The sequence below is a fragment of the Gymnoscopelus microlampas genome, assembly GCF_963454915.1.
Source record: "Gymnoscopelus microlampas genome assembly, chromosome: 3".
Classification (NCBI taxonomy): domain Eukaryota; kingdom Metazoa; phylum Chordata; class Actinopteri; order Myctophiformes; family Myctophidae; genus Gymnoscopelus; species Gymnoscopelus microlampas.
Window position 1 is genome coordinate 33,458,930 of NC_139940.1, and position 72,089 is coordinate 33,531,018.

At 39.6% G+C, this 72,089-nt stretch overlaps 3 protein-coding genes across 3 annotated transcripts in view; all 3 read left to right on the forward strand.

The window, feature by feature from the left end:
* The window catches only part of LOC311041587 (uncharacterized protein), a 7,588-nt gene extending 6,206 nt beyond the window's left edge, over nucleotides 1-1,382 (forward strand). The window contains exons 6-7 of the mRNA XM_084052031.1: nucleotides 834-1,016; nucleotides 1,315-1,382. Coding sequence (XP_083908157.1) covers nucleotides 834-900 — 67 coding nt within the window. The 3' untranslated portion in view covers nucleotides 901-1,016; nucleotides 1,315-1,382. The remainder of the gene's footprint in view (nucleotides 1-833; nucleotides 1,017-1,314) is intronic.
* Nucleotides 1,383-5,840: 4,458 nt separating this feature from the next.
* Nucleotides 5,841-29,811, forward strand: ddc (dopa decarboxylase; the record flags this gene model as incomplete). The annotated part of the gene is made up of 14 exons (XM_084051476.1): nucleotides 5,841-5,955; nucleotides 7,818-8,025; nucleotides 12,090-12,203; nucleotides 12,940-13,059; nucleotides 16,464-16,598; nucleotides 17,167-17,310; nucleotides 18,600-18,666; nucleotides 18,844-18,938; nucleotides 20,978-21,045; nucleotides 23,104-23,180; nucleotides 25,780-25,799; nucleotides 25,925-26,023; nucleotides 29,192-29,293; nucleotides 29,626-29,811. Exons 2-14 carry the CDS (start codon nucleotides 7,825-7,827, stop codon nucleotides 29,809-29,811), a joined length of 1,428 nt encoding a protein of 475 aa, XP_083907602.1. The 5' UTR covers nucleotides 5,841-5,955; nucleotides 7,818-7,824.
* Nucleotides 29,812-68,132: 38,321 nt separating this feature from the next.
* Nucleotides 68,133-72,089, forward strand: part of entpd3 (ectonucleoside triphosphate diphosphohydrolase 3) — a 34,507-nt gene continuing 30,550 nt past the window's right edge. Inside the window, exon 1 of the mRNA XM_084050076.1 lies at nucleotides 68,133-68,349. The gene's annotated coding sequence lies outside the window, so the exon portion shown is untranslated. The remainder of the gene's footprint in view (nucleotides 68,350-72,089) is intronic.

Below are 72,089 nucleotides of genomic sequence, written 5' to 3' on the forward strand. Positions count from 1 at the left end.
GCCGCCATTTTCGCGGAGGAAAACGGACACTCAAAGTGACTACTAGCCAATCACAGCGCTCACAGCGCGTTGACTACTGGCCAATCACAGTGCGTCTTTTCTAAGATTTGTCAGAATCTAGTTGTCCCGCCCCCACTTGCCTCTGATTGGCCTACCGAACGCCCCCTTCTGTGACACACACGGTAAAATGGCGCCCGTGATACCAATGCCTCAGAGTCGAAGGAGGCGTCTACCTTTATATGTCTATGGTAAAGCCTTGGAAACTTTCTTTTTACGCATATAAATCTGACATTCTTCAAGTAAAGTTATGCCTTGTCCTCTTTTTTGGAGATTTTGTTCTTGTTCACTATCTGTCTAGACTAGAAATGTACAGATCCATGGTATAAGGGCAGATTATACATCATTTTACATCATTATCTTAAATAAAGTGGGAAACTTGAAGGGAAGTGAATTGTTTGAGGCGAGCATTCAAATAGTCTCATCCTTCTGCAGTGAATGAATGTGTTCATCAATATAACTGACCTTCGATTAAGACAAACGTAAATGCAATCATAAACCCCCTTGACAAAATCCACCTTTGACCACCAAATTGCAACAAATGCTAAATAACCTAATAAGAGAGATCTAATTCTGCATAATGAGTGTAGTTAATGCCAATATTTTTGTAATTTACTCAACTAAAATTTTTAATACTTGACTTTTACTGGTAACAGGAAGTCCTACATTGTGGTATTGCTGATTTTACTTAAATAAATAAAAAATCACACATACTGTACATACATTTTGACTTGCTCAACTAATGAATGATCCCTGATGCTAAATCTTCTCTCCAGATCCAGGGAGAGAGCATGCTCCATGGAGCCCCACACAATGACTCTCTACTGGGCTGTGAGGTGCTGAGCTTCTCCCCCCGTCCCCCCCATCTCCTACCCCGTATGGGGACTGACAGCCGGAACAGCCTGACTCAGCATCTCCCCTGTATGGAGCCAACTGTCTGCCCACCAAGCCAGCTAGAGGTACAACAACCCATAACCTATAGAGTTACTGTATGCAGAGAATAGAACCAACAACATTTAACCTATATAGTTACTGTATGCAGAGACTAGAACCGACAACCTTTAACCTATAGAGTTACTGTATGCAGAGAATAGAACCGACAACCTTTAACCTATAGAGTTACTGTATGCGGAGAATAGAACCAACTACCCCTACCTCATAGAGTTACCGTGTGTGTGTGTGTGTGTGTGTGTGTGTGTGTGTGTGTGTGTGTGTGTGTGTGTGTGTGTGTGTGTGTGTGTGTGTGGTTGGTGGCAGGCGGTAGTGTTTGGCAGGACAGATGCTCAGATAACTCTGACAGAACAAGCTCGACTCTACCTGGAAACACACCCAGATCCACCTACATCCTCATACTGGAACTGGAGCTTTATGTGTGAACATCACTCTGTCACCCTGTCACCCTGTCACACTGTCACACTGTCACCATGTCACTCTGTCACTCTGTCAGACTGTCACTCTGTCACTCTATCACCCTGTCACACTGTCACCATGTCACTCTGTCACTCTGTCACCCTGTCACACTGTCACACTGTCTCCATGTCACTCTGTCATAATTCAAAATATATTCAAATATAGATATATAACTCATTTAGTTTGAACTTGCCTTAACTTGTGTTAAAAAGGCCTTCATTTTAAAATGTATTCAAAGCCCTTCATTTTAACTAACGTGTGAAAAGGCCTTCATTTTAACATACGTGAAAAGGCCTTCATTTTAACTTGGTTGAAGGGTGTTTGCTTTGTGTCCTGTAATGTAGTCAGAGGCTAAAGACTATTATTTTCTTGTATTAAACAATATTAGCGGTGAATCATCACAGACGCTAAATGTATGTTTTAAAACTAGACGTTAATAATACCATCCTCATGTGAATATGAGGTTGCATGAACATATATGTTGTCAGTGATAAGAGAGCTCTCTAGTTTCTCTAAATAACTATCTTTTGGTATTTTGTTCCTGTTCTCATCTAACTATCCTAGATGGTCATTACAATAACATTTCACTATTGATGAATGAATTGTTAGTTTATTGTTAATCTCGTCTTGCCTTTTAGTAATAGACATACTATTATTATTACTGTAAAGTTTTCATGGTAACAATGTGCAACAGTATGTTATTTAAACATGAAAACTTTAAACACTCTTTTAATTTTTTGTCTGCCTGGACTTTAGATTAATTTAGTACTTTACTTATTGGTTTACTACATTAGAGTTGATTGAGATCTTTATTTACTTGAGGTTGACATTGACTGTTAATTTCCATCACATTGTTTAATACAGTAATAAACTCAAATACATTTTGTCATTATTGTGAAGAAAAACGTCTGAAAGGTACATAAATCCTTGTAATGAAAATGAAAAATAAATCTGACCTAGGCTAGAACTAAATGATGAAAGTGAAAAAAGCGTGTTAAAATACATTAAATACGGTAATTAAACAGGGTAATTTTTACACTCTTGCTGTGTATTGACATAACTTCAGGAAGTTAAGACCTGTATTGTCTTGTCTGATTAGATTGGAGGAACCAGTAATCTGTATAAATATAATATCTGTATAAATTATAAAAGTAATGGAATGAAAGTAATGGAAGTCTTTCTTGAGTTTCTATCAACATCACACACGTTTGTTGATCTATGACACTCACTTCCGACTCATGCCTGCAATCACTGCCGTGATATTTACCATGACACACGCTCTGTCATGTTCTATTAATTAAGTGAGAACTGCTGTTTTATTTTGTTTTGTCCTCATTCAGGACTCTGATAGAAAAAACTCTTCCCAAGTCTCTTCATGGTGCCCTTAATGATGCCTCCATCCGGGGTGATATGTGTCTTGCTCAAACAGCTGGACAAATATCATTGTAAAAGCAAAGTCCGGTCAGAATCAATCTGACCATTTATGGGAATTTGCAAACCCCTTGAACAACACACAAAAGTGAATCATTTTCATTGAAGTTGGTAGCCTACGCACTGCAGGTAATCACAGTCAAATCAGGGAAGGAGCTGCTCCTTTGGCCTCTCAATGTAATGCTTAATTCGTGCTCCATCATAGGACGGAGGATACATTTTAATTCAACAAAACAAGTTAGACATCAAAATAAAATACAAACAAGCCATTAAAAAAAGTCTTTAGTCTGAGTTTGAGTTCACTTACAGTAGGCTGACTAAAGGTAAAAACAGCCTTTTTAGTGAACAGCTCTTACATAAAGTGACGCCCTTACTTCTTCCAGTAGGTGGCAGTCAACCGCTACAAGCTCTGTCAAAGAGTGTGGTAAAGTCAAATCAGATAGAACATGGTTCATTAAATTGAAATCAACTCATTGTATGATGTTCACTAGAAAATGACATGAAATCTGCTTTATGGGTTGCCATTCATCATTGGATATTTGATGAACTTTAATATCCTTCTTTAGAATAGAGATTAGTATAGTGGCTCAGGAGTATATAGGCTACTGTATATATACTGTAGTGGTTCTCAACCTTTTCAGGCCGCGACCCCCCAAAATCATCATATTTGAACTGGGGACCTCCACCTGACAAGCACTTGAAATGTAGAAGTTTGACTCGGTTCCACAGATAAATATTGTGAAAATAGTAGATCTACAACCTCACAACGCCTTGAGTTTTGAGGCGTTGTGAGATGGTAGATCTGCTATTTTCAAAATGTTTTCCTCTTTCTTATATTATTTCACAATTTGGCCAATGTTTGACCAGTTTCTATTGTACAGTTTGTTTATTACTTTTGATGCAGTAATGGTCTTTCTTCATTTCATTTGTGTTCTGTTTTTTAGGTATTAAAAATATCTCTTAACAGTCCTTCAATTGTCACTTCACTGTCACATGGGGACCCCCCCAAAATCATGTCGGACCCGACCCACAGGTTGAGAACCATTGCTGTAGACTAGAGTGACTTGGAATGGGAAGGTTCCTGGTTTGATCCCCGCCTCCTCCAGGCTGCGTGTCGAAATTATGTTGGATTAACTCCACTGCTCCCGATCATCATCCTCCCGGAGCTGCAGGTTGGTGCCTTTTGGTTTCCATCAGTGTGAGTGTGTGTGTGAATGGATGAATGTAATGCACATTGTCATCAAGTGCTTTGGAGGAAGACGCTAGCCTATATAATTTACCATTTGAAAATGCACCATTTTAAAACCTTGTCCACTGTAAATTAAGTGCTGCTGGCTACTGTAACTAACATCCTCTCATGTATCAATCTACTGTGACATGTTTCTCATTTGAACATTACAACATTTGATTCTGACATGCGGTTTATGAACTATTGTGGTCCATATTGTCATTAGGACCACAATGGAAACAAAAGCTGTGGCTTTTTAGTGATACTGTATATACTGTACATTCTGCCACTCTTAATGGTGATATTTAATTATTGCCAATTAAGTATTCTTTTCTCTTCTAATTGTAGATAGACAATATTCTGGCCCACACTAACATGATCCACTGCATTCTACAGAAAATGTAAACAACCCTGATAAAGCAGCACTCTCTGGCTGGTGCTCCCGATCTAGTATGAATTCAATGGAAAGGAATAACATCCAAATGTCTTCATTCTATGGGGTGTAATTTAACAATCTCAAATTACTCCCAAAACCCCATTTAATGGTAAGGCCATTGGCTGTTTTCTTTTCTTGGCCACTCCGCCCAGCTACTATATAATACTTTATATAGCCTAGCATTTATCAGTATTTATTTATAACAATAATCGTGTCACATTATAAAGCATTCTATTCGGACTTATACGGTCAAGTATATAAATGTAATATGCTTGTAGCACTATAATTACAGGTTTAATGTGTTAGTCAGAACACATTAGTCATAAGGCCAAGTATCATAATTACTGGTCACTCACTGACTTTTTTCTTTTGGCCAGGATCATAGTCTTATTATATCAACCAGGCCGAAGGTTTTTGGAGTAATTTGTGTAACCCCGGTGAACGGGGTTGTAGAGATTGTACAATTCCTTTCCATTGAATGGGGTGATTCATACAAGAATCAGATTATCACTCATACACAAAGATTAACGTGTTAGTGAGACATACAAAGCCTGTTTCCTAAGAAACCATAACAATATGAATGGATCTTGTGATATTGACATATCTGTGCTATACATTTACAAAGAATTATGTAGTAAAATGTAACGCATGCATTCATATATATAATTAAATGACACCCACAGTCAAACAGACAAAACACAAACAAACAAAATAATTTTTTTTTAAAAGAAACCAAATAATGAATTAATATTCATAAATTAATTTGTAGATTATGTGTACCCTTCAAGACCTACAATACACCTACTGTAGAGTCTCAGAAAAAAAGCTTAGCTGAGGATTTGTGCACACATTAGTGATACTCATGCTAGAACTGATACTTGATCCATTTACAGTATGTATAGAGTAATATTATGTCTGTCTAATTATACTATACCATATGCACGTGTGTACACACTAAAATCTAGTGTTAATTTAACACCAAAGTGTGTGTGTGTGTGTGTGTGTGTGTGTGTGTGTGTGTGTGTGTGTGTGTGTGTGTGTGTGTGTGTGTGTACGTGCGTGCACGTGTGTGTGGGATGGAGGTGGAAAGTGAGCACAGCCTCATTAACACCCTGTGAATCAGTCCTTCCTGCATTGGCTGTGAGCCCTTCTCCCATTGGCTAGCCTGGAAAGAGAGGGGGGTGGTGGGAAGATAAAAGCAACAAATGTCTCCTCCTGCTTACACACAAACGCTCTGACCACCTGCTTGTCTGTCTGCTGTCTGCCTGTCTGTCTATCTATCTATCTGTGTACAGTATCTGTCTGTCTGTCTGTCTGTCTGTCTGTGGACTTTGACGGAAAGGAGAAGACCTGCTATCCCAAAAATACTGCTGCAGTTCTCTGACCTGAATATGTGAGTGTAATACACACACACACACACACACACACACACACACACACACACACACACACACACACACACACACACACACACACACACACACACACACACACACACACACACACACGTAATCAGTTTTCAGATAAGAAGTAGTGCTGTGGTTCACACCAGGAGAGATGGAGGGAGGGGGGAGTGAGAGTGAGAGAGAGAGAGAGAGAGAGCAAGCAACAAGTGTTAAATGATTAGTCTCGTGGTGGAGCGGGTCAATGTTCATTGCTCTGTCATTGCAAAAGGTAGTCTTATTTTGTGTTGCAAGATTTATGTTTCTGCGTGTAGTAGAGATCACTGTTTTTATTTTGCTGTTATTATACCTTTAACAATAAGCTATGGTTGTATGTGATAAATAGAGAGATTGTGTTGTGAATCAGGTGTAACATACAGTATTCATACGACTTTTAATCCTGGAGTTATACTGTAGTTACTGTAGTTAGTTATACTGTATGTCTTGTGAGATCATGAAAAGATTTCTTATTGAGAGCCATTGGACTTACATTTGGTATTACATTTATTAGAAAGTTAAGAATACAGTCATGGAAACAGATTCTAAACATGTTTCAGACATGCATTAAGAACAGGAGCAGTGGAAACAGATTCTAAACATGTTTCAGACATGCATTAAGAACAGAAGCAGTGGAAATAGATTCTAAACATGTTTCAGACATGCATTAAGAACAGAAGCAGTGGAAATAGATTCTAAACATGTTTCAGACATGCATTAAGAACAGAAACAGTGGAAACAGATTATAAACATGTTTCAGACATGCATTAAGAACAGAAGCAGTGGAAACAGATTATAAACATGTTTCAGACATGCATTAAGAACAGAAGCAGTGGAAACAGATTATAAACATGTTTCAGACATGCATTGAGAACAGAAGCAGTGGAAACAGATTATAAACATGTTTCAGACATGCATTGAGAACAGAAGCAGTGGAAACAGATTATAAACATGTTTCAGTCATGTTTTAAGGAACAAGGCATGAACCAATAGTTGTGTTAGCCAAGGAAGCGCTGTGAGACTGTTATTCAGAGAAATGCCATCGGGGTCTGATAGACTCGTCTAAATCAAGATACATTTGTAGCTATAGAAAAGAGCACAGATGACATTTATGTTTAGCATTAGTGTATACAGGTGCTTGCTTCTATTCATGTGCTCACATTTGTGTGTGTGTGTGTGTGTGTGTGTGTGTGTGTGTGTGTGTGTGTGTGTGTGTGTGTGTGTGTGTGTGTGTGTGTGTGTGTGTGTGTGTGTGTGTGCGCGCGCGTGCATGTGTTTAGATGTGTACCATCGTAGTAGGCTGTTTCAGTGTGCTGTGTTCCTCTTCTGTACGATGAAGTTAAGAGGCTCTAATGGCATTTACTTCTAGGCAATCAAATAGAGCACACACACACACACACACACACACACACACACACACACACACACACACACACACACCTGGATTAGAATAGATTTCATGGGTTTAGTCACAGTGTTTATACTTAGTGTGGATCAGGGACAGAACAACACCTGTCCTTACACTGCAAAACGGACAGCAAGATGTATTGTTATTAACTTGTTAATTGTTCAATTCTTGACATTAGCTTCATTGCATAATCTTCAGATTAACAAATTATGAATTTGCATTTATAAGTGTCACACAAAAGTAGTGCAAATGCAGATGCGAGGCATTGTGAGCTTGTAGATCGTCTATTTTCACTGTTTTAAAATGTTAAAATTAAAAAAGGAACGGTTTTGGACGTAATAAAGTTTCCACCCAACTGCAATTAAATGACTGAAATGTCCACAACTCTATACCTGTGTGTGCCTCCAGTGTCAACATGGACATAGCAGAGTTCCGTCGCAGGGGGAAGGAGATGGTAGACTACGTGGCCGACTATATGGAGAACATAGAACAACGCCAGGTGTACCCAGATGTAGAACCAGGCTACCTGCGTTCCCTGATCCCTGCTGAGGCACCACTGGAGCCTGAGACCTATGAGGATGTTGTAAAAGATATAGAGAGAGTCATCATGCCTGGGGTCAGTTCACTCTTATTATTATTACTCTCCGTAGGAGAGTTTTGTTTTCACTTTCTAAATATGACACACCGATTGGTCAAGCCTCACGTGACACGTGACAATACGGTGAAATACTGTATAAATACATGGCATCACTTTGACAGTGTCTTTGCCACTGTCAAAGTGAGGTAAGACAGGAACCATCACGAAATGGCTGCATGGCTGATACATAATTGGCAGATAGGACAGATAGGACACTTATATAGACAGGAGGGATATGACACTTACACAGACGGATAGGACACTTACAGTACACAGACAGGACGGATAGGACACTTATACAGACAGGACGGATAGGACACTTATACAGACAGGACGGATAGGACACTTATACAGACAGGACGGATAGAACACTTACACAGACAGGACGGATAGGACACTTACATAGACAGGAGGGATATGACACTTACACAGACAGGACGGATAGGACACTTACAGTATACAGACAGGACGGATAGGACACCTACAGTATACAGACAGGACGGATAGGACACTTATACAGACAGGAGGGATAGGACACTTACACAGACAGGAGGGATAGGACACTTACATAGACAGGACGGATAGGACACTTATACAGACAAGACGGATAGGACACTTATACAGGCGGATAGGACACTTATACAGACAGGACGGATCGGACACTTATACAGACAGGATGGATAGGACAGTTAGAACATAAGAATTAGAACATTCCCAACATTCCCAACACAAGTCTGGTAAGAGTGAGGTAAGACAGGAACAATCACGAAATGGTTGAGAAATGGCGGATACTGTAACAATTGGATAGGACACTTACACAGACAGGACGGATAGGACACTTACACAGACAGGACGGATAGGACACTTACATAGACAGGACGGATAGGACACTTATACAGACAGGAGGGATAGGACACTTATACAGACAGGACGGATAGGACACTTATACAGATAGAACATTCCCAACATTCCCAACAGCGGAGAGTTGTGCTCCGAGGAGCACTTTTTCTAGTTATTCATTTTTAAACACTTTATTAACAAATTGCAAACAGTACAGCAAGTGCAATTACGCAATGCTAAAAGGATAAAAAAGCTCCATTGACTATTGTGGTCCTATGTATTCAATTCATCATTATCAAATTGAAGCCGATAAATGATCTTTTGTGTGTCATGTGTGTAAATTCTGAAATGTACTACACAAATATTAAATGTAATGTTATGCTACAAAAAGAACAGTCCTGTTGATAAAGACAATCACATAGCACAATTACATGAAATTATTAAACTTCAGGAACCGATCCTTAAGTTCCTTAAGATACTCAAAACCTGAGACATTTCATGTGGAAAGTTATCTCAACATTCTGAAGTCATTTTCATTTGCCTCTACTAGCTACAGTAACTAAAATCAAATGCTTTAGTTTGAAAGGACTTGTACTATAAGTGAATGAACTAAGAAGACAAGGCTCATGCTGGATTCAAAAGCAATAAGCCACATTTTAGACATTTGAAACATGTCTTTGACTAACGATCAGCAGGATAGGTTTAGAACAATTCTGGAACTTCCCTCTAATAAAAAGCAGGAGTAGCTTTTCTTTTACACTTCTAACACGCCATTATTTTTTCCATCTCATTGTGGGTTGTTGAAAAATAAAGATTTTCCCTTTCTCAACACCTCTGTTCCATCACTAGAGTTGGAATATAGAGGGGTCGCTTTGGATGAATGTAATTGATGACTCACTGGGAAAACCATGAAAAGCATAAATGCAGGGACTACAGAAACAGGTAGCCTCTGGCCGTTTACTCGCACACGCACACGGACACACGCACACACACACGCGCGCGCACACACACACACACACACACACACACACACACACACACACACACACACACACACACACACACACACACACACACACACACACACACACACACACACACACACACACACACACACACACGCAGATGTAATAGGATTTGACTGTGTTCTGACTGTGTTCTGTCACACAGAATGAAAGGCAGGTTTGTGAAGCCTTTGCACTAAACAAAGTAATGTTTCCTCAGGGAATACGATGGTGTGGGGCAACAGTTTCTATCCCTTTATTTACCCAGCCAAAGACCATAGAGAATTGATTGATTGATTGATTGATTGATTGATTGATTGAATTGATTGAATATTTTATTAGACAAGTACAGTCAAACTTGGTCAAAAAGGATAACACCAAAAAAGTCCTTGCGGTCTTGTTTCTATTGGGGTCCTATGTATTCAATTCATCAACAAATAAAAGATAACACCAAAATTCAATATCATCACAACTATACAGTAAAATATGTACTTGTAGAAAAAAGGGGAGTCCCTCTAGTATTGTGGCTGTGGGTGTTGCAAATCTTTTGGAGATATTTAGTCAGATATGCAGGTATTGAGGGCGTTGAGGGCAAAGTCACATTGACTATTTTGAAAGTCAATCCCATTTTTAATTGTTTAACCCTGTCTTCTACCCTGAGCCATCCTACTGTAGGCTAGCAAAATGTGTGGGAAAAAGGTGGGTTATGGGCCCCAGGCCGAGAAGTAGTCGAATCAGTTTGTTTTGGGAGGTTTGAAGCTTTGTCTTTTGTGACATTGAGATGTTGGAGTATCAGGAGGTGCAAGCATAGTAAAAGTGGCATTGAATGAGGGCTCCGGCAAGAGTCCTGAGAGCACTTTTGTGCTCTCAGGACTTTTTACAAAAGAGGAAATTCTGCCCAAACATCTTGTTCTTTGATTAACTTTTTTGATCACATTTGTTTCCATGCTTTCACCTGTCAGGTTTTTGTCAAGAATACAGCCCAAATAGGTAACCTCTTCTTTGCTAGAGATTACTGTGTCATCAACTCTGACCTTGAAATCATTTACATTTATGTTACTGAGGGAATGTTTGGACCCAAAAAGAATGGATTCTGTTTTACCAAGGTGTAGTGACAGTTTGTTATCGGTAATCCAAGTAAGGATTTTGGTGAGAGCTGAGAGCTTCCTCAACCTGCAATTTGTCCTCACCCGAGATCAGGAGTGCTGAGTCATCAGCGAACAGGAACAATTTGCAGTTAAAGTCAGCATTCATGTCGTTAATGTATAGAAGGAACAGTAACAGCCCTACTATGCTTCCTTGAGGAACCCCGCAGCTCACTGCAGGGACGAAGACATGGTTACGTTGATATCAACCATTTGTTCTCTTCCCTCAATGTAGGATTTCATCCAGTTTAATGATGTGCTATCAAACCAATCGCCTTCAGCTTATTCAGTAGAATTGAATGATTTACAGTGTCGAACTCCTTTTGGAGGTCCAGCATGACCATGCCGCAGAATTTGCTCGAGTCTACCTCGCGTTTGATGTAGTCGGTCAAATACAGTAGGCATGTGTCAGTGGAGTGGGATGTTCTGAAGCCAGATTGGAATTCAAACAGTTTACACTCGCCGAGGTTAATCTCTCTATAACCTTTGAGATGGAACAATAGATGGAAACGTGGCGGTACTTGCCAGGTTCTAATTTGCTTCCTTTTCCTTTGCTTCCCTGCAGAGGGATTACTCTCGCCAAGAGAAGAGAACACATGCACTATTAAACCAAATGTCACTTAAAGTAAAACAGACATCACAGAGTTTAACAGATGAGTATTCCCTTGTTGGCCACTTTGCACTTTAGCAGTTCATTTTACTCTTTCATGTTTCACAGGGATTTCAATTCAGCATCCTCCAAATAGGGGGTGGGGGGGGGGGTGTTCCAGTTTCAACCACTTCCGGTGGTCTGAGGCAAAAACGGATGTCGTATGATGGATTCTCAAACCCCCACTCTGGCGAAGTTTCAGAGCTTTTTGGGCATTTAAAAAAAAAAACATGGGTTTTCAGTGGGGGTCAAAAGGGGGCGTGGTTACGTCGTTTAAAAGAGAAATAATAGCACACTTGTTCTGGCCGAGCCGCACGTTTTGATGTATATATTACTGCTGCCCTAACCAAGGGAATTTAAATTGTCATTAACTGTACTTTCAATTGTATATGATTGTTTTTCTAGGTCACCCACTGGCACAGCCCATACTTCTATGCCTACTTTCCAGCAGCCTCCTCTTACCCTGCCATGTTGGCTGACATGCTTTGTGGAGCCATTGGTTGCATTGGATTTTCCTGGGTAACAAACATTACTTTTATTGTTTTACTTCTGTTTATTTCTGTATTTTAAGTTAAGATTCAGGTGAAAATATCTAAAAGGTCAAATATAATAAACGTGAAAGGACACACCACCGCAGAGCGCAGATCTCTGCCAGGCCAGACGGCCTACGTAAATCTAGCCCAAATATGGAGTTCCACATTGCTCCAGACTGACATGATATTGATGACAGTCAAACGTTCTGACCCCTTCAGAACCATACCATAAAAAGCTGTTTGACGTTCATTGTCACATGACTCCCAAGATTTCCTAGAGCCCAAGGATACAACAAGTTTTTCGTGACACTTGCAAACAAAAGCGTTGTCAGAACACATTATGAGGAATGGTTTAGTGAAAAATATACCAGTGAAAGATTAAATCCCAAATTACTTTTGTTGAAATGAAAATGTTACACAGGATGACATTAAAAACGATGGAGATTCTAAAGAAAAGGAGGCTTACTGTTTTTATTTTGTATCTGTCTTGTTTACCTATTTATTTAATTTGTGATAACTTTTGTTTTCATTACTCTTGTCTTGTTACACTTGATTTAACAACTTGAACGACAGCATGCATATTCTGAAGAGATTTGGAGTAGACTGTAAAAAACAAACTGTCAAAGTACAGTTGTAACTCAGGTCCGGTTCTCTAAGACTAGAGGGTTCAAGTGGTTAATCTGGGAGGTCATTCAATTCATCTTATTGGTTCATATGTTTAGGCTGCAAGTCCGGCCTGTACAGAGCTGGAGACTGTGATGTTGGACTGGCTTGGAAAAATGCTCCAACTACCTGAGGCTTTCATTGCTGGTACCAAAGGACAAGGTGGAGGTGTCATTCAGGTCAGTGTCTCTATGTAAGGTACTGTAGCACTTGAAGGCATCAAAGTAATCCTAAACTAGGGTTAGATCCGTTATCTGCATTAATATTACACAGAGAAGTGGTTTAATGCCGCTGTCAAAGCCTTCCCAGACTGCTACCTTTCAAAACACAGAAGTGTTTATGCGGAAACATAATTGACTGACGCCAAACCTATATTCAGCAGCAATTTGTCTTTTATTGACTTGTCCTTTCTCTCCCTGGTTCATAGTGCTCGATGAAATGGCAGGAAATTGCTTTTTAATATGTCATCCATTGATAGACATACTGTAGAGGATAGCTGGGATCGTTTTGTGGTGCGAAAAGCAAATTGTTAGTTTAGTCTTCCATTGACACAAACAGAATAGCAGCTGAGAATTTTGTGTGTGTGTGTGTGTGTGTGTGTGTGTGTGTGTGTGTGTGTGTGTGTGTGTGTGTGTGTGTGTGTGTGTGTGTGTGTGTGTGTGTGTGTGTGTGTGTGTGTGTGTGTGTGTGTGTGTGTGTGTGTGTGTGTGTGTGTGTGAGTGGCAAAGCATGAGAGCGCACACTGATGACAGATCATGTCATGCATCTCTATTGTCGCCACCTGAGTTGTGTTTGTGTGTCTTTTGTCTCTGTGTTGATGTGTGGATGGAGGTGTGTGTGTGTGTGTGTGTGTGTGTGTGTGTGTGTGTGTGTGTGTGTGTGTGTGTGTGTGTGTGTGTGTGTGTGTGTGTGTGTGTGTGTGTGTGTGTGTGTGTGTGTGTGTACAGCTTTTGTCTTGCTCCTGCTCTTTTTAAGTGCATCTCACTATGGCAACAAATGGGCCCCCTCTTAACACAGAATAATGGATAAAATGAGGGTTGTGACAGTGCTTTGCCAGCCTGCCATTATAGAGCATCTACCTACTGTACACTACACTGAAGCAGTTATCGACTGTTGAAGTATCAAACTAACTGATTTAATCGATTTGATAAAATAGTCGATAAATAATCGTTCCCTATTTTGAGTATTATCGTGTCATTAAAGGCATTTATTTCCTTTCTTTTTTAATATGAAAATAGCCTCACTCACATCTGTGAGCTTGTAGATCTGACGTTTCTCTACTTTTGCATGACACCATTGTGTGACAAAATATAAAATAACGCTGTAAGTGGTAAATTGATTCGTTGATATACAAAACATAACAAAAATATATATTAAAAAAATAACTTTCCTTCCAATGAATCCAAGCAAGAAGGACCTTTCTCTACTGCATGCAAAACCTCACTAAGGACCTTATCGGCTTTAATATCTGACCCCTGTAACAGACATTAGACATTCAATGACTAAAGTGATAAGTACAGTAATGGCAAATCATGTTAAAGAATCAATGGAAACAAATTTAAATATGTGTACTAATTGTGTGAATTAGCTGCAAAAAATACTGCATGTCAGCTGGTATATCATATATAAGATAAACATAGATATTTAACAATTCAATGCCAGGTTTAATATAATGCATACTGATCCCTTGACTAAATGTGTGTCATTAATGCAGTTCTGATTGGCAAACATTCAGATTGTCCACTTCTTTACTGCATGCAAATCCAGTAGTAAATTACTGAAGTACTTCTATTTTCCAGACAAATCTAATTTTAAATCCCATCTGCTAGGAGTTTAACCAGTGTCCCTTTTCTTGTGCAAACATTTGGTGGAAATTTTCAAGCTCACACTGCCTCGTGTTGCGATGCGTTGTAAGCTTACAGATCGGCTCATTTTGCCAAAAGGATTTGGTGTAGAGGGAAATACTAGCAGACCTATTATAGAGCCCTGGTGGACCCCAGTCAATGAAGTATATATACAGTAGGGCTTAAGTGTGGAAAGTTCTAACCATTCTTCTGGCTACCAATAATAAAATACATACAGTAGTATGTGCTACAGAATTTGATTTAGTGTACTGTCTAATATAGTATGTCGATCACCTTGCATGGCTGATTTGCTTTGTTAGGAAAGTGGACAGGAAGTATACTTGGGTTGACCGTAAAGCCAGAGGTCTTTGACTGTTTACATAGAGTCTAAATCACTGTTTCCCAAACAGTGGGAAAACAGTAGGACTAATGTTTATGGGTCACGACGAGTGAATACCCCTTTATTCTTTGTTTCCTATTTTTTTAAAATTATTATTATTATTTATATATAAAGATTTTGTTTTTAAATCCCCAAAAATTCATTTTTCAGTTTTAAGTATCTACAAGCTCACGCAACGTGTTGTGAGCTTGTAGATCGGCTATTTTCACTAGATTGGGTCCCGGGTAGACATAAAATTTCTCTTTTGGGTCTCGACTCTCGAGCTAAAAAGTTTGGATCCACTGGTCTAAATGATTTGGTCCAGTGCCACTGAGCCACCCCCCCTCAATCTACATGTTTTGATGTATGACTTGATTGACCTATAAATGCTAATGACATCCAACAGCTCAGAAGTCATGCCTGTTGCGATACAAGCAATTAGTCTAGCGACTCTCTGGTGAAAAATTCAAGCTTATTGATTGAATCTTCTAAGAAATTGATTGACTTGCTTTGTTTTTAATGCCCCCTGAAGCCTTGACGTCATGCTCAGTTTGTGCTGTCATGTGATGTTAGCTTGGTTGTACGATGACTCATCATAGTACCCAAACAGAATGAGTTTGTCCTCTGATGATGTGCTATATCAGTGAATAGACACGCTTTCTGTAAGGATCAAAGGCAATTTGCAAGAGAATAACAGGCTGATATTTTAATGGAAAATGAGGATACTCTGGGCTCTCTTTTCACAGTATCTGATTTGTGTAAATCTTCTTGTTCCCATGCATAATAATCGTTGGATTTTTGTATACGTACGTACAGTATGTGTGTGTGTGTGTGTGTGTGTGTGTGTGTGTGTGTGTTTGTGTGTGTGTGTGTGTGTGTGTGTGTGGGGGGGGATCTCTGTTTGAGTTCACCAGATTGGATCATTGATTTTACAAAACACGCTATGTATTGTAAACAGGCGTGTTTAAAAACATACAGTATACTTTACAGTAGATAAGATTTTCTTTTATGTGGTATCATCATAAACTAATGGACTAATGGAAGGACATTTTAAAAACGAACTATGATACTGTAACAGTTTGTACCATGGATACCTGAGCTGTGTGGTCAAGGAAAAAGGAAACAAGGAATAACTAACAAAGTATTTGACTAATTGTTTTATAGTTTTTGCTGTACTTTTATACTGTACATTCAAACGATTTAGCAAACATATTTCACTCTTGTTTCTCTCCTGGAACTAAGGGGAGAGCAAAACGTACAGTATGATGTGACCTTGATTACCATGAAAACATGGCATGTGATCATTCTATGACATTCATTTTGTCATTCATAATCATAATCAAACTCATTTTACCCGCAGGGGACGGCCAGTGAAGCGACCCTGGTGGCCCTGCTAGCTGCTCGCTGTAAAGCAGTGCGACGGGTCCAGGCCTCTGAACCGCAACGCACAGAGGCTCACATCATCTCCAAATTGGTTGCCTATACCTCTGACCAAGTAAGAGCTAAAGCACATAGCAAAGAAACACCTCTATGTTAATTCAAATTGTCATTCACCTGACCCCACTTTAGATTAGATAACAAGCATTCACTGTTGATGGTGGAACAACAGTGCAGCTGCATTCTTTCAAGAATGTAAACAGGTGGTTACTAGTGAAAGAGCAATCTGGTAATACAGAGTGACAGTGGGCCAGCCTGACATTAGCTACTGTAGACCTTATCAGGTTTAATACAAGACTACCATCGTTTGGGAGTTGCCTCAGGGAAACGCAGACCTTTACAAGGATATAGCAGTCAGTTGATTTGCTCCTCCCAGTTTCTTCCATTTTCCTCTTTGACAAAGATCTGCTTTAGAATTGCATCGTCTTCGTTGTGCTTTTACAGTTTATATCTGGCATGAAATAACATAATAACATGTAATATTTACTGTTTACATTTTAGTTGAATTGATGAATTGTCCCACAGTTGTTACTCTGGCTGTAGTGTATGTCCAAAACTCTCAAAGTATAATGTTTATGAAAACATGCAATAAAGCTGCACCTTCTTTATCTGCTCTAACTCTCCAGTCTCATTCATCAGTGGAGCGAGCTGGTCTGATAGGTGGTGTTATCATGAAGAAAATCCCAACAGATGACACCTACGCTGTCAAAGGAGAGACGTTAAAAAGGATGGTGGAGGAGGACAAGGCAGCAGGACTCATCCCGTTTTATGTAGGAAAACACAAATATTTACACTTAGCCTACAGAACTATATGCAAGCACACATACAGTATGTAAATGGACACACGTTTTTCCACTACATGTCCACACGATGTCTTATTCACCATCATCTAAAGCACTGTAATTTAAAATGGAACATTTTAGTCCTAAGAACTCCATCAGATATGTTATAGTCACATCATTTACATTGTCACCTGTACCCTGTATTTACATGACATTATTGAATTGTATTATCGAGTAGATAGCTCACTGGACATACCTGATATAAAATAACCTTCGTTGAACGTACACACAGTACGTTATAGTATACCTTGCAACCACATACATCAGTGGTTCCCAAACCTTTTAGCTCAAGAACCAGTTGCTAGCTCCCTGGGAGCCAAACTGGCAAAAATAGCCGATCTGCTATCTTCACTACTTCTTAAAATCTTTTTATTCTATTTTTGGGAAATATATTTTTTTAATAATTATAATATATATATATATATATATATTTTTTTTTTTAATTTAATATTTTTGTATTATATTTATACAATTATTATTATTATTATTTTTGAATTTTCTCAAATTTATGAAGAATTGTATCCAAAATGAGTGCCGACCCACTGTTTTGGAAACACTGACATACATCACCTGTCTCTGTTCAACACAATGACACCCCTGCCCTCAGGTGGCTGGTGAAGCTGAGCATATACATTAGCCTGAGGACTTTGTGAAAGGCTGTTATTTGTAGCAGCTTGCTCCTGCCAAACCTAATGAGAGTGTATCTGGTTAGAGACAATAGTCCCTGTCACACCTGGACCCACAGATCACTATCAGTGAGCGATCCCTGCAATAACGAGCACTATTATAGTCAAGGAGGCTTACGGTGGTCAGGATATCTGGATCATCTCGGTTTATCTGAATGGTTACCTGTGGCTGTGTGCTAATGAGAAAGGAATATGAAAAGGAAAGGAATATGAGTTATGTGTATAAGGCTATGCATTTGTCAGAGTGGATCATTGGGGAGGGGGTTATATTGCCTGGGACATTTTATTTTTTGATATTCACAAGCAGGCCAACGAGCAAAATCCTATTTAACTATTTCTGTTGCACATCTGATGTTCTTGTGATTGTGTAGATTTCATGAGGGTTTTCACTATCTAGACTAGATAACATAGACTAGAAAAGATAACATATTTGAAAGAAAGAGTACAAATCATTTGTTAGGCAAAAGACCACTTTCTTTTTTACGTGCGAGTGGCAATGGATTTCCTGATTTGTATGTTTATATCTTTCAGTTCTGTGCAACTCTCGGCACAACTCCATCATGTGCTTTTGATCACATCACTGAACTTGGGCCCATATGTGAGTAGAATTTACAGAAAGCTATTGACAGAATGACAACCTGTGAAAAATGTGTAATAAATACAATATGAAGTATTCTACCAATGTGTTCTGTGCTCCAGGAAAAGGTCAGGAGGTAGATGGAGAACAGGTCCTCTTACTATTGTTCTTTAACTGGGTTGTCCATATCTATTCCAGGTAATTCTGAGAAGATCTGGATGCATATTGATGCGGCATACGCTGGGAGTGCATTCATCTGTCCTGAATTCAGACCTTTACTGAATGGTATTGAGGTGAGGATATGTAGAAATCATGCATAATAATAGTGATCCACTCAAATGTTCAAGATGTATGGACTTCTTGGAATTTTTCTTTAATATAGTAAAACATTATGTAGTGAGTGTTTACATAAAAATAGGTGGTGCTGAATGACTACTGCGTTTTTCTGTTCAAGACAAAAATACAATGCATTATATCCAGCTGTTTCATTTTAATAAGGCGTATTATTAATGTGAAGTGTGCAAGAGTGAGTAAAAGGCCAAAGAGTCAGTGGGACTATCAATGTGGCTTTTGATGTTGCTGTGGTGGTTTTGTCTCCTCATAGCTGAACGCTGAGCAGGGAAACAGAGATAAGGACACAGTCATTTCCTGAGGCAGCATCAGAGACCTTTAGATAAAACGTGCTGCTTTTCCTCGGCAAAGAAATATCACTGTTTATTAGACACACAAGTTCAAACCGAGGAAGTCTCTCTCTCTCTCTCTCTCTCTCTCTCTCTCTCTCTCTCTCTCTCTCTCTCTCTCTCTCTCTCTCTCTCTCTCTCTCTCTCTCTCATATATAATACACATTATACACAACATTACATCAATCATGTAAAAAACTATGCAGTTGGTCTATAAACTCAAATGTCTCCAAACAGTAAACATAGAACAACTTTTCTGGAATGGGGAGTGGAGTTAGTAGTTTTAGACGTGCCCAGCTCTTCTCCGGTGCTGGAGGCCTGGTTGCTAGGATATGAATGATGGGAAGGCAGACAACAGGCCTCCTTTGAATCAGTCAGCATGGCAACTGTCTGCCAGGAATCTGTCTTGTATTGTCTCCCATTGCTGCTGCCTTTTTATTGCGTTTGCGAATCTGTCTTGTATTGTCTCCCATTGCTGCTGCCTTTTTATTGCGTTTGCGCAAGCAGATGGAGAAAAGGATATTAGAAAAATGATAGTGAACAAACAGATTAGAAAATAGATTTGTCTCTCTTTGATGAGCCATTCCTGGAAACGGTTATTTTGATTATTCCCTGTGTATTAATGGAAAGACTATTTTACATTTCAAATGAATTGTCCCTGATTGATAGCATAATTGGGCCACAGATTGTTCATACACACCATTATAGACGGGTTTCATGTTGATAAACATTGAGAGGATATGACCGCGCAGAGGAGGGGGAAGCCTATAGAGGGCGCCATTACCCGCAGCAGCTCTGGTCAAATGTCCATTCAAAAAAGAAATGATCTTCACCGGGTTTAATGAAAGTATATTAAATTATGCAGTTTGTAATACCTTGTTTACTCAATAAAAATGATTTGTCGGAAGTTGGATCTGTTTGTATATAATAGCAGCATTATGCCTATTATGCCTATAATAGCAGAATTATGGCTATCTAACTCCCGAACACAACAACAGAGTGAACGGCGCAACAATTCGTTTCCCCCGAGCATGCGCAGATTGCGCATTCTGCTCTGTGATGACGTCGCGCGGAAATCCGTCTATACAGTAGCACTATTAAACACAACCAACTGTAACATAGCTGAACATCTGCATATGTGGATTTGGCTCTTTATTGTTGTTACTGTAATTATTGGATGTTGTGTGCACATAAATTGTTGGCTCTTGTGTAATCTTGGGTGTTGTGTGTTAATATCGTTATTGTGTAGTTGTCTAACAATTGTCTGAGTCACAATATGAATCACAATATGAATTTCTGAAAGGACAATATAATGAATCAATGAATAAACAAAATCAGAAATATAACAATAAAGCGTCATAAAAAAATAAATAAACAATGTTACACTGTAAAACCATGATTTACAAATTAGGTAATCTAATCTTGAAGAATTGTATAAATACAATTCTTCCCTACAACCTTCACAATGCTGAATTGAATTTTCTGGGTCACCCTATTGTAAAACATACTATAGAGTTTTGAGACTGTTTTGTGGAATAATTTAGGTATCAGTTTATTTTCTTGTGTTCTCTTCTTATTGTCATTAAATAACTTTCTAGGAATGGAACAAAAGAGCTATATAACTGATTGGTTGCTTTGTTTTGTTTTTGAAGTTTGCAGACTCTTTCAACTTCAACCCCCATAAATGGCTTTTAGTCAACTTTGACTGCTCAGCTATGTGGTAAGTTGACAACCTTGAAAATGTCCGGTTCTCTTTCGAAATAAACTCTTGTGGGCCTACACAGTTTACCTCATGGAGGTCTTATTATGTACATGGCTGCTATCCTGTGTCTGGAAGCCAGGGACGTGAGAGACGTACACAGACATTTCAGGTGGCAGGGGCTCAAGAAATCACTCACCCCACTGACAACGCATGTCCAATCTGAGGTTGTCACCTCGCCTGCCATTCAAAATCAGTCAACATGAGATAGACAGCAGTGACTTAAATATGTGCCGTATCGGATTGGTATTGTTCGTTATCGGATCTGTATTAATGCTGCCTGATCGGAATTGGATCGCAAGTGAAAAATCTTGATTGCAGCACCACTCTAGTTATAATGCCATAGCATGGGAGGACGACCGGTGTGCAGAGTATGGGACGGCTTAAAGGACAGCCAATGATGAAAAAGTCAAAAAGGTCTCGCATAGGTGTCGACTAGTTGCTCTGTCTGTTCGTAGACAAGCCCGCTCTTCGAGCAAGCTGGTAAAAATGACCAAACCTGCCTACTGATGATGTCACTGGTAGGCGGGTTTCTGAACTGTCCACCACCCTCCTCTGAGACACAGTCCGAGTAGACAAAAATGCTACCATAGTATAATGAACCTGAGTGATGAACAATTATATGAAGATAGGTTGAAAATGGGTGAAGTGGTCCTTTAAATAAATGGGGTATATTTTATCGTTGAGACAGACGGTACAACTTACTACATAGCTTCACAACCATCAGGAATTACAATATATATCTGCCAATAGACAGACAGTCAAACAATACTATAACTGGCAATATAGACATGCATGCTTACATAATGCATGGAGTCTCTTTAAATATCTAAATTAATTAATTAAAATACATATTCATCCTACTATTTAAAAAAATATGTATTGATGACTTATATTCACCTCCAAGCTAATAATGTATAAAGCTGCTATATCATGCCAACACTAATTATATTCACCTCCAAGCTAATAATGTATAAAGCTGCTATCTCTTGTTTCCTTATCGTTTGAATGCATACAGTACTATCATGCTTATTCAGACACCTTTGAGCTATAATGACCAGTATGTATTGTATACATTGTTGACGTATGATGATGATGATGAAGTTAAAATAATCACACTAACATAATACTAGAAACACTGCACTGTAGTCATAACAAACTGACTTCCATCTAACTACACCTGAGTCATTCATACAGTACAAATAGAACTGCGCCTCCCATCTGCCCCTTCTATCAACAGCACACAAACAGACGTATACACTAACTTCCTATCCCAGATAAATTGCTAAGACAGGATCAGGTCACTTGACACACTGGAAATTACTAATATAGCCTACTATAGTGGCAATATTGATAAAGTAATTTTGTTGTGGCATGAGTGTTGTTTCTCATTCTAATGGTACAGCGACATTCCTTGTAGAGCTTAGTTGAGTGGAGGGTTCTGTGTTGGCTCATTGCAGAGCATAAATGCAAATCCTAAAACAAAAGTGGATTACGGATAGTGAACCTCTTGACCCTCTCATGATGATGATTTCCTTATTTCATGGTTAGTGAATGGATGTGACAATATATGCTTAGGGTTCCTAGAACTGCTCCAAATATCATCTGTTTTTATGTCTGGAGACTCCCGTCCAGGACAGGCTTCAGATGCAGATGTCTCCTGCAGGAGACTTGGCTCAGATCTGAACTCATTTGATTTGGCGTTAGGGACCCGTTGCGAACGCATGCCCTTGCTGCCTTGCTGACGAGTAGGGTTCGAACCAACAACCTTCCTCATGAAAGGCGTATGCTCTAACCACGATATTAGGGCGTTTCCTAGCTGTTTGTAATATGATTTTGAGCGCTATGATGTTTTCAGTTATGACATTTTTCATTTGTTCTACCGGTCAAAAAGTGTGGAAAAAAAGAAAAGCGAAGTAAGATGTAAGCAGCACTAAAACAGCACAAGATAATTTCAATGGTATTGTACCTCTCTTATATTCTGTGAGTGAGACATTGCTGTTGTTTCCTTGTCCACAGGGTGAAGAGGAGAACTGACATCATTGGGGCCTTCAAGATGGACCCCCTCTACCTCACACATGAAAACCAAGAGTCAGGTAGAGTTATTATTTTAAACTTTAACTTTAAGCTAAGCTAGAAGGTAAAATTGTCTCAACAATAGATCAAATGGGTCCAGATGGAGGAGGGATGCTGATAGCTTTATTTTCCCTAGTAAATACCGGTCCATATCTATCGGTCAGATAAGAATTAATTACATCAATAAACGGAGGAAGGAAACGTGTTATAATAGTATTTGGGTTTATTCCAGAGAAGAGATCTTACAAGCGTTGGACATGCATAGTTCCAGATATATTCTTCTGACGTTAAAACAGAGATACAGAGTAATTATACACATAGCGTGGGGTAACGCCTTTCGTCATCACGTCAGCCGTAAACCAAGGTTGGGGTATCGAGGTTAACCTGATATTTAATATTGTTGACATACCAGAAGGAGCCCATCAGACCAAAACAATGTTGCAGACTGCCGGTGAGGCACTGACACTTTTAACCATATTAACACATACAAATAGAAAATGGTACACTTTAGATCCATAAGAAAATGGTACAAAATCAGACCCATCAGATGCCTTATAATTTGGTGTAGCTCATTGGTTTGCAGAGCGATAACATACTGTATATCGCAACTAATTATTACACAACTATGGCTTTAGTGCTCATATTTTTAAGAAACGGCTGCAACTCTCCATAAATGCATTTGTGTGTACTGTACTTGTGAGCATAGGTAAGTATAGCCTAAAACAACTAAGTAGGCTACACACATGAAGTTGAGCAGAGAGAGAGAGAGAATTAATCAACCTTTGGATCTGCACATCAGCTTAGTCAACCTACAATCCTGCCACCTGAAGTTAAGCTTAGTGACGAGCCAGATTCTGAGCTAAATAAGTATTAAAACTACAATCCGTTGGTCTCCCACTCCCGATGGAGAGAGATAATTGCAACAATGTCTGAACTGTGCAAATTAAATTAATATAGTGACAGCAATAAATCATCTTGTATTGACATCAAGCATCGTTTTGAGCGTGTGTACATGTATGTTTCTTTTAGTGCATGTGTTCCCTTAGATCGCAGATGTGCTGAGTCACCATAATTAGTCTGACAGACAGACAAAAGCACTTTGTTGGCATGTCACATTGGCCCTCGTTCAGACAATCTGAGCAGTCCAGCCTAATTAGATGTTATTAGCAACTAATAGCATGGGGCTCAAAAATAAAGAAACAGGCTATAACCACAAAGACCTACTGAAGCATGACAGTGATTTCTAAGTGGGTGGGAATAATTATACAGGTGATCACTGCCACATAGACTGAGTGGAAGCAATATAATAGGTTGAATTTACCGTGAAGCTTAAAGCTTTATGTTGGTTGTATCGCTCATCCAATGGAGAGAGTAATTGCAATAAATCTAGTGTCTTCTGGTGCGGTGTTTGCTTCAAATAACTTTATTGACACTGTCAATCAGTAGATGTCCTCCTTGACCCCAGTGTCTAAGTTTCTCAGTGGAAGAATAGGGAGACTGATAGCTAGGACAATCTTGAGTCTGAAATACTCAGTTAAAGTTACCTTGACACGGAACCAAATATGAGAAGAGAATACAGAGTTCAATAAATTGGTTTATTCAGAGAATGCATTCTGAGCAACAGTTCACATACAGTCAGTAAGTCACTCCCTCAAGGGAGAGGGAGAGACAGCTTGGTACATAAATATAGAGAAAAGAGCCCTGTGTTCTGACCTTATCTGTTTGTACCAGGCACCTGGGCAGCTCAAGGTTGCAATATGATCTCATCTTTTAGTAAGTTGATAAACACAGTTTCAGTTTAAGGTCATACGGACACAGTTAAGGTTACACTATGGAAAACTCAAATAAGATAATGAACCATATGAACTGTGTCTTTAATGACAAGGCAATTCACTCCAAACATGCAAATGATAAAATTGCAAAATACATTTCTATTTAACAGAGACCACCTTCAACGACTGTGGATGTGCTAGTTGTATTGTAATAACATACTCTACCATACAGATTGGTTAAAGTAATTGTAGTAATTCATAAAAATAAGTCCCATATTGTAGCTTTAACTAAATGAATGCACTGTGTACTGTACATGAAATTAATACGGTGGATGGGGACGGTATGATATGATGGATGATTGTATATTCTCTACAATGCACCATAATCTGCATACAAGCCTATACTGTTAATCAAAACATGATTTAGCTACTGTATGCTACAGCCAAATGGTGTATGAGACTGTGAAGTGTCAAAGGAATTAATTAAAATAAACATGCATTGAAGGTCACATTATGTATTTGAGCAGGCAAGTAATATATAAAACAAACAAAGACTAGAATAAAACACATATCAATCATAATGGTTGAGCAAACAACATTTCACGTTTCAACTGCTAATGTCACGGCAATTCACATGACGCCTACAAGACATTTAAAACTCTGTTGGAAAACGTCTGATATAATCAGAACAATGGAAGGGGTATCAGCCTTCTTTTTATCCTTCCATCATAATGATGTTTTGTATGTGATAAAAATACTGTTTGTGTCTGATAATTGTTGACTGATCTATGATGGATATTCTTTAACTTTTGGATGTGTGACTAAATCCTTGTCTCTCTCTTCACAGGTCTGGTCACAGATTATAGGGTAAGAGGAATGATCATTTTTTTAGTTTGTGTGGTTTCTCCAATACATTAAAGTGAGAGAATATGTTGGGACTGATTTTTCCTCTCCTCTCCTCCTCTCCTCTCCTCTCCTCTCCTCTAATACAGCACTGGCAGATTCCATTGGGTAGAAGGTTTCGTTCATTAAAGCTGTGGTTTGTCTTCCGCATGTATGGACTCACAGGCTTGCAGGATCACATCCGCAAGGTGGGATACCAATTCAGTTACTGTACTTACTGTCTATCTCCACCAATACATATTGTCATATACGTTTTTCCAAAGGTATCTGTAATTCCATTGCTGTGTTGTAAGCTATTGCAACAGACGGTGTGTGTCCTCCAGTCTAGTCCACCACTTAATGATTTAACATGAAAGTTTGGTTACTTGTGAGAAAATGTGTGTGCTTCCGTTTTAATGCCCTTTTTCTTCTCTCTCTTGCAATCTTCCTCCTGTCAAACAGATATGTCTGTTCTGAATTGCCTCTCTATAGTAAATGCCACTCTTTCTTCTGAACCCTGCCCGTTGCCATATCCCCAAACCCCACCCTTCACGCACATCCTCTGTCAATCATATGTGACTAGATTGTACTGTTCACTTTTCATAATAAGATTTATTATAGAGCACCGAAGTCCCGACGTCACTGCCGCTAGAGGGCGCTATCCCCCTGGGTCGCGACGTTATTTTTTTTGTGTTGAAATCCCCATAGGGGAATCTTAGATCGCCTCATATAAGAACTGTGTTCGAAAAATAAACAAACCAGACCGGCGATTTTACTCATATGGATATTAAGCATCTACTGAGGAAATGTACAAATTTACCCAGAGAGTAACACAATAGAAACGAGTCAAACCACCCAATGACTACATTTCCCATGAACCCATTTTAAGGCAGAATTCATTACATTTTCTCCAGAAACTGGCTGTATCAAATATGAATGAATATCATAAACGATGCAGAGCCATCGCCCTGACAGAAACGCCCGGATGATTTGTTTATTTTTGGAACAGAGTTCTTATATGACGTGATCTAAGATTCCCCTATGGGGAATTCAACACAAAAAATAACGCCGCGACCCAGGTCTATGGTGCTCTATGTGTCTTCCATTTCTCCACCCTTCAATCCCTTCCCTTGTTGCCTCTTTTTACAGGGTCTCACATCTGCGCATACTATACGCTCCTTCCTCCCCCTTCATGTCAATCAAAGGAGCCTGTTCTGTCTCTGCACTCTGTTTTAAATTAAATTAAGCATCAGTCTGTAGCAACATACAGTGCACAAACCCTCCAGCCATAACCCGTGTCTACATCCATCTATCAAAAATAGATTGAAAGATCACAAAAATACACATGACATGCTTGCTTGGATGTTTATATACTATGATGCTGGTGATTGCTAACAGGATTTGACATCTCTTGCATTCAGACTGTATGCTTAAGGAAACACTATTATTTATGTGAGAACACTCTTTCCATTTTCTAAATGGGGGACGACAACGTTATTATGTCTATTTTGATGTTTTAGTACAGTGGTTCTCAACCTTTTCTGGATCAGGGCCACACAAAGAATTTGCGGTCCACCCATCTGACCACTTAAAGCGGCTGCCGTGTTCCAAGTGCACACTTGTGAACGAGAACCCGGAAGGGAGCTTCAATTCCAGTGAACGGGGTTTGCCCCTTGGTTGAGATCCATTTGTTTTAGTACATTAAACCTGAAAGTATGTGCTGACCTTTAGGTCCAACAGTCTGGACAGCAGCCACCCACAGATGAAGGAAGTCGTAAAATGAGGCATTTGATGACCAAGACGTCATCTTTGACACATTCTAATACCTGAATGATTAAATGATGCAGGAAGCATACTGTAAAGTGGGGAAAATTACACAATAAATGAATGTAAGTTCATTATGATAGCTCACAAAACCTTTGTGGTGATGAATACTTGGCTGGGAATGAGGAAGCAAAAGCAGTGGTCTGGGTCTCCCGGTTGTTGGCCAGTGTCTGGCTTCATTAGGAAACAATTAGCATTAGATGTGTGTAATAATGTCTAACTCAGGGGTCTTCAACAGGGGGTCCAGGACAACAAGGGGGCCCTCAGAGCTACTATAGGGGGTCTGCCAAATCTTTGTGTGATAGGATGTTTTTTTTTTACGTTGGCCACTTGAACCCCAGCATCCCTATTCTGAGGGGAACATTAGCCGAAAATAGCAGATCTACAAGCTCACAACGCCTCGGGCTGCGAGGCGTTGTGAGTTTGTTGGTCTGCTTTTTTCGGCAAAGAGGTTTGGTGTAGGGGGGAATTGGAGCAAATCAAGTACTAAGTAGCCTATTGAAGTTTTAAGTGGTTAAATGTCTGAAATGAACAAAAAAACATTAATTTACACAACACTGATGATAGTCAATGAAGCTGTGAAATACAATATGGAGTTTGGGGGTCCCTGCTACTTCTCTCTAGGGGGTCCTTGGCCCTGAAAACGTTGAAGACCCCTGGTCTAACTATATGAGAAGCAACTACATAAGTGCTCTCTCTCTCTCTCTCTCTCTCTCTCTCTCTCTCTCTCTCTCTCTCTCTCTCTCTCTCTCTCTCTCTCTCTCTCTCTCTCTCTCTCTCTTTCTCTCTTTCTCTCTTTCTCTTTCTCTCTCTCTCTCTCTCTCTCTCTCTCTCTCAAACCTTGAATTACGACGTGCCTCCTTAATAGCTGTACAGTAATTACAAGCAGTGATGTTGTATGGTCATAATCTCAGCATGCAGCCATATGTGTCACTGAGATCTGGGATAATAATTGGATGAATTTTACCATGGGGAACTTTGATCTCATGATGTAATTTAAACAATATTCAACTCATATCTTTTCTGTGAACAACTATTCTCTTTTTTTGGACTATGATCATTTCATGGTTATTAGACACATTCTATACTTTTCAGAAGTCCTGTCTAATTTGTACAATGAGACACACCATATCAGAGCACAATGTTGCCATCTAGTGAATATAAAAGGAAAATACAACCTTCGCCTCTGTTAATACTAATATATATACTTATATTGTTTTACATCATTAGACCAACTCTCACTGAAATGATACAAAATACTTTCTTACTTCCATTCAACCAACTACTCCTCATAATGCTGGATAATAATATTGCCCATTCATATACTGGTTGCTCAAGGCAGTAGGTTCTGTTATGTAACATGTATCATACAATAGGCTACAGTATGATAACATTATTTGTATAGCCTACCTTTCTGTCTTTTAAGCATTACATGTTCCATTGCATTGTTTGCACTGTGTGTAACTACTGTATTTGACCAGTATAAATCATGCCTAATTTATGGTCTATAAACAAACAACAAAGAGGCTTAACTTATTCTGCTCTGCTTACAGCAAGTAGGCCTGGCCAAGGAGGTTGAGAGCTTAGTGAGAGCAGACAAGAGGTTTGAGATTTGTGCGGAGGTCGTCATGGGACTTGTCTGCTTCAGGCTGAAGGTAAGACCACCTAACACATTGTTTTATAACTTATAGAGGCCTTTTCACTTTTAGAAATAAGCCCGTTTTCTTTTTTAATTATATTGTATATTGGCATTTTCTTCTGCCCTGGACTCATTTGCATAAAGTATTGCAGAACTTTTAGCCGTGTTTAGCTTGTTTAGCTTCATTGGGATGTACTGTAATTGACATTGTTCCTTGGTGGATGTTTCCAGTATATGTTTGAAGTTCAATTTCCCAAATCTATATATACAGTATGTGTAGACAATATCCTTTCAACATCCTTTTAACTTATTCTACCTCCTGCCTCATCCTGCCATCACTCCTCTAAGGGCTCCAATGAGCTGACCGAGGCTTTGCTGAAGAAGATCAATCATGCCAAGCGGATCCACCTGGTGCCATGCCAGCTATCCGGACGCTTTGTCCTGCGCTTCGCCGTCTGTGCCCGCACCACAGAGTCACGCCATGTCCAAGAGGCATGGCAGCACATTGCCAAACTGGCCTCTGACCTTCTATAGGAGCTTCTTCACTGTCACAAGAGGCAGGGGAAGAGTTGCCTTGCTGTCCACATGTGAAACAAGGGGGATAACTCACTGACCAATGGCCGGAGGAAAGAAGTATCTGCTCTGAGCCGTAAAATCAGGACCAAAGTTAGGATAGGGAATATTATTTTAATGTTGCAGATAAAAGATGTCCAAAAAAAAATAAGTGAAGCATATTATTTCATATACCAGTTCCTAGAATGACACGTATGTATCCTGTGCTTGGATACCCCAGTTGCTGCCTGCTGCCATTTTATTTTGTGTTCCTCCTACACAGTAAAATCCTGTGTAGGAAACAAGTGTGATGCATTGGACAGTATATGTTTTATGTATAGGTTTTAAGGTAGGGTTTATGTAACTTTCAGTTGCACCCCATTGTGCTCCAACTTGCAATGCCTACTGTAAAACCTAGTGTTAATTTAACTCGGTGGACAAATGGAACCAAATGGACCCTACAAACAACCTATAAAACAGATCTACTATGCATCATACTTCGATAAAACCAAGTGATAACAGTTCCAAATGTCACATTTTCTACAATAGCCGCCACATTTTGCCTTTCTGAACTCTGCTCTCAGCCTCTCACCTTACCTCTGTTTACATAATTGTTATGATTCTGCACTCCTGTCTGTGCAGGCTTTACTGTGCTGTATTGTACATGTTGCTTCTGTGTCTGTTGGTGATTATAATCTCATTCTACAGGTATCTGTGAGTTAATCTGTGAGACTTTCACTGAATGTATTGCACTTTTTGTGTGTGAGTAAATCTAAACTTGTATTCATCTCTGTCAGTAAATGTATGTGAGTAAGATTACTGAACTATCTTTTATATGTAGCTACCTGTGTCTGAGTGAGGGATTATAAATTAAGAAGAACTGAATGTTTGGGAGAGATTACAAATTATATCTGGTTTGGTTATACAAAGATTTGTGGAAGATTTGAAAATAAAGTATTGTTTTTGGTGTTTACATATTTTTTTTTAAATATAGTTTGTGTTACTTAAAAAATCATCCTGTTATACAAACATGATGTAATTGTAAAATGGTGTCTTATAAACCCATGAGGGTTGGGCACTTTGTGTGCAGGACACAAAAATAAAATAATCAATCAAAACAAATCACACAAAACAAAAAGTACATTTTTCATACATAATAATATATACATGATAACAATATACTGACTGTTCAATGTTTAATGTACCTCAAGGTACTTATTTGTACCCTTGTGGGAGCTGAGCAGGTTTAAAAAGGTTTACTTTAAATGAACGACAGAAACATGTGCACACATACCACCTACAACCCTTCCAATTTAACCGCACCAGACCACACTAATCCCCCAGGAGAAAGGCTAGCATATACCGATGGAGATTTGGAGAATTAACCTTAGTCTTGCTATTAAGCCTTCTATGGAAGACTTGAAGCCTAAATCTAATTCATCTAATTCAAATTAGTCACCCAAACAATATTCTAAGTTATACTGAGTCATTCAGAGGAAATTTATTTTTGGATTAGGGCTTCTGCCAGTGAGTCGTTGGTTCCTTAGATTTGTCTCAGTTTAATAGCTGTATAAAAAAAGAAATGAGACACCAGAAGCTTGCATCCAGGGAGTGCGATCGTAATCCATATCATATTAGTATATACATATTATCAATAATATTCAAAATCTATGAGAATTTAATAATATGTTCTTCCACTGTGGAAAATTAAATAAGTATACAGTAGATGATTCATCAGAATATCATTTTATGCGTGTGTGTGTGTGTGTGTGTGTGTGTGTGTGTGTGTGTGTGTACTTTGATGTGTGGGGGTATCTTAGTATAATCTGAGATTCAATTCGAATTCACTTCTGAAAAGTCTATTTCACTGCTTTTCGTTTCAGAACCTAAATAAAACAATGCTTCACTTTTCCAATTTTCTAGCCCACAAAAAAATCAGGAAAATGCTCCATTTTTCTGATATTTTGCTTAGTATTTTGGCGTCTTTTGATTTGGGACTGACACTGAAAAAAGCTCTTAAAAACTACTTTTTTTCATCCGAGAACATCTTTTGATTTGGGACTGACAAAGGAAAATATCTTTATTGTCTCCGCCAGAGGTGGAGAGTATGTTTTCGTCTCCGTCCTTCCATGTGTCCGCCAAGCTAACATTGGTCAAGCTTCACGTGACACGTGACAATATGTTGAAAGGGTGTGCTTTGATTGGCTAGCGAGACGCATGACGAAATAGAAACCTATAAATAGGTATGTCACTTCAAAAAATCATTTATATTTTTTGAAGTGAGCTTCCATCAGCCAAGCTAACATTGGTCAAGTGACACGTGACAATATGTAATATAAATAGGTAAGACAGGATTAATCAGGAACAGTACTGGCGGAGACCTGTGCTCCGAGGAGCACATTTTCTAGTTTGTCTTTGTTTTTCAAAATGTCAGTCATCTTTTAATCTACCTTTTTCATCAAAACAAATAAGTCACGTGACCATGTGTTAAATCACATGGTCTTTGTCCTTCAAAGTAAAAGTTGTAGTCTAACATGTAAGCAATTTGATCTACAGACAGTCATTACACCACATGTAATGACTGTATGATGTTGTTTTTAATGCCGTTTCTATCTTCTTTTTTTAGACCAAAGCAACGGCTCACAAAAGTATGTTGCAAGACTACCAAACCTTTCTGGGACATAAAACCGTAAACCCCTTACAACTATATACGTGTGGTGTGGAAGCTCCACCAGCAGGGGTCATTCACTTTCCCCTTCTACCTCCCAACTTCACAGCACCTTAGTAGTTTTACTGAGGTGCTGTCAACCTATCAACTTTTTCTTCTATACAAATATTTTCTTTCACATCAGGATTTAAAGGACGACTTCACCCATTTTCAACCTGTCTTCATATAATTGTTCCTCAATAATGCTCATGATAGTATGGCACCATTTTTGTCAACTCAATCTGTCTCAGAGGAGGGCTGTGTGGACAGTTCAGAAACCTGTCTACCAGTGACATCATCGATGGGGAATCCAAGATAATAGAAACTACAGGCTTTCTATTCCTGTTAGCACGCTATAATGGAAACCATTGTTCTCGCGTTAATAAAAACAAATATATACAATTTTAAATATTGAAGAAAAAAAATCCTTTCTGTTGAATTGATAATCGGCTGATTCTTTGACCAGATCCGAGAGCCGCTTTGAGAAGTAAGTAAAACCGACATGTAAGGCTTAGGCTGTGAAAACAAACTAAGCTGATGAGTTGTCTGATGCTTATCTAAGAGTTAATGTCGCTTGGGCTCACTGATGATTGATGAACTCCCTTAGCCATGATGTCAGTCCTGATGAACTCCATTAGGACTATGATGTTGGTCCTGGACGTTTCGGTTATCTCCATATATGGAGTTCCAGGAGGGGTTCTCTGATGTCAGAGCTAGGTATCTCCATGTATAGCCGTCTAGGAGAGATTCTATGATGTGTTGGATATTTCAGCTATTTAAACAACAGACAAATTGTGCAATGAAATAATTTGTTGTGCGTCCGTCCGTTGTATTGGTGAAATTAAGTGCAGACAAGACTGTTAAACCAGTGGTGTGTTGTAGTGCTGTTGTATTAAGAACCTTTCACTCCCGTATAGAGGTATAATTATAATACAGTATAATGCTCACTCCACTATACAGCTCCGAGATGAGGCCCCATGCCGAGGTCTCCCAGAATCGGTTGAACGGCCGCAAAGGGTCCGCTGTTTACCCTTTTCGCCACATCGTATCTAACCTCGGTCCCAGCCTCACTCATCTACAAAGAGAAGAGCCTGGTCACGACCTAAAGCAGCGAGTGTCTAGGAAGTCCTGAGTGGACAGGATTTCCGTTTCCCCCGGAAACGATATTTTTTGACCAATCACAACACTCGTTTCATTCACGGAGAATGTTAACAGATTTGTAAGGCATCAACGTAATTTCCTTGGCCGGTACTTCCGCCAAATTCAACCATTTCCGGTTGTCACTTCCTAGACAACCAACATCCCAGGTCTTGCCCAGGGTGCATCGTATCCAAAAACAAATGGTAGATTTAATTTATTTTATTGTACAGTAAGTTATATGAAAAATAAAAATCTTGCTACAACCACTTTAATACAAGGGTTGAAAGGCTGGACTTTTTACTGTCTCTCTCTGTGTGTATGTATGCGTGCGTGTGCATACGTGTGCGTGCGTGTGTGTGTGCGTGCGTGCGTGCGCGTGTGTGTGTGTGTGTGTGTGTGTGTGTGTGTGTGCGCGTGCGTGCGTGTGTGTACGCGTGTGCAAGTGCGTGAGTGTGTATGTTGATGCTAAATTGTCTAAATCATGGTTCTCAGAAAGTGGTGTCCGGGGACCCCCAGGGGTCCTTTAGGGGGTTCCAGGGGGTCCCCATCTAAATGAGTTATTTCAACATCAAGATCAACTTCACTACTTTTATCCTAAATATGTTATGGCTGGGATTTGAACCTTGGTCTCCCACGTGGGAAGTCAATATCTTAACCACTAGACTAAAGAGTATTTTCTATACTCTGGGGGAAATAGGCTCTATGGACAGCAGCCATATTGTGAATACATTCACAGGTGTTACCAAAGATACTAAGGCTCTGTTCCATTTAGTGTAGCACAGTGGTTCTCAGATTTTTCAATTTCCACGACCCCCATAACTCTGAGAGTGTACAAATGGAACCAAATGGACCCTTGGTTCCATTTGTACACTCTCAGAGTTACACACTCGTAAGGGGCCATTTGGAAACCCCTTAAGGAACCATGAGGGTCCCTGGACCAACATTTTAGAGCCACTTGGTGCAGCACAGCAGGCCATATATGTTAGTGCACGGTGGATTTGTAGTGTAGCAGAGTGTTTCCAGTGAGCCAACATGCACACTATCATCACCCTGACCTCTGACAGCAGAATGGAACAGAGCCTTCATTAATGTCATTGGTAACACCTGCGAATGTCTTCACAATATGGTTGCTGTGCATAGAGCCTATAGAGCATCGCAGTTGCACAGATCCGATTGCCGGAAGTAAATACTCAATGCATTTTTCCCATTGACTTTTCCAAAAATATTTATATCAATGAATTTAAGCCTAGAATCAAGCCATCCAGGATTCTGGTGAATCATGACCATAAAACCTTTTTTTCTGTGATTTTTTAAATTTTATATTTAATTATATGATATACTATGTTTAATAAATACCCTTTGTTTTGCCGTTTTCAAAAAAGTTTTTTCACAGAATCAAACGTTTTATGGTCATGATTCACCAGGATCCTGGATAGCTTGATTCTAGGCTTAAATTAATTTATATAAATATTTTCGGAAAAGTCAATGGGAAAAATGCATTGAGTATTTACTTAAGGCAACTGGAAGTGGGCGGGAACTGCGACGCTCTATATCAGAGTTTTATTGAAACAATAAAACTGGCACATCCACTGGACGGCAGGTGCAGGACGAACAGTGGATATAAGAAATAATAAAGTCTGCACACTGAAAAATGTAAAAGAAGCTCCCAGTCAAGGCTTTAAAAAGCCTTGACTGGGAGCTTCTTTTTTTTTTATGTGCAGACTTTATTATTTCTTATAGATATCAGACTTTTATCTCATCAGGCTGTGAGCCACTCTGCTACATATACATGATGCAACATGTTGTGAGCTTGTAGATCTGCTATTTACAAAAAGAATCTCGGAAGAAATTGGAAAGAAATTGCAATATATATATATTGTTTAACATTTTAACAACACAAATCCTTGTATCCCTGGTCCCTGGCATTAAAACATTTCAGATGGGGGTCCCTGGCATTAAATCATTTCAGATGGGGGTCCCTGGCATTAAAACATTTCAAATGGGGGTCTGTGGCCAAATACATTTTATTGTGGGGGTCCTTGACATGAATTTATTTTGAGAGCCACTGGTCTAAATGTCCAAGATATCATCATCATCATCATCATCATCATCATCATCATCATCATCATCATCATCATCGGCATAGTCAGATAATAGTTTGGGCAGTGGTGTAAAGTAACCAAGTACATTTACTCAAGTACTGTACTTAAGTACACTTTTGAGGATTTTTTACTTTGCTGGAGTATTTCCCATTTTCAGTACTTTTACTTCTACTCCACTACATCTCAGAGGCAAATATTGTACTTTTACTCCACTACAGTTATTTGAAAACTTTAGTTACTAGTTACTTTGCAGATATAAATATATTCCATTATAAAACACATTAACCACATCAGCCCTATTTTATACCTAGGCTATTTTCAAACATTTTAGTACTTTTACTTTTGGTACTTTATGTACATTTTTGATGCCAACACTTTTGTACTTTTACTCAAGTAACATTTTGAACACAGGCCTTTTACTTGTAACAGAGTATTTTTATATTGCGGTATTGCTACTTTTAAGTAAAATATCTGAGTACTTCTTCCACCACTGTCAGAGGATAGTTTGGGTAATATTTCATACATGTGAATCTAAATGTACTTTTTCTTCCTACCTTGACCATCTTAATGGAGATAAGATGCTGGTTTCCTTTTCCAGCAGCACTTGGCAAAACTGCTGTTCAGACGCCATCTAGTGTCCATCATCAGACACTACATGTGTCTGACTATGGCTGCTATAAACCAGTGGTTCTCACACTTTTTCATGTCAAGGACCCCCAAATTAATGTATGCATTTGGCCACGGACCCCCATCTGAAATGATGTTGTGCCAGGGACCCCCAGACAAGAAGATGTATGTTAAGAAGTTAAACATTATTAAACGTTTCCCATACATTTTCGAGATTTTTCAAATCATTTCTAAAATATCAGTGGTGCTGTGAGCTTGTATATCTGATATTTAATATGGATAAAGTGGTTAAAATGATTGTGATGCTGATGCTGTATTAAATAATTTTGCTGGGGACCCCCTGAGACCTCCCCAAGGACCCCTGGGGGTCCTCGGACCCCACTTTGAGAAACAAGTTCATATTGATGTGTGGTTTTAAATAGACAATTTATTCGAATACGTAAATTGTCTCATTGAATATGCACAATTTAAACTACAAGAAGAATCACATATCAGCTGAATGTCCAACATGTTTTATTATTATTTTTACTCATGCAAATTGAGAATAGATGGACTTTACTTGTAACAGAGTAGCTATGTTTATATTATCACAACTTTTACTATAACAAGTTTAGCATTTGTTCATAATAATTTAAGTTAATATAAAAGTTTGAATATAAGCTACTTCTTCCACCACTCGCCTACTTTCCACTATCACAGGAAGAAAGTGTGTGTGTGTGTGTGTGTGTGTGTGTGTGTGTGTGTGTGTGTGTGTGTGTGTGTGTGTGTGTGTGTGTGTGTGTGTGTGTGTGTGTGTGTGCGTGCGTGCGCGTGTGTGTGTGTGTGTGTGTGTGTGCGTGCGTGCACGCGCGCACGTACGTGCGTGCATGCATGTGTGCACATTTGTTTTTTTGACTCCATACCAGCAGTGGTGGAAAAAGTACTCACATTTTTTATTTATTAAGTATCAATACTGCAATGTAGAAATAGTCTGTAAGTGCGGAATTCAACATTTACCACTAGTACAGTACAAAAGTATTAGTATTAAAATATACTTAAGTAGTTAAAGTAATTAAGTACTCATTTTGCAGAATGTCCCATTTCACAAGTTTCCAAAATGTATAAAAATGCTTTGAAAATAGCAGATCTACAAGCTCACAACGCATCGCTTTGCTACTCGTTGTGAGCTTGTAGATCTGCTATTTTCATAGGGCTGCAGTGGTTAATGTATGTTTTGTAATAATAATAAAAATGTACAAAGTAACTATAACTAATGTTTTCAAATAATTGTAGTGGAGTAAAAGTACAATATTTGACTCTGAGATGTAGTGGAGTAAAAGTAAAAGTATTTGAAATTGGAAATACTCAAGTAAAGCACAAACACCTCAAAATTGTACTTAAGTACTTTACTTGAGTAAATGTACTTAGTTACTTTACACCACTGTATCCTCCACACAGCAGTAGCTGATTTAGTGTTGATTACTTGAAAGCAGACTGGGGATCAATTCACTCTGCAGGAAAAAGATCCGGTTGGAAAACGGAAACGGAAATGATTCGTCCATTTACGCGTTCAACACACCGGATCCAGTAGGCGGGGCTCTAGACCGGATGTGAATATGGGTTTAAATTGGACGCAGGTGCGCCACCTGCTGGTTTCAACAGTGGTTTGAAACGTGGTGCGCTGCTCTGTAAGAAGGTAAATTAATGTTTGATTTATATCAACATGACACGTTTTTATCCACCGATATTTAACACCATTATTATTTAAGCATTCGAGGTGTTCTAGGACTGTGAATTATTATGACACTAAAATGGACATAAATATGAAATATTGTGTTTTACAACCGAGGGAGAAAAAATACATCAAACTAGTCATTTTGATCAGTCAGAAATAAGTCGAAATTGAGAAAATACAACTATAATAGTCTTGATTCAAGGCTATTGCAACAAACATTTGTTCCAAATGATCACAACTAAATGTCACCTAAAGTTTAAACCTTAAACCACGCTCACTGTGTGGGGGTTTGTTGATCTAACCCCACCATACAAACATTACATTCATGTGGGTTTATAATCTATTTAGGCCTTGGATCAAGACTGGTCAGGGATTTTATTTATGGTGATCAAGTCTTATGTTTGTTGGTAGTTTTAAACGGCTCATAAATCCCCATACATGAGCCCAATCCAACACATAAAGCATTTAGACCCAAAGACACGGGTGTTACCCGTCCACACGGGTCAGCTTTGTTCCGTAATATTACTTAACGTTGAATAAAGACGTGTTTTAATTACGCGTGTGTCTGAACGCCATTGTATTTCCACATTCACTTGGAGTGTAATACCTGCGGTCATCTGCTGCAACACCACAATAGTGTGGTTTTCTGTGTTTTAAGGCTCGTTCGTCTACATGTCTGTATACATTGTAAATATAAAGTTATTAACTTAAAGCCACCGATGTTATCCGTACATACGGGGTCTTGGTGTTCTCTTGATATTCAGTATAGTTTAATAAAGAAGTGTTTTAATCCCGTCTGTGGATGAACATCATTGTATTTCCTGCATTACATGGGGTGTAATACCGGCGTTCACCTGCTGCATCAGCGCCACTAACACCCATTGAATGATATACAGTGATGTTCTGACAGACCAGATTAACTAATTCAAAGGGTCCATATAGTGGGATAACATCTGTAGCTTTGGGATAAACACTTTATATTTAGAGTAATATACATGTATCAAGATGTTTGAGACTTTAACATGGAACTAACTACACACACTATTTTTTGGAGTGTTCAAGAACACTCCAAAATCTTGTTGAAAGTCTATTCTCGGAGGTGGGAAGCCTCTCAGCACCCCACCTTCTCTGTATAATACACTTTTTGATCAGAAAATAAAGTATTTCACCGGAATGCAAAAATCTGGTCAATAGAAAAATTCCATTGACCAGATCTGTAGAGGGCGCAGTGGAGCAACCAAAAACATTTTTTTCTTCCGGTGAAATATTATTTTCTGGCCAAAAAGTGTATTTTACAGAGAAGGTGGGTGCTGAGAGGCTTCCCACCTCTGAGAACAGACTTTCAACAAGACAAAACAGCCTTTGTTTAGGTATGTAGTGAAATGGTTTTGTTTATCTTCACTACTGTTGGAGCCCTCGCAGGACAGTGGAATTCCTTGTAAAAGCTCAGAGCCTAGCGCCTGGCAGAGCGTTAGAGAGAACTCACTAACGCTCTGGACCAGGGCTGCGAGGGCTTCAACTGTAGTAAAAATAAAAAATAAACACTTTGCTACTCACGAAAACAAAGAAGACTGTTTTGTGTTGCTGAAAGTCTATTCTCGGAGGTGGGAAGCCTCAGCACCCCACCTTCTCTGTATAATACACTTTTTGACTAGAAAGGAAAATATTTCACCTTGAAGGCAAAATCTGGTCAATAGAAAAATGCCATTGACCAGATCTGTAGAGGGCGCAGTAGAGCAACCAAATTTGTTTTTTTCTTCCGGAGAAATATTTTCTTTTCTGGCCAAAAAGTGTATTTTACAGAGAAGGTGGGGTGCTGAGAGGCTTTCCACCCTGGAGAATAGACTTTCAACAACACAAAACAACCTTTGTTTTGGTGAGTAGCGAAGTGGTTTTGTTTATTTGTACTACAGTTGGAGCCCTCGCAGGGCAGTGGAATTCCTTGTCTATAAGCAGACCCGAGCGCCTGGCAGAGCGTTAGAGAGAACTCACCGACTCTCTGGACCAGGGCTAGATCATAATAATAAAACCTTATTTGTACAGCACCTTTCACATTTCATACTTTTCATAAAATATATAGAACAAAACAACTGTGAAAGCCTAAGATAGGAGAGATAACGGCGCTACATTGTAACAGGAGATTAAAAGCTCTATTTACTCTTTAGATTAATCTAAAATATCGATCAAAATTGATAACAATGATGAGTCTTGATCCAAGGCTAAGATGAAACTATAATCTCGTCTCCATTGGGAGGAAACCTCATTATGTCCAAAACTTTTTCAGGATTCAAAAATGGCAAAAGTAGCAGATCTAAGCTCAAAACGTGTCGCTTTGCGCCACGTTTCAAACTTGTAGATCTGCTACTGTTGATGCTTTATGCGACGCTGTAGTATAGATCAAGTAGGACGAGAGATTTTTGCCCGACAGTTTCGAACGTATGCTTAACACTAGCCTAAAAAACTTAAAGGTAGGGTAAGTGATTTACTTTGGTTAAAATAAGTGTTAAATAGCTCTATATTCTGGTAGTTCTCATTGCTATAGTATTTGTTTAGTAACAATATTAAATAGCTCTATATTGTGATAGTACTCATTGCTATAGAGTGTTTGTTCAGTAAAAGGAGTCTCCCATGTCTCTCCAGCTCTTTATTAAACAGAACATGCATTTTCAGTGCCCTCTCCTGATTGGCTTACATTGTGTCACGTACCTGAACATGTACTATATTGTGTTTATTAAAGAGCTGGAGAGACCCCTGTGACCGAACAAACGCTCTGTAGCAATGATTATATCAGAATATAATACTTTAACCTTTTAAAAAAATACCAAAAAATATAACTTACCCTACCTTTAAGGAATATATATATATATATGTTTTTTGTTTTACAATCTTAATATTATATTCTACAATATATTAAATGTAATATTGGTGTATATCTGTGTCTTGCAGGTTAATCATGTGGTGACCTTCTGCAGAGTGGACTAAATCTACTTCATACAGTGAGTTAAAAACGCTGAGTCATGGCTTCTAGCTATGACTCAGCGTTTGACTCACTGTATGAGTTCTTCAGTGAAGGTCCTGGATGGATGGAGTCATCAGGAGATAGCTGGTAATAGAGTGTCTGTAACTCAGGACAAGGGGCAGGAAGATGGAACTTCGACGCAGCAACGAGCCCTGAGAGCTGAAACGTATAACGGTGCCAACGAACGCTCTCCGTTGGAGATACAAGGCGTACGGTGCTCGGGACGTGGTGCCATACAACCTACGCGGCTCTATTAATACCAGCTATCTTCAACCGAGCGGCGGGAGGCCCCACACGGTACGTACCTGGATCACACCTGGCCAGCAGTGGTGGAAAGTAACTAGGTACATTTACTTAAGTACTGTATTAAGTACAATTTCAAGGGATTTGTACTTTACTTGAGTATTTCCAAATTTCAATACTTTTACTTTTACTCCACTACATCTCGGATCCAAATATTGTACTTTCTACTTCACTACATTTATTTGAAAACTTAAGTTACTAGTTACTTCGTAGATTTTGATTATAATTACAAAAAATGTATTAATCCCTTCAGCCCTATATACATATCGGCCATTTGAAAATAGCCGATCTACAAGCTCACAATGCGTTGCGATGCGAAGCATTGTGAGCCTGTAGATCTGCTATTTTCAAAAGATTTTGATATATTTTGAAAACTTGTGAAATGGGATATTCTACATAATGAGTACTTTTTATTTTTGGTACTTTAAGTACATTTTGATACCAGTGCCTTTGTACTTTTACTCAAGTGAATTTTGAATTCCGGACTTTTACTTGTAACAGAGTATTTCTACATTGCAGTAGTGATACGTTTACTTAAGTAAAAACAAATCAGTATTTTTTCCACCACTGCTGGCCATTATAAACTAGGGCTGTGTCACCATTACAAAATAGAAGTTGACGATTCATTGTCACATGCATGATTGCGATCAAAGATTTAATTGTGTTTGTCGTTGAGCATTGGAACATTATGAATACAAATGTAATTTATTTTGTCTTTTAGGGCTTCATAAATAAAAGTTGCACAAGGCAGATATGACAAATAATATACATCATTTAATTACAACAAATACATTCGTAGTGGGATTAGCAGAGTGGAAATAGCCAATCTACAAGCTCAAAACGTGTCGCATCGCAACACGTTTTGAGCTGGTAGATCTGCCATTTCCCCAAAATGTTTGAAAATATATGAACATTTTTAACATGGTAATGATTATGACTATTATGCAAAATAATTGCAATTAGGCGATTATGTAATAATTGTGACAGGTCTAGTATAAACCCAAGGGTTTATTCTCATGGTAACTGATGACTGGTATCAGACCACACTTTGAGAGCCACTGGTCTAGTATAAACCCTAGGGTTTATACTCATGGTAACTGATGACTGATATCAGACCACATGAGAGCCACTGGTCTAGCGGCTGAGAGCTGAACCAAGACGCCTGTGGTTTTATTTTCAAGCCGAATCCCAACCCTCAACATTCTGCCTCCAGTGTTATGGAGAAAGTGGTGACCTGACAAAAGATGTGTCCATCTTGTGGACTTCACATCATGACAAACATCCAATGTAAATCACTGCTGTTAGTTTATGAACAGAGTTGCTCTGTTCATAAAGAAACAAACGGTTGTTATTTACATTTGGACATGGTGATGTTTTTGTGAAGTCCACGGGATGGTCGCATGTTTTCTGAAGGTCACCAATGTCACTGTAACACAACAACCGTGCTGGAGGTAGGAGGCACAAACTGGAGTTTTGGAATCAGCGGCCATATTGGAAATAAATTGGGCCTCTGCCTCACTTCCCTTCACAGGTGTTACGATGATGCTAATGAAGGCTCTGTTCCAAATGGACCCTTACGGGGTGTGTAACTGAGTGTACAGATGGAAACAAATTACAGGTCCATTTGGTTCCATTTGTACACTCTCAGAGTTATGGGTCTCCTTTGAGAACCACTGTGCTACACTAAATAGAACAGAGCCTTCATTAGTATCATTGGTAACACATGTGAAGGAAGTAAGGAAGAGGCCCAATCCTTGGCCAAATGTATATTAATTTGGGGGTCCTTGATTTGAAACTTTTGAGAGCCACCGTCTTAAGTTGTTTCTGGAACTTGATGAAATGATAAGCATTGTAGACTTTACTTGAACATGGTGTTTGATACAGGAATAGACGGCACCTCTTTGCTAAATTGGTTCTTTTTCTCCCAAAATGTAAAACAAATGAAGAATTTTCAAAATGGTCTTAAAACAGGGGTCTTCAACAGGGGGTCCGGGACCCCTAGGGGGTCCTCAGAGTTACTACAGGGCGTCCGCCAAATCTTTTTTACATTAACCACTTGAACCCTAGCATCCCATTCTGAGGAGAACTTAAGCCAAAAATAGCAGATCTACAAGCTCACAGCGCGAGGCGTTGTGAGCTTTGGAGGCGTTGTGAGCTTGTAGATCGGCTATTTTTGGCAAAGAGTTATAGGTGTAGAGGGAAAAAAGAGCAGCAAAAGTTTATCTGAAACACAATTTTATACAATATAGAGGGCATCGCTGCTTCATCTCTCTCTCAGCTAGGGGGTCCTTGGCCTGAAAACGTTGAAGACCCCTGTCTAAAAGGGATAGTTTAAAAAACGTTTTCCTATGGATTAGTCACCCCATGGAGACTTGAATTCATGGATATGTTTTAGCTTTTGTCTCATTCCTAAACCAATAATTTGATGACCGGCAGCGGTTCCGGTAGGAGACACAAAGAGTCTCCTTTGTGTCTCTTACCGGAACCGCTGCCTACCGGTCCATAATTCAAGGCTCCATGGGGTGACTAATCGATAGAAAAAAAGTGTTTTTTGGTGAACTATCCCTTTTAAGTAATGTAAAGTATACATGATGTGAACATGTACGGCTGGGTACATCATTATCAGACCTAAAACGTATTGTTTTATGCCCACAGTGGCTGTAGGCCAGTCAAGCATCTTCAAATCATCTACTTAAAGGAGTAGTTCACCCAAAAAATTACTTATTTTCTATAAATTGCACACCCCATGAAGCCTTGAATTCATGATTTTGTTTTAGTTTTTGTCTCATTACTGAGCCAATAATTTTATGACCGGGTGTATTTCCGGTAGGAGACGCAAATAATTTACTTTGTGTCTCCTACCGGATAAATTGGCCGGTAGGAGACGGGAATCTAATTATTGGCTTAGGAATGCAACAAAAACAAATCCATGAATTCAAGGCTTCATGGGGTGTGCAATTGATAGAAAATAAGTCATTTTGTGGGTGAACTACTCCTTTAAGTTACTTAATTACTTACTTTGAGGAATAGAAATGGCCAATTACACTGAAGTGCCCACTTTTCCCGGGTACCCACTCTTCTGGTTACAAAATCTCAAATTTGTTTGAGGTAATCGCTATTCGTTTCCATTGTTGAAAAATGTTCATTTATTTTCAAACATGTTAATAAAATGGAGGAAAATGGCCGATCTGCAAGCTCACAACGCGCTGCGATTGCGACGCGTTGTGAGCTTGTAGATTTCCAAAATCTAAAAACAAAAAAAGTCAGGTAATGGCATTCAATTAATCTTAAGTTATTTGTCATATCTGCCCTGTTTACGAAGCTTAAAAGCCAGCAATTTATTTTATGTTCAATGCCAAACAAATACAATTAAATCGTTAATCGCAATTATTTGTGACAATTACTCAAGTAAAATGTCATAATGGTGACACAGCCCTGTCAGAGACCAGCTTATGGCTCTACAGACCATCATGGCTTCCAAAATGTCACCCTGTAAGGCCTGCTCAACTCAACGTTTTTGTTTCCTTTTTTGTCTCTTTACAGAACACGAAGATGACAAGAAGACGTCCGTAAGATGGCAGGAAGGTAGGAACCTTTTGATTGCAGCTGCTGCTTGTTAAGGGGGCTACATGCTACATGCTACCATACCATGTATGTGGTCATTTACGTCGTCTATCGTTTCACGTCATTTGCATCGCGTCATTTGTGGGTAAAGCTTCATCACGTCGGTCCACATCACATAGGACCATGTGCCTTTCTGTGATGTGGATTAATGTGATTTTATTTATTGTTTCACGTCATTTGCGCCCAAAACTTTGATCACATCGGTCCACATCACATACGACCATATGTGGTCGTAACTTCTCCTCTTTTTCTCTATTCTTTGCTTTAATAAAGCAATAACAAGATTATTTGTTTTTATTTACTTTTGTGTCCGAGTTATTTGATCGATTTTTTGTTTTTGTCTATCTTTCTTTTCACAAACACATTTCTTTCTTTCTTGCCTGTCTATTGCACTAGTTCTTCACTAGTGGTTTGTGTGTACAAATGTATGTGATGTGGAGCTATGTGATTTATGTCTGGTATCATTATGGTAGCATGTAGCCCCATTAACACTGTGTTAACAGTCATCTATGCTGTAGGTCTGTGCAAACTAAAAGAGAAAGCAAATGATGTGCGTGGTGTCATTTGCTTCTTTCTTAGTGTTTTTCAATTTCATTTGCTGTTGTCTGAGTCGTGGCTGCTGTTCAAGGTAAGTGATAGTAGTGACACGGTCTATCATTGGTTGTCGGGCAGAAACCTTGTATCTCTATATATATATATATATATATATATATATATATATATATATATATATATATATATATATATATATATATATATATATATATATATATATATATATATATATATATCCGTAGATAGGCAGTTTGTACTGCTTTAGTGTGTGACACTGTCACACGGTATGACCAAGTAAAGAAATATCTTTACGACAAAAAAAAGAAAAAAAAAAAGAAAAAAAAAAAAAAAAAAATATATATATATATATATATATATATATATATATATATATATATATATATATATATATATATATATATATATATATATAATTTTTTTTTTTTTTTTTTTTTTTTTTTTTTTTTTGTCGTAAAGATATTTCTTTACTTGGTCATACCGTGTGACAGTGTCACACACTAAAGCAGTACAAACTGCCTATCTACAAGCTCACAACGCAAAGATCATGATAATTACATTGGATCCATTGGCACACAGGTTATTTTGTGTCTATTTTAAAAAGTAACAATTTTGGACATACAAGCTTTCTGCATGACCTCCATACTTTAACTTCATTATTTGCTTGAATAAAGTTATAACTTTTTTTCCTTCTAGTGTGTCTTTGAGTTTTTTTGTATGTACAAATGGAACCAAATGGACCCGTCTCTGGTCCATTTGGTTCTATTTGTAGTACTGACAGTATACGTATCCAGGCTGTTATGTAATGACAGGGTACAGTATATGTAGGCCTACGCTAAGCTGTATAATATAGTGACAGGGTACAGTATATGTATACTAGGTTGTATAATATAGTGACAGGGTATAGTATATGTGGCTCTTGGTCACATAGCAAACTCACATAGTTAAACCTATTTGTGCTTTATCTATTTTTGATAAAGTAAAAAATATAGCTTTTTTTTGCCCTGTCATAGTATCAACTAAACATTTTTTTAGCTTTAACCGTAAAATTTGCACTATCAGCGTCGTTCGCGTAGCGCCGCTTGCGTTGCGTCATTTAACGGGTGGCGGGCCAGCGGTTTGCGTTCAATGCCCGTCATTCGTGAAGAATATGTAAGGGACTGGACCAGTTTTTTTTTTATTATTGGGTCATGGCCAGCATTTGTGTGATTTATGTCTCGTAGCATTTCGCGTCATTTGCGTTAAGTAATTTGATTTGCGTCGCGTCTCAGGATTTCACGTCATATCCGTGCAGGTAAGTCTTCATCACGTCAGCCCACATCACATAAGTCCATGGTGTAGTGTAGTGTAGTATGTGATGTGGATTGATGTGATGTATGTGTTGTCATTTCACAACACATGCGGGTAAAAATTACATTTGATTTCACGTCGCTTCCGTCATATGCAGGTAAGTCTTCATCACGTCAGCCCACATCACATATGACCGTACACGGGGGCCGTATGTGATGTGCATTGATGTGATGTATGTCTTGTGTTGTGTCATTTCACAACATATGCGGGTAAAACATCATCACGTTAGTCCACGTCACATATGAACATATGTGGAGGTATGTGATGCATGTCGTCCTTTACGTCGTGTGTCGTTTCGCGTAATTTTATTGCCGTTGTACCGTTTCAGGCTATTTGCGAGTAAAGCTTCATCACGTCAATCCACATCACATAATAATAATAATAATAATAATAACATCACATTACTGGTCGTAGGGTTAGGGTTATATGTGATGTGGATTTATGTGATTTTGTGATTATTTCACGACATTTGCGGATAGCTCGTCATTCACATCGGTCGGCAATTTTTTCTTTTAGGCGAGGTACACGCCGTTGTTTACAGTAGGTCAGAACAGGGAGAGATGTAGGGCCATCATTCATATCATATGCATTTAATGACTTTGGTTATTCCTGTTGCTTGTGTTGTATGTTGTGTATTAATGTCATTCATAGTGTTGTATGTTGTGTACTAATGTCATTCATAGTGTTTTATGTTGTGTACTAATGTCATTCATAGTGTTGTGTACTAATGTCATTCATGCTGTTGCTGTATTGCTGACAAATATTGGCACAATTGATTTTGCGTTGCGTCATTTGCGGTAAAGCTTAATCACGCCAATCCACATCGCATATGACCAGTATGTGATGTGAAGGTGTTTGACGGATGTCGGCATGTGCATCACGTATAGTTACTCGTTATTTGTGCCGTCATTTGCGAGTAAAGCTTCATCACGTCAATCCACATCACATAATAATAATATAATAATATAATATAAACGATACATACAACCATATGACCAGTATGTGATGTGGACTTCATTTCACGTTGTTTGCGTACAATGCTCGTCATTTGGCAGGAGAATAATGAAGAAAATGGACTGATGCTGGACTGAGACTGATGCAGAGAACATGAAACAAAGAATGCTGCTGCCATTGCGTCATATGCGCCTCGTATGATTTATGTCAATCGTTCACAAATGATGTAAATTATACGAGTCTCTCTATCTATCCCTCTCTCTGTCTCTTTATCCCTCATCTCTCTATCTCTCCCCCTGCTAAGTATGTTAGTGAATGTAATGCACATTACAAAGTGCTTTGGTAAAGGTACTATAGATAAATGCACCATTTAAATTGTAAACTTTGAATTGAACTCATAGGCATCAGCTAGCAGCCACTGTGACACTGTGTAAGAGGCAGTTCAGTCACTGTAGACTGTATTACTCCTGGAAAATAAAATAAACATTAGTCACAACTGTGTGATTGCATTCTAAACATTACAGTCATAACTGATGTCATTCAAAATGTGTAAGCTCTATATTTAACAGCTACCAGGCATTGTGCCACTGCAGAGGTTCCCAAACCTTTTAGCTCAGGACCCAAACTAGTGAAGATAATAGATTTGCAAGCTCACAACGAGCATGTAAATCTATTTTCACAACCTCTTTTTTTTTTTTTTTTTCCTAATTTATTGCTTAGATTTGTTGTTTTCACGAAATAGCACATGTTCTATTTTGCTTGCTTCTTATATGTGCTTTTAATTCATTTTCATTTTACTATTTGACCCCAGAAAAAATAGTCACTGTTTGAATCTGGATCTGAAATTATCAATAAACAAGCAATGGCAAAAACACACTGGAATGTAAACATTTCAGTGTAAAGATTTTCATAACGTTTTAGCTCGAGACCCAAAAGAGAAATGTGATGTCTCCCTGGGACCTAGTGAGAATAGCAGATCTACAAGCTCGGCTTGTAGATCTGCTATTTTCATTACTCTTATTTTAATATTTTAAATGGAATTTCTTTGATTTTTGTTTTTAAATGTATCGGGTTCTTTTGAAACATAGAACGTTTTACTACTCTAAATATTTTATTTTATTAATGTAAAACAAATGTTGGATACTAAAAGGAAAGAGGAATATTTACTGACTGATCTCTCTCTGTCTCTTTATCCCTCATCTCTCTATCTCTCCCCCTGCTAAGTATGTTGGTGAATGTAATGCACATTACAAAGTGCTTTGGTAAAGGTACTATAGATAAATGCACCATTTAAATTGTAAAGGAATATTTACTGACTGATCTCAAAAACAAATGAAAACTGGCAGAAATAAAGACTCACTCCATAAAAACCTTAAGGAAAACTCCTTAGACAGAGACTAAGAACATACATTTTTATTTTGTTTTTTCTATGTTCATAAAGTGATCCAAGTGCTCAAAGTGAAAAGTGCAGCAACACACATTTAGGTCATAAAACCATCGTCAGTGCTATATCATCAGATCTAATCATTTGCGGTTAAAGCTTCATTACGTCAATCCACATCGCATAATGACCATAGTGTATGTGTAGTGTAGTGTAGTGTAGTATGTGATGTGGATTTATGTCTCGTATCATTTTGCGTAATTTGATTTGCGTCTCGTCTTATCATTTCACGTCACTTATAAGTCATTTGCAGGTAAGTCTTCATCACGTCAGTCCACATCACATATGACCATAGGCGCTGTATGTGATGTGGATTTATGTGTTGTCATTTGCCGGTAAAGCTTCATTATTCACAGCGGTCAGTAGGCGATGCACTGACGATGGTCCTTTGACCCAAACGTTTGCTGCTGCACTTTTCACTTTTAGCACTTGGAGCTCTTTGTGAGCATAACAAATTAAAACACTAATATATTTACTTAGTCTCTGTCTAAGGAGTTTTCCATAAGGTTTTTGTGGAGTGAGTCTTTTCTTCAATCGGTTTTTATTTTTTTTAAAGATGTTAACATAGCTACTGTACCCATTTATGGTCTGTAAATGATTACATTATTACAATTTTTATATAATATATATAATATAAAATTGGTTGGAGGAGTCAAGATTTTATTTCACACGTAAGTTTTGTGGACATTTTTTTTTTTTTATAACAAATATGATCTATATGTCATTTACCCGATTAAAAGCATTATCAGGTTTTTATTAAAACACCGTAGTTGTAGATCTTTAATTAAATGTTCATTTCTGCTGTAGTTGTAGATCTTTGAAATGTGTAAATCAGTGGTTCTCAACCTTATTCTGGATCTGACCACTTAACATGGCAGCCGTGTTAAGTGGACAGATGGGTGGGCCTTTTCAGAGCATGCTTTAAAGACCAATCAATCCATTGGTACTAACTTAGTATAAATTATTTATTTAGTATAACTTTTTTATATTAAATCTTAATGTTTTTGCCAAATATCTAGGAGGAGAACCACTGGTTTAAATGTCAACTACTGTAAATGTAAGTTGTATGTTAAACAAATGATTCTCCTACTTTATGGAATTGCTTTTATTTTTTTAATTTACTTTATGAAATTGGTTTGAGCTTGTAGATCTTCACTCTTGTAGATTTTCATAATTTTTTCTTTATGGAATTTCTTATTTAGCATTTTCTTAAATTACATTATTTTGAATGTTTTTCTTTATTTTGTGACTTTGATCTTGTAGATCGGCTATTTTCACTTTTTATAATGTTTTTTGGACATCAACAATATTCCAATATGTCATATCTGCTCCATTCAGAACAAACCAATGTCATTTTCAAATGTATTTAATACATTACAATGTTCAATGAACCGTAATCCACAGGCCAATAACCTGCTGGAAGCTTTGATTGAATACCTAATTAACAGGTTGGGGGGGTTATTTACTCATGACCCAAGAAAATGTGTCCACGACCCATTATTGAGTCCCGACCCATAACTTGGGAAACAGTGGACAATGGTCCATTTTGTTCCATGTTTCCTTAAATATATGAGGTTCCTTTGAAAAATAACGTTTTATTTCTGTACATTTCTTTCTTTTTTTTTATTGTAGGAAACTAAAAGGAAAAAGAGGAATATTTACTGACTGTAGCTGGTCTCAAAAACAAAGCAAAACTGGCAGAAAAAAAGACTCCCTCCACAAACTCCTTAGACGGAGACAAAGAAAAGCTATTTTTATTTTATTCGTTTCATGATCATAAAGTGCTCCAAGTGATCAAAGTGAAAAGTGCAGCAGCAAACATTTAGGTCATAGGACCATCGTCAGTGCTATATCATCAGATCTAATCATTTGCGGTTAAAGCTTCATTACGTCAGTCCACATCACATATGACCATAGTGTATGTCTGGTGTAGTGTAGTGTAGTGTAGTGTAGTATGTGATGTGGATTTATGTCTCGTTTCATTTTGTGTAATTTGATTTGCGTCTCGTCTTATCATTTCACGTCACTTCAGTCATGTGCAGGTAAGTCTTCATCACGTCAGTCCACATCACATATGACCATAGGCGCTGTATGTGATGTGGATTTATGTGTTGTCATTTGCGGGTAAAGCTTCATTATTCACGGCGGTCAGTAGGCGAGGCACTGACGATGGTCCTTTGACCCAAAAGTTTGCTGCTGCACTTTTCACTTAGCTCTTGGAGCACTTTATGATCATGAACAAATAAAATGCAAATATATTTTCTTGTCTAAGGAGTTTTCCTTAAAGTTTGTGTGGAGTGAAAACATGGCTACCTATTTATGGCCTGTTCATGAATTTTCCATGGCCAGTCATTTGGGATCAATAAAAGTAGGAAAAAAGGCTGTTATTCTAGTCCGGACTTGTCCTTTAACATGGCAGCCTTGTTAAGTGGATAAACTAAATTGGTAAATGGATGAACTGTGACGGGATAGATGAGGGAGGTCAGCAAGAGTTTTTTTTGTTTAAATATTAATTTGAATATCTGTTAGTTTATTGTATCTTATCTGTATTTTGTTTTAGTTTTTCTCCTTTTTTATTGTTGTAATGTTAATTATTGACATGTATTTTGGGTTATTGTTTTCCTGTTTTCTTCTTGGTCGTCATGACTTCATAGGCTTGTCAAAATTACATAATAGCATTAGTCTTTGATGGATAATATCATTGGAAATTATGTAATATTTGCACAAAAAATATTTCAGTTGTAATGTATGTTTTGTTTTAACTTCCATTTCAGAGTCACTCTGGACAAAGAGTATAGATGAATATCTACATTGAAAATTGTGAAGTGACTTTACTGTTGAAATGTAAATGAGTGAATGTTACCATGTGATTTGTAAATAACAACATAAAAACAAAGGCTCTGGTGTGGTTCTCCTGGTTTACCGGGATGGGGTTCAATTCCCTGCAGTGCCCTACTCATAGTGTTGTATTTACCATTTGATATGGTCTGTTTTATTTATGTTCATAGTGTTGTATTTACCCTTTATGGTTTTATGTTTTATTCTTTATGTTCATTGTGTTGTATTTACCCTTACATGGTTTGTTTTATTCTTTATGTTCATTGTGTAGGGTTGGGATCCTTCATTATCATTATAATTGTTGATGACCAAATGGACCATTACAGGTCTGTAACTCTTTAGTGTACAAATGGAACCAAATGGACCCATTATGGTGGTCCTTGAAATGTAAAAGTTTGAGGACCACTGGTATTGTAATGGTTTATCAGACGTGAAGTCCACACACCAGCTCTAATAATAATAATAATAATGCTAACGCAGCTACAAGCTCTTAGCCTGTCTCAAAGTGGGGTCCGGGGACCCCCAGGGGTCCTTGGGGGGGATTTCAGGGGGTTCCCAGCTAAACTAGTTAAGGTAGCATCATAAACATTTTAACCACTTTATCCATTTACTAGTCTCTCGGGGGGGCCCCCCTCGACCCCAGCCGCTGCGCGGGGCTTTGCGTGCGCTGGTGCCTACGTGTGTCTGTCTTTGTGTTTGTGTCGCTGTAGCACAGAGTGGGCATTAAGATGGGATGTATGCTCCTTTAAGGGAGGTGGATCGTGGGATTCTGTTTGCAAAGAGGCGTTGTGAATATTGTCTCATTGCAGACTCACCTTATTGCCACCTGATCGTGTGAGTGAGTGTTGTGTGTACGTAGGGCGGAATAGCTTGCGGGGTTGTGTGCTTTTTTGTTTGCTACTGGGCCTTGCATAGGAATGGATATTTTGAAAAGATGTGTTGTGATGACATGTGAAAAGGAAGGCAACGCAGGGCCTGCAGAATGGGAGTGAAAGAGCAGCCAGGAATCAACCACACAATGTGACATGTTGAAGAGGGATTATGTGAAAGGAAAGGCAGTGATATGTGTGTGAAGTGTTAAGCAGCAGCGGCGGAGAGCTCGCGCACATCGTAGTTCATTTCTTCACGGATGAGGGTGTCTTCCATGTTGACCAGCCCATGGACAGTGGCCTTTTCAGCATCAGTCATTGGTTCCAGGAAAACGTCGTGGAGGTCCTTGTGTGACCGTCCAATATTCCACAGTGGCTGGCGACGTGCTGTTTCTTGGGCTGAGATTCCCACTTCGGTTGGATCAGGGGGGAGTTATGCAGAGAGAATGTTGTCCACTTGGTCGGGTGTGTTGGGGCTGTCCTTAGCTGCCAGGATGATAAGTAAATGGCAGTGTGGCAAACCCTTTTTTGGAACTCAGTGACCCAGAGGTAGGCAATGGTTTTCCCAAAGATGCAGCCCTTGGTGATGTCATGCATGAGCTGATCTTTTTTTAGTTTGAATACCCGGGCCACCAGGTCAGGTCGGTCTTGGGTTGTCTGGCCTGGGGTGAGGGCGTCAGCAATCTCTGACCAGTGAGGATTGCAGGTCATGGTGATGAAGAGGTCGGGCTTTCGCATTTGTCGGACTATGGCCATTGCGTCCTGGTACTTGGTGTGGTACCAGCGTGGACTGCCCGGGAAAGAGCTTGCAAGGACAGCCTTTTGCTACTTTGGTAATGCTTGAGATGTTGGTCCCAGCCAGATGTGCCTTGAATGAAGAGGAGTGTGAAGTGGAGGGGCATGGCTTTCGGATTGAGGTCAGATATGGTTGTGAGGCCTCCGCCACGCAAGTTGAGTACCAGCTCATGTGGCTCTTCATTGGTGACAATGCTAAGTTCTTGGAGATTGGCCTGCAGATTGTAAAGTCGGGGATGGCCTCCCTGTGGCCTTGCTTTATCACTGATGACAACTTTGCCTTGGTGTAGTTGTTGTTCTGGGATTTCAATAATCTGCTTGAAGTCTTGAATGAAGGTATTGTGCTGGTGAATGGCTTTCTGGGCAGTCTCAAGCAAATCCTTCATTGTCTCCTTCAAGGGATCGGATAAGTTGGTAGGAAGGGTCATGTTGGCAAATCTTGTGGTGGTCTCCAGACTGGGGTCAAGGACATAAAGTTGTGCAAAGACAGGCTGGGCACCTGCCTGTGCCTGGAGTGGGCCCATGCGCTGGACGACCCTGCCCTGGAAGATGACAGTGGGGGAGTACTGAGTGAATCTGCGCTCATGTACTGCTAGGCTGGCGAGGCAGACAGCGTTATTGAAGACACGACTGTGTGTGCGAAAGAGCTTGGCCTCAGGGGTGTCGGCAAACCACAGATCATTGATGGGCTGTGGGGGCGTTGGGAAGGCTGGAAGGCGTACCTTGCCCTTTAAGCAGCAGAGACTGCTCGTCTCCTTCTTGAATTTATATGCGCCACATTTGACGCACTTGATGCTGATTGTGCCAATAGTGTCAGTTGTGCGTGTGAGTTCAGGGATTTGTAGGTTGCCATTGAGAATGTGCAAAGTCTTAGTTGCAGGTTTGAGATGAGGCCGGGGTTGTTGTCTTTGTGGCTGTTTGTGGGTAGTTGAGTTGCGTGGTCGGTGTGGCCTTTGTTGGCTGTGTTATGCTTCCATGTCAGTGGCCTGGGCCGGTGTCTGGCGTGTGTGTTCCTGGTGTGCAGCTGAGAAGGAAAGACAGTGGAGTTAGATTAATAAGTGGAATGTGAAATGAAGGCATGAAGGGGCCAGGTGTTGTATGGAGGAGAATGAGAGTGGTGTTTTTTTAGTGGTGAGGTTGTGAATTGGCATGTCAGTGTAGTGGATGCATAGTGTTTGACGATGAATGTGAATGCATGCATAACTCACCAGTGGCCGCAGCTTGTCGCAATGAGCGTCTACGTCTCTGTGCCTGGCTTTGCTGTTCCCGCCTGTGTGTCTTCTTTGCGAGGAGTCGAGCTGAGAAGTAAAGATAGTTGGATGTGAGGGGGAAAAAAAACACAGTACTGCTATATGCATGTGAGGTGTGGTCATGAACGGTAATACTGTCTTTGGGATAGATGTGAGAAATAATGTGCAGTGTGTTTGGGAGGGATGGGAGAAATGATGTGCTGTGGTGTTGGTGGTATGTGCAGCTGGGCAGGCAAATGTAGATAGGGGTGTGGGTGGAGAGAGTAGTACATGCAGGCGTTGCATGTTGGTGTGTATGTAGTGTGGTGTGCTGTTTGTGGAGGGGGAAGCAGTGTATTAGTTATAGGGCATGTGTGAAATGACTCTGCCGTCATGTGGAATGTGAAGTGCATGGAAGTGCAGAGGAGGGGCAACTGAGGAGCAGAGATAAGGGCAAAGAGGGCTGTGTGTTGCATGCACAGAACATGCACACACACACACACACACACACACACACACACACACACACACGCACACACGCAATGCACAGGGAGACACATACCCAGACTGTGTGCATGTATGTGGTGTGTGAGTATAGGGTGTATGACAGTGCAGTGGAGAGAATGTGTGCAAGAGTGGAGAAGAGCATAAGTCATTACCTTGTTTGGGAGACAGCTGCAAGGAAGGTTGTGCTGTGGCTGCAGCCTGGCGCAAAAGTCTCAAGGAGCGTCTCGGTGTGTTGGGCTGCGGTTGGTGCTGCTGGCAGCGTGTGTTCTTTGCGAGGAGTTGAGCTGAGAAGTGAAGACAGTTGGCTATGGAGTAGTGTGAGGAGCAATTATGCAGTGTGGATGAGAGGTGCGTGAATTGGCAGTAAGGCATTCTGTGTGATGTAAGTGATAGATATTGGGGGCTGGTGTAGTAGGTAGCTAGTGTTCAGTGTGAAGAGGTACATACTAATGTGGGGTGGAGACTGAAAGAATTGCACACACATGTATGTTGCGGTGTATATAGTGTGTGGTGCTGTTTGTGGAGGTGAAGCAATGTGAAGGTGAAAGGCAATGAGGGCAAAGAGTGTGGCGAGGGGTGTGATGTGAAGGCCAATGCAACAGCAGAGGACGTCCACCTGAGGACAACAGATGTGCGCAAGGACGTCTGTGTCGTGCAGACAATAGAGTGAAACACAGACACTCTGTGTGACAGAGAGACATGCATTAGGCAGTACCTTGCTTGTGAGGCAGCTGCAAGGAAGGGCCTGCTGTGTGTGCAGCGTGCTCCGGTGTGTGGAGACTGTGTTGATGGTGTTGTTGTTCTGTGCCAGTAGGCAGGTGTGTGCTGAGGCGATTGGGTTGATGGTCTGCACCTAATAATGGAAGACAGTTGAGGTGGATATATTTGTTGCATTGGAAAGGCAAGTAAAGGCATCAATGAGCAATGTGTTTTTGACATGGTAGGTGTACTGTGGAAGAGAAGTAGGTGAGGGTGATGTGGTGAGGATGTGAAATAAAGATGTCCCTGAAGAGAAGAGAATGTGTTGGAGGGTCAATGTAATAGCATGAGTCATCACCTGTGGCATGGGGCTGGGTGAATGTGCGTGTCCGTGTGTCTGGCGGCTGTTGCTGGTCGTGCGGGTGTGTGTCCTTTGCGAGGAGTTGAGCTGGGAAGTGAAGATAGTTAGAGATGAGGTATTGGAATGAGCAGTAATGGCATGTGGATGTGATTATTGCAAGGACGGCTGCGTGTTGCAGACGATAAAGGGCCACGCACAAAGACAGACACACAGACTGGCAGTGTTCCTCTGTGTGCATGTTGGTGATGTGAGGGAAAAGGTTGTACATATGCTTTTGCGAAGAGAATGGCTGGAAGTTTGGGAATGCAGTAAAGTCTACCTTGGCTGTCAGGCAGCTGCAATGAAGGGGTGTGAAGCTGGCGTTGTGGTGTGGCATCATGACCGGCATCTGAGAAGTGATGTGGCATGTACAGTATATGAGGTACACATTGGATGAAAAGGATTAAGTGCAGGTGGGAGACGTGGCGTGCTTTGGGTGGACATAGAATGTGCGAGAAGGTGAGTGTAGTCATGATGGGAAAGTGTGCGCCAGTAATGAGCAGTAATGCGATATATGTGAATCAGTGAGACAAAAGAAGTGGTGGTGTGTTGTTGTGCTGGGCAGAGCATATGTTGGTGATGAGAGATTATAGGTGGGAAATAGTGTAGAGTGGAAAGACTGCATGGAAGGGATGAGGACAACAGAAGTCATTACCTTGGCTGTCAGGCTGCTGCGGTGAAGGTGTGGGAGGTAGGGCTGGTGGAGTGATGTCGTGCTTGTCAGCTGAGAAGTGAGGTATGCATGTTAATGGGAGGCATGCGTCAATCCGACAGACCTTTTCTCCGACTATGTGGCATCCGCGTGCGGTTAGGGTTAGGGTGCGGGTTTGGTTCGGGTTTAGTATTGGAAACGTCGGAGCGCTGCGCTGTCGGAGGAATGCCATGTTAATAGGTGTTGAATAGAATTGACTGCATGTGTGGTGACACACACACACACACGTATGTATGCATAGTGGCTGTGGCATGATGTGTAATGCTATGCGCAAGGGAAGAGCTAAGGACATGCAATGGAGGGGACTGCATAGTGAAAGAGACGTACAGAGAAGGTGGTGAAATGGAAGTACTGCATTACCTGATGTGTGTGGCAAGCGTGGCCGCTTGCGTCGTCTAGCCAATGCAGGCCTTTTCCTTTTCATGACTGCCAGACAATGTGACGGTCCCAAGCAGGAGTGGGGTGGTTGTAGGTAAACTGTGAAGTAGGGAACATTGTGAGGCAGTGTAAGTGTGGTGTGACACCTTGTGAGGGCAAATGAAAATGTAATAATGGTGTGTACAATACAGCAGCGTTCCTCATAGACATGCTGTGCAAAGTGCTGTGGCCAGCGAGAAGCAGCAAAAGGCACAATAGGATTGACAACGTAAAAGAGGGCTGAAGAAAACAATGTCTTGAAAGTAATGGGTCCAAGACAACATAACAGGCAGTGAGGCAAAGAGTGAAGAGATGAATTAGAACATAGAGAGTGGGAAGAGAGGAATGGAACTGAGTGCTAGAGTGAAGGAAGAAGTGTCGGCGTGTGCTTAGAAACACACGTGCAGTAAGTGGGGCCACAGACAGCGTGTGAGGTGATGGGTGTGTATGGCGTTGTTGTCAGTCAGTTAGATGGAGACATGGTGGCAGTTGTGGTGCGCAACGGCTCCTTAGTATAGTTTTGTGTGTGAAGAAGTTGTATTGAATGATGTACTGCCTTGGCATGAGATGACATTTCATTGTTGGTATGTGAAGGCGTGATAGCATGTGAAACATTTGTAGTGGCAGTGTGTTAAAGAGCAGTGTGCTGAGGTGGTTTGTAAACATGTTATGGCATTAATGTTAGCAGTCATGAAATACAGGGGAAAAAAGCAGCATCTGTTTAGAAAACAATCATACATGTGCATAGAAAGAGTGTGAATTAGCATGGAGAAAATGCGAGGTTGTGAAAAGCCTGGAGATAAGATGGGAAGATGAAAGAAAGAGGTGAAAACATGAGTGTTAAAAAGGCATTACACATTACATTGTTGGTTTGTGAAGGCGTGATAGCATGGGAAACATTTGTAGTGGCGTTGTGTGAAAGTGGTGTGTGCTGTGGTGCTTTGTAAACATGTTATGGCATGAATGTGAAGAGGCATGAAATAGAGGCAAAAGAACGTGCATCCGTTGTAAAGACAATCGTACATGTGCAATAGAAAGGGTGTGAATTAGCATGGGGAAAAGGCAGCGTTTTAAAAAGCATACACATAAAAGCGAAGATGAAAGAAAGAGGTGAAAACATGTGTTAAAAAAGCATTGCAAAGTGCATTGTGTATGTGAGTGTAAAGAAAGGCTCCATACTGTGCATGCAAGGCGATACAGCAGTTTGTTGGGGGGCGGGGGAGGGCTGGCCGTGGAATGTGGCGGACAGATACAGAGCGAGAAGGAGTGGGGGGGGGGGGGAGTAGTAAACAAAGAGTGCGGAAGGGATGGTAGGGTCTAAGCAGCAGCTTGTTTGGGGGGTGGTGTTGGACTGCGCGAGGAATGTTGAATGTGGAGAAAGTAAACACAGAGGCAGAAGGAGGTAGGGGGGAAGGGGAGGTTATGCTGGACGTAGTAATGGCGGTGGGTGACTGGAAGTTGTAGGTGAGAGCCACGGTTAGAGAATACAGTGCAGGAAGAAAGCAAAGACAGTGTATTGATCGAATGAGGAGCGATGTAAGCGCTGTTATTGGCGAAGGCAAGCACGTAGTGTATGTGTAAATGGACGCGAATGGTAGGCGTGAACAGGCGTGTGGTAAAGTAGTAGCGTCTGATGGGAAGGCTGTTGTTATGAGGCAGAAGGTGAGGTAATGTGCAAGCATAGTGCCGACGTGCAAAGGGAAGCACACATAGGGTTGCGGTTGCCTGAATGGATGGTGAAAGTAGAGAAGAGTCGGTGCAATGCAGAAGAGGTCTTGCTGGTCGTTGTGGAAGTAAAAGCATGTGCGTGTGGAGAAGCGACGTTGTGGCGACTGTGGCCACTGTCGTCGTGGTGGTGAGCAACAGGAGGTAATGGCGTCGCTGTTGCCTGGTCGGCGTGTTGTAAGCGATGTGTGCGAGGAGAGAGGAGGAATGGACGGTGGCAACTGTGGGCACTAGCGTGTGGTGAGGAACAGCAGGTTGTGGGAGGTGTAATGGTGTTGCCTGGTCGCCGTGTTGTAAAGGCCCGTTCAAAGTCTCTAGATGGGTCTGAAACGTGCGTCAGGGGGTGAGGGATTCCGTCCGTTCTTTACGGACACATGCATGGTCGCTCACGTTAGTTAGGGGTTTTTTCATTTATTTTAAAGTGTACAGGCGTAATACCACTAGATGGCAGTTGAGAGAGTATATACCGTACAAATAATGTTGCCATGTCTGCATAAATCTTAAAAAAAAAAAAAAAAAGTCAAGCTTCAGTTGAGTATTCACTTACTATGTACGTTTAAAAGTAATTGGAAGTAATGGAACATTACCAAATGGCATACCATTTATTTACTGTTCTAGATTCTAATAAATAAGGTAAGATATAAATTATAATATGCTATTTTCAAACATTAGTACTTTTACTTCAATTATATAAGTAGATATGTTTATCGTGCCGCGCTGTGAGCTTGGACATCTGCTATTTTTTTAACATTTCCCCAGGCGGCCAGGACGCGCTCGCCTCTTTCGCCGTTTCCATGCTATGATCCCTGCCGAGACAAACGGAAGATCTCCCACCACCCAGCTGGGTGGAGGGTTTTCTGCGAAAAAGTCCGGAATTCTGTGTGCGATCGCTGTGCTGATGTCCAGAAGTGCTTGTCTGTCATAACTCCTTAGACACCCGACGGTGTAGGAAAAAAAGAAAAGGCTTAAAAATACTAAAAAGGAAAAACGCTGCCACGCTGAGGAGTGTGTACGGAAGCAGCCTTCCGCCTCCATTGGCGCTCCCATATAATGATGTCACATGTGTACTTTTTTTCATATCGGAACTTTTTCCAGTTCCAGGAATTAGTGATGCCCCGAGTATTAATGGATTTTTCCAGTTCCAGGAATTAGTCATGCCCTGAGTTTGTCACAAAGTTTCGGTAGTGACCCAATGGTGAAAAAATAAATTTACTAAGTCCAGAGCTCGATGAATGTTAGGGACCAAAAAAAGTCACTACAAAGTACTACCAATCAACTCTAAATTGCCTGAAACGTACTCCTAACAGGTTTTTGGGGGGACGATTTTGGCCTCCACACTTAGTGATTTTTTCCGATTTAACTTTCGTTTCGTTAGTGACAAACTTTCGTTTCGGTAGTGACCCAATGGTGAAAAAATACATTTACTAAGTCCAGAGCTCGATGAATGTTAGGGACCAAAAAAAGTCACTACAAAGTACTACCAATCAACTCTAAATTGCCTGAAACGTACTCCTAACAGGTCTTTGGGGGGACAATTTTGGCCTCCACACTTGGTGATTTTTTTCGGATTTAACTTTCGTTTCGGTAGTGACAAACTTTCGTTTCGGTAGTTTGATTACAAAATGTAAGTTGTGTAAAAAATAATCTGACTATACTAAGTTGTTATTTGTTTGTTTAAGTCAGGCTATACTCTACTCAGAGTCATAAGTTTACAAAATGTACTAAAGTACAGTGAACGTCTGTGCGGTTTGTCTTCATCACTGAAAATAACGTACATGTAAACTGATGTCATGTGCAGTTGGGGTGAAGAAACACAACCATTTCACTCCTAATAATACCTATTTGATTTGACATCCTGACTTGCTGCTGTAGCTGAGGCTTGAACCTGTTACCTGCGGCTCACTAGTCAGTGACTCTATCCATTCACCTACAGCTGTTTCCTTGGAATCTGCGGTTCTGAAACGTTTTGTTGTCAACCCCCCAAATTGACATGTATTTGGGCAGTGGACCCCAATGTGAAAAGATGTAGTGTCAGGGCCCCCCATGAAAAAGATTTATATTTATGCTGTAACACATTTTTTTAAAGTTATTTGTCTTGTTTGTTGTTCAAATCAAAGCACCAGGAAGGCTGTACTTGTCAGCCATCTGTTAGCTCAATGGGTTGAGACGCAGTGTTCATGATCCAGAGGCCATGAGTTCAAATCCCATTGATGTCTTTCCTATGATTCTTTCCTTTGCAGACTGGCTTCCAGAAGATCAACTGAAAGCTACCAGGAAGGCTATATTTGTCATCCAACTGTTAGCTCAATGGGTTGAGACGCAGTATTCATGATCCAGAGGCCATGAGTTCAAATCCCATTGATGTCTTTCCTATGATTCTTTCCTTTGCAGACTGGCTTCCAGAAGATCAAGTGAAAACTACCAGGAAGGCTGTACTTGTCAGCCATCTGTTAGCTCAATGGGTTGAGACGCAGTATTCATGATCCAGAGGCCATGAGTTCAAATCCCATTGATGTCTTTCCTATGATTCTTTCCTTTGCAGACTGGCTTCCAGAAGATCAACTGAAAACTACCAGGAAGGCTGTACTTGTCAGCCATCTGTTAGCTCAATGGGTTGAGACGCAGTATTCATGATCCAGAGGCCATGAGTTCAAATCCCATTGATGTCTTTCCTATGATTCTTTCCTTTGCAGACTGGCTTCCAGAAGATCAACTGAAAACTACCAGGAAGGCTGTACTTGTCAGCCATCCGTTAACTCAATGGGTTGAGACGCAGTATACATGATCCAGAGGCCATGAGTTCAAATCCCACTGGTGTCTTTACTGTGATGCTTCCCTTTGCAGACTAACTTCTAGAAAAACAAGTTAAAACCACCAGGAAACCTGTAACTCTCAGCCAACAGCATAGCTCAACTGGTAGAGTGTCTGTCCAATAACATGGCTTGACTTGACTTAAGTGGGTTCGATTCCCACTCGAGTCAAGTGTCCCCGGTAATTTGGGGCAACGGATAAATTGACTGATATCCTTAGTGATGCTTCCCTTTGCAGACTAACTTCTAGAAAAACAAGTTAAAACCACCAGGAAACCTGTAACTCTCAGCCTACAGCATAGCTCAACTGGTAGAGCGTCTGTCCAATAACATGACTTGACTTGACTTGAGTGGGTTCGATTCCCACTTGAGTCAAGTGTCACCGGTATCTTGGGGCAACGGATAAATTGACTGATATCCTTAGTGATGCTTCCCTTTGCAGACTAACTTCTAGAAAACAAGTTAAAACCACCAGGAAACCTGTAACTCTCAGCCAACAGCATAGCTCGACTGGTAGAGCGTCTGTCCAATAACATGACTTGACTTGACTTGAGTGGGTTCGATTCCCACTCGAGTCAAGTGTCCCAGGTAACTTGGGGCAGCGGATAAATTGACTGATATCCGTAGAATAAATTGTAGGAGTGTCCTGGTTCAAATCCAGTCACCACCTTAGTAACTTATTGCCCCAAGTTACCTGGGACACTTGACTCAAGTGGGAATCGAACCCACTCAAGTCAAGTCATGTTATTGGACAGACGGTCTACCAGTCGAGCTATGCTGTTGGCTGAGAGTTACAGGTTTCCTGATGGTTTTAACTTGTTTTCTAGAAGTTAGTCTGCAAAGGGAAGCATCACTAAGGATATCAGTCAATTTATCCGTTGCCCCAAGATACCGGTGACACTTGACTCAAGTGGGAATCGAACCCACTCAAGTCAAGTCAAGTCATGTTATTGGACAGACGCTCTACCAGTTGAGCTATGCTGTAGGCTGAGAGTTACAGGTTTCCTGGTGGTTTTAACTTGTTTTTCTAGAAGTTAGTCTGCAAAGGGAAGCATCACTAAGGATATCAGTCAATTTATCCGTTGCCCCAAATTACCGGGGACACTTGACTCGAGTGGGAATCGAACCCACTTAAGTCAAGTCAAGCCATGTTATTGGACAGACGCTCTACCAGTTGAGCTATGCTGTTGGCTGAGAGTTACAGGTTTCCTGGTGGTTTTAACTTGTTTTTCTAGAAGTTAGTCTGCAAAGGGAAGCATCACAGTAAAGACACCAGTGGGATTTGAACTCATGGCCTCTGGATCATGTATACTGCGTCTCAACCCATTGAGTTAACGGATGGCTGACAAGTACAGCCTTCCTGGTAGTTTTCAGTTGATCTTCTGGAAGCCAGTCTGCAAAGGAAAGAATCATAGGAAAGACATCAATGGGATTTGAACTCATGGCCTCTGGATCATGAATACTGCGTCTCAACCCATTGAGCTAACAGATGGCTGACAAGTACAGCCTTCCTGGTAGTTTTCAGTTGATCTTCTGGAAGCCAGTCTGCAAAGGAAAGAATCATAGGAAAGACATCAATGGGATTTGAACTCATGGCCTCTGGATCATGAATACTGCGTCTCAACCCATTGAGCTAACAGTTGGATGACAAATATAGCCTTCCTGGTAGTTTTCAGTTGATCTTCTGGAAGCCAGTCTGCAAAGGAAAGAATCATAGGAAAGACATCAATGGGATTTGAACTCATGGCCTCTGGATCATGAACACTGCGTCTCAACCCATTGAGCTAACAGATGGCTGACAAGTACAGCCTTCCTGGTGCTTTGACTTGAACAACAAACAAGACAAATAACTTTAAAAAAATGTGTTACAGCATAAATATAAATCTTTTTCATGGGGGGCCCTGACACTACATCTTTTCACATTGGGGTCCACTGCCCAAATACATGTCAATTTGGGGGGTTGACAACAAAAGGTTTCAGAACCGCAGATTCCAAGGAAACAGCTGTAGGTGAATGGATAGAGTCACTGACTAGTGAGCCGCAGGTAACAGGTTCAAGCCTCAGCTACAGCAGCAAGTCAGGATGTCAAATCAAATAGGTATTATTAGGAGTGAATGGTTGTGTTTCTTCACCCCAACTGCACATGACATCAGTTTACATGTACGTTATTTTCAGTGATGAAGACAAACCGCACAGACGTTCACTGTACTTTAGTACATTTTGTAAACTTATGACTCTGAGTAGAGTATAGCCTGACTTAAACAAACAAATAACAACTTAGTATAGTCAGATTATTTTTTACACAACTTACATTTTGTAATCAAACTACCGAAACGAAAGTTGGTCACCACCGAAACGAAAGTTAAATCCGAAATAATCACTAAGTGTGGAGGCCAAAATTGTCCCCCCAAAAACCTGTTAGGAGTACGTTTCAGGCAATTTAGAGTTGATTGGTAGTACTTTGTAGTGACTTTTTTGGTCCCTAACACCACAAATGGTTTACATACTCTTTACGAATGTCTTACGCATCATTTGCTTAACATGAATGATAATTCTAGTAATTGTTTGGTGTCTGCATTCATGAAAGCCAGGTAGTTTGCAACCGGTAAGGAGAAAGTCCACATGGACAGACATAAATGATGAACTGTCTTCACTTTACTGTAGGGCACATAATAACATGTACAAAGGATTTATAGATATTTTAGGAATGTTTTACAAAGCATGTTAAACATGAACAAACACATTAACAGACAGTTGTAAATGATGAACTGTCTTCACTTTACTATAGGGCACATAATAACATGTACTAAGGATTTATAGATACTTTAGGAATGTTTAACAAAGCATATGTTAAACAGGAACAAGCTACCAATAGCTTGTATTTATTATGTAACATCAGTTACAAATGATTTAATAATCATTTACAGATGTATTATACATGGCTTATTCATGAATAGTTACTAATACCTTTATAGATGATTTGTAACCGTAGTTATAAAGGTTTTAGTAATCATTTACAAATGTCAATAAACAGGTTGTTAATGATTTGTTAATAGTCTACAAACTGCTTATAAACGTTTATAAATGCTTTAGAATGGGTCGTTACAAATGATTTAATAATCTTTTACAGATGTATATAAATGGATTATTCATGAATACTTCACTACTTACTAATACTTTACAAATGATTTGTAACTGTAGTTATAAAGGTTTTAGCAATCATTTACGAATGTCAACAAACAGGTTGTTAATGATTTGTTAATAGTCTACAAACTACTTATAAACGTTTATAAATGCTTTATAACGGGTCATTATTGTAAAGTGCTACCAAAAAATGTTCCCCTAAAACATTCATTCATCGAGCTCTGGACTTAGTAATTTTTTTTTCGTTTCGGTAGTGACACAATGGTGTCACTACCGAAACGGAAAAAAAAATGTTCCCCCAAAAACCTGTTAGGAGTACGTTCCAGGCAATTTAAAGTTGATTGGTAGTGACTTTTTTTTTGGTCCCTAACATTCATCGAGCTCTGGACTTAGTCATTTTTTTCCGTTTCGGTAGTGACACTACCGAAACGAAAGAAAAAAATTGTTACCCCAAAAACCTGTTAGGAGTACGTTTCAGGCAATTTAAAGTTGATTGGTAGTGACTTTTTTTTTGGCCCCTAACATTCATCGAGCTCTGGACTTAGTAAAAAAAAAATCTGTTTCGGTAGTGACACTACCGAAACAAAAAAAAAATTGTTCCCCCAAAAACCTGTTAGGAGTACGTTTCAGGCAATTTAAATTTGATTGGTAGTGACTTTTTTTTTGGTCCCTAACATTCATCGAGCTCTGGACTTAGTAATTTTTTTTCCGTTTCGGTAGTGACACAATGGTGTCACTACCGAAACGGAAAAAAAAATGTTCCCCCAAAAACCTGTTAGGAGTACGTTTCAGGCAATTTAAAGTTGATTGGTAGTGACTTTTTTTTTGGTCCCTAACATTCATCGAGCTCTTGACTCAGTAATTTTTTTCCCGTTTCGGTAGTGACACAATGGTGTCACTACCGAAACGAAAAAAAAGTGGTTCCCCCAAAAACCTGTTAGGAGTACGTTTCAGGCAATTTAAAGTTGATTGGTAGTGACTTCTTTTTTGGTCCCTAACATTCATCGAGCTCTGGACTTAGTCAATTTTTTTCCGTTTCGGTAGTGACACTACCGAAACAAAAAAAAAATTGTTCCCCCAAAAACCTGTTAGGAGTACGTTTCAGGCAATTTAAAGTTGATTGGTAGTGACTTTTGTTTTGGTCCCTAACATTCATCGAGCTCTGGACTTAGTACATTTTTTCCCCCCAAAACGGTAGTGACACTACCGAGGTCACTCCCGGGTCACCCAAACTAGTGAAAATAGCAGATCTACAAGCTCACAACGCGTCGCGATGCGACTTGTGAGCTTGTAGATCAACTATTTTCCCTACTTAAAAGCAATTTCTTCCAATTTATGGAATTTCTTTGATTATTATTTTTTTTATCTATGAAATTATTTTTGAAAAATGTTTGAATTTTTTTTTAATTCATGAAACTTCTAATTAGATTGAAAAATGTTTGAATTTGTTTTTAATTCATGAAACTACTAATTAGATTTTTGGGAGGGGGATTTAAAGAAAAATAATAATATTAATAAAAAACTAAAATCTAGGAAATTTTACTCGCAACCCATAAAAATGGGTCCCGACCCACTGTTGGGGGGGGAGGGGGGGGTGATCTTTGTCACTGCATGTACTACAGGCTGGGGCTAAATTGGGAGAAAAAGGGGTAATTGGCTAATTCATATTGCCTGCTAACCCACAATCTATCTCTAGGTGGCGGCAACAGTGCACATGTACAGTTGACAGTAGTATGAGTAATGAGTAATATGAGTTGCAGCAGCTGGACTTGACCAGGAGTCCATTGGTGCAGTATATAGCATTTTACCAAACAAAACAATTAACTGAAAATGTGTGCATGACCCACACAGCTTATGAGGCTTCACAGTACGAAAATAGGCTCCTTCTGTTGACCCTGACATACTGTATACCACACAGTAACCTAACCTGCCCTTTCCTTTGCACAGCCAGTGTTTCTGCAGGCTAAAGTAGATATACATATCTGTACAGTGGTGTAAAGTAACTAAGTACATTTACTCGAGTACTGTACTTAAGTACATATTTTTAGGTATATCTACTTTACTGGAGTTTTTCCAATTTTCAATACTTTTACTTCTACTCCACTACATCTCACTTAGTTATAGTTTAGTTATAGTTACGTCACAGATTTAGATTATTCTTACAAAACATACATTAACCACCTCAGCTCTGTATACATTTAGTCCATTTGAAAATAGCCGATCTACAAACTCACAATGCCTCACAATGCGACGCATAAGATTTTATACATTTGAAAACTTGTGAAATGGGACATTCTGCAGAATGAGTACTTTCTACTTTTGGTACTTTCACTACATTTTGATACCAATATTTTTGTACTTTTACTCAAGTAAATTTAGATTTCCAGACTTTCACTTGTAACAAAGAGTATTTCTACATTGTGGTATTGATACTTTTATTTAAGTAAAAAATGTGAATACTTCTTCCACCACTGTATCTGTAGTGTGTACTGTAACTGATATGATATCCTGTCTGCAATATGTGCTAGTCTCCATGTCTATGCCAGTGAACGGACACATTCTAGAAATGGTAGCAGAGAGTTTGAAAGCAGCTAGAGTTGCAGAGCTGTGTATTCTAGTCTGTGTAGCTGTGTGCATCTGTTAGAATATATCAACTAACACTCAACTCATTGCTTTAGTTCTCAAATTGTGCTATTATTGAGGGCTAAACAAATATAAATCAAAAAGAGTTTGTAGGCTACACTGAACTGCAGTGCGTTGTATTGTAGCTTCCACACAGTTACATGGTGGCTGGTGTCCTACACCTCTTCTGAGCTTACTGGTGAGTAGCAGATTTTCTGACTTTCTTTGCTGTTGATGTTGTCTGGTCAGAGGCCAGCCTCTTTTGCACTACCCTCTGTTTTTTTCTGTAGTTATGTGTGTGCAATATAAAATAAATCACATTAATAATTGATTATTCATCCCATTTGTAAGTTATGTCTGTACTATCGTTGTTCTGTTGACTGGGCTTTTGTGGTGTCAGGGTAGAACGTGAAGTGAACAGTACATCATGAAATGTTTATAGTTGAGTCAGTGATAAAATGGGGTTGGCAAGATGACATTTAAAATTATTCATACTTCTTATTTTAAAGGCAGGTTTGTCAAAATCATGTTGACATTTGTACCATTTTTACAATGAATATGACTGGGGAAGAAAATGCCTTAGTCTGGCCACACAAGGCTAACAGAATGTCCCTGAAAATGTAAAATGGTGTAGCCACGTAAAATGTAGAAAAATCCACTTGAAGTGAATGAAAGTGTTTTTAAAATGCTCGATTTTCAGGCCGTTATGCGGCCTTCAAACCTAGTCCTATGTTGCGCAAATGTTGCGCAAATAATGCACCCTTAGGGGCCCACATACCCTTGGTGTGGCTATTCTGATGCCAGACCCCTGAACAGTGTTTGTGGCATGTTTGGTGCGGATCGGAGCGACGGTGTACCTGTGGCAGGCAGGGGAGAGAGGGGGGGGGGGGGATTATATAGGAGAGAGAGAGAGTACCTAAAATGAGTGACCCCGAATAATATTATTTCACATCCCTCAAAAGCCAAAAGATCAACGCAGAATAGAGTCCCCTCAGTCAACAGTCGTGATGCTCAACAGACTAGCATTAGACAACTCTAACATTACTAATAATCAGAACTTCTGGATGGTGCATTTCTTGACAAATCCAACCCAACCAAATTATCAATCAACAAAAACAAAAGAATAATAATAATGATAAAACTTTATTTGTATAGCACTTTTTTAAACAATGTTACAAAGTTCTTGAACAATCAAAACAGCAATCTACAACAACAACAATGCAATAACAGTAATACATTAAATGTACAATAGAACAGAGCAATAACGAACAAGATTTATCTTAAGGAGTTAAAAAGGCCATTCTGTAGAAATGGGTTTTTAAGAGGGATTTAAAACTTGTTAATGATCTGGTTAACCTGACTATGAAACCCATTTGATGAAAACAACAAAAACCCATAGTAAACTTGAATGCTCTCTGGCTCTAAATTGACAGTACACCATGGCAGAATATTTGACCATGGTGACTAATAAACTGAGAAAAAGCTGGCTGCCCAGAGAGACAGAGACTGTGCTCTGACTGCAGTCAAGGAGAGGAGGAGACAGAGCTTCACTTCTTGACCACATATAAATATAATATAATACAAAGATACTAGAAAAGAAAAGGGTGCAACCCAGGCAATCCCCTACTTGTTGGGTGAGAAAGACATTAAGGTCAATAACAATCATCAACTCTTGTAAATAATGTCTCAAAAACTAAACAGTAAAGGGTTAACTAATGTATGCAGGACCAACCAATGGTGGGTGAATTAGTGGAGTCCTCAATTCTGGACTCTGAGAGGCTGTTTATAAATGAGCTGTGATCTTACTGGACTAAACCCCAGCAAGCTTGTCTGGGTTGGGAGATACGAAATCCATTAGCCTGATTGTACAATGTTGTTGTGCACTGAAAATATCAGACGTACAAGCTCAAAACACGTTGCGGATGTCATGCTTATCGGCTGTATTTTTGGTCTTTTTGGTCACTCTGCAATGCATCTACTGTAAATCATATGAGCTATTTCGTGGCACAAGTAACTTGTGTCTGTGATTTCTAAGCACATCATGGTCACTACCATAATCAGTAGGCTATCATGTCAGTTACGTTCCAGTTCAAACATGTCGCGTTCCAGTTCAAACATGCTTCGTTCCACTTTAAAAAAAATGTGTCCCTCCTTCATCACCTGAGATTAACTGTAGCTCGCTGCTGGATTTGACTGTTGGTGTGGTATCAGAGTATCTATTTTGTATCCAGGATAATTAGATACAAGGAGGTGTTTTTTGAATATTGACTAAACCCTTTTAATCAATACCCCACCAAGTTATTGGCCACCTTTAGATTTACAGGTTCAACACAGTCATCTTTATAAGAGTAAAGCAGATCTTAGTGGTTGTACATTTCATAATGTTTCTTATAAAAATAAGATTTTAGAATTATTTATTTCACAGGTGAATAAAGGTTTTTACAGAAATAGAAAAGGGCAATAAGCTTTTTTTAGATTTATTTTTTAGATATTTTTTGAGGCTTTTATGCCTTTATTTTGACAGGACAGTAGACACGCTGTCAAGTTGGATTACCAGCGTATGTGGTATGCACCTGGACCGCTAGGCCAGCGGACGCCTCGGCAATGAGCATGAGTCCAGTATGAATTCAACATAATTTTCAGAATACCAATGCTCTGAACAATTCAAAGCACATATCAATGTTCCCAATTTAGTCTAAACCATCTTATCCATTTTTTATTCTGATAATAATCAAAATAGTAAGAAAGCAGAATAAATTCTTATCGCCCTTTCAATCAGCCTGATCATTTCCCTTCCATACTTTTACGGAATTAAAATAGTTAATTCCGGGGGCTTTCTCTGTCAGATTAGTGCAAGAGGCCTTTTGGAGCGTGACCTCCCGCTGGGGCAGAGAGCCCGACGTCCTCTCAGAAGGAGACGGTATATATGCGTTTGTCAGACTATTGCGTCATTGGGTGGATTCATTTTCCCCATAACTGCGGTCTTCTGAGTGACCACTTACTTCTGCATTTGTTGTTTGTCATACCTTTTGACCTGACCCCATTTCTAAATGATCCTTCACCCAATTAATGCATCTTTATCCTTTAAACAAACAACAACCAAATAATATATCCCATTTCATCACAGATATTGTACACATATTATTTAGTCCATTTCATACTTCAGCATGATCAATACTGTTGATTAAATTACATTATTCATATGATTATAAGTTTCATCACTACGGCCAAGCTCCTCTTCCTTGAACATCACTGTGAGTTTGTAATGGCCCAGTACTTTCCCATATGAGTGTGTGTCTGTATTGCAGCAGCATCGAGCCCTAGACCCAAAGCAATCTGTGTGTGTGTGTGTGTGTGTGTGTGTGTGTGTGTGTGTGTGTGTGTGTGTGCGTGCGTGCGTGCGTGCGTGCGTGCGTGCGTGCGTGCGTGCGTGCGTGCGTGCGTGCGTATCTATTGCAGTAAAATCCTGTACCCCAGATGTGTTGTTTTAGCAATACAATGCAAGCTTTACACACAACATTATGCAGTGATGTGATTCCTTCTTCATTATTGTCAGCTTATAAGCAAAGTCTGCTCTTCTTTGACCCTTGTTTTGTAGGCCTATGGCTCAAATGGAGGCCTCACCTAAAGTTAAGGGAAAACAGGGTTTAAAGGCTGATCTGATCTGAAAGCCATGTCTTTCGACAGTGTTCATGTTGTGTTCCACTTCAAAAATGTTATGTATCGTTCTACTTCAAAAATGTTGTGTGCATGTTGCATTCCACTTCAAAAATGTATCATTCCATTTTATTTCATTCATATATATATATATATATATATGGAGTAAAAGAAAAACACACAGAATATTACATTATTGCACAGTCTCATGCTACAAGCTCGCAACATATGTTGTCATTTCATAGTTCTCTAAATCCTATGGAGCTAAGTATTTAATTGTCC